Source organism: Crocuta crocuta, unplaced genomic scaffold (genome assembly GCF_008692635.1).
Source record: "Crocuta crocuta isolate KB4526 unplaced genomic scaffold, BGI_CrCroc_1.0 scaffold941, whole genome shotgun sequence".
NCBI classification, from domain to species: Eukaryota; Metazoa; Chordata; class Mammalia; order Carnivora; family Hyaenidae; genus Crocuta; species Crocuta crocuta.
In genome coordinates, this window is record NW_027533087.1 from 72,963 (window position 1) to 141,868 (window position 68,906).

Here is a 68,906-nt window from a genome sequence, read left to right on the forward strand (position 1 = left end):
TGTGGCCATTTTTACTATTATTACTACTACTACAAAAAAAAATTTTTTTAAAGGCAGTTGCTCATATTTTATTAAGAACCTAACATGCTAAGAATCTGATCCAAGATTTTGAATTTCACCAGTTTGTAATGTATGAGAAAGTCTCTTCTGGCTTGTTGTTCTTAAACTAGAAACATGTGACTTACAACTTATCACTGACTTTGGTTCAAATAACACAACAGCTCAAGCTTTAGACACTGCAGATTAGCAAACATGTGCCACCTAGAGTAGATCAGAGTAGTGTAGTAGTTAATATTTACTGGTCAGCCATACAAAAGCTGTTTTGAGTTTCTGAAGTGAGGATTTTTTTAAAAGTTCGCCTGTTAGCTAAGGTTGATCACAGTGATTCTTGAGCCTTATTATCCTATTTAGGCCAAGGCTGACTAGAAAATTGGGTATAAAGTGGATTCCACACATCTCAAGATATTTGTGATTATACTCATACTCATTGTGGCCTTCTTCCACTAATGTTCATGTTAGTACAGAACTATTAACCTGTGGTCATATACAACTGATGTATCAAGAAGAGACTGAGGGGGGCGCCTGGGTGGCTTAGTCGGTTGAGCGTCCGACTTTCGCTTGGGTCATGATCTCGCGGTTCGTGGGTTCAAGCCCCGCGTCGGGCTCTGTGCTGACTGCCAGCTCAGAGCCTGGAGCCTATTTCAGAGTCTGTGTCTCCCTCTCTCTCTGACCCTCCTCTGCTCACGCTGTCTCTCTCTCTCTCTCCTAGAAATGAATAAAACATTTGGAAAAAAAAAAAAAAAGAGACTGAGGCTCTCATGGCCAAATTGGCTCCGTTTGAAGCAGAATTTTGACCAAACATTCTGAAAAGGAAGATTCAAATCCGGTTCCAAATACAGAGGTTCCAACAGATGGACACTGGCAGAGATAACTTGTCATGTACAGTGTTTAGCTAAACTTTCAGTGCTATCCAGAAAACCACTGGATCCCTGAAATTGGTGTCCTTCATGACCCAGTGAAATTGCTCCCAGGGCAGATTGCTTACCCTGTCCTTTTAGGGATCCCTGAATATCACATTATGAAAAACAAAAGAAAGAAAAAATTAAAAGGGAGAGAGAAAGAGAGAGCGCGCGCGATCCATTTATTCCTTGATTGTGTTTCTTTTCTTCCCTCTCACCTATTTTGTTTTAACATAATTTTCTGGAGGGAGATCAACAGTTCTCTCTCATATATGAGGGTGAATGATGTACTGATGATTGTCTTGTTCACTTCAGGTGGGAGTGTAATTTGGCACAACCTTGGAAAGTTATTTGGCAGCGTCTACTGAAGGTGACTGTAGGTATAAGCAAAGAAATGGAAATAAACATAGATGGGAAAATGGCATATATGTATATATGCTGTGAACCACCAATTCCAGCTGTAGCTCAGTAGCCTAGAACCATGCTGCTAACCTGGTGAGCGCTGGCTCCACAGAGCTGGTGAGTGCTATGGCTAGCGCCACATGTCGACATGGTAATATTTTGGATTATATCAAGCTAAATAAAATATATTATTAAAATTATTTCACCTATTTCTTACTTCTTTAATGTGGCTACTAGAAAATGTAAAATTAACATTTGTGGCCCGCATTAAATTTCTATTGAAGAACGCTGCTTTAAGAGAAAGGTGTGCATATGTTCACCAAAAGACATGTAAATAATGTTCATAATGGCTTTATTCCAAATGACTGTACTCTGGAAACAACTCAAATGTCCAGCAGCAGCAGACTGAATATGTTGTGATACAGTCGTATGATGGAATACACACAGCAGTAAAAACCTATGAAAGAAACATGGGTGTATGTTAACTAACTTGAATTTAAATTTTTAAAAAATGGATGTGTCTATACCATAGTTTACAGTGAACAAGTCAGATTATCCCCTGCCCCACCAAAAAAAGTCTCAGAGTATTTACTTTCTGATTGCGTCTATGTGAAAGCAAAGAATAAGCAACACTATGGCAACAGACCTTTAAGGAGGCCTCGCCCTGTGGGACGTTGCCCGAGAAGAGGCGCGAGGAAGCTTTCCACGGTCTGAAAACGGAATGTCCCGTAGTCGAGGGAGCAGTTACTCAGGTGGCTTCACATTCATTAAAAAAGTAACTTTTAACTGCGCATTTAGTGTACTTTACATTTGTTCTAAATGAATAAAAATAGTTAAAAGGCTGCTTGATTACCTAAGGTTTGCCAAACTGATACTGAAATTTATTCTCCTGCGTAAGCCTAGGCTAGGTTGCAAATTAGGTTCACCTTAGGAAACTAGAAAAAGAACAAATTAAATTGTAAGTAAGGAATGAAATTGCTTCAATGAAATTGCTTCAATGAAATTGAAAACAGGAAGACAATAGAGAAAAGCAATAAAAGTAGAGAAAAGCTAAAAGCTGGCTCTTTCAAGAGATCAATAAAATTGGTAAACCTCTAACCAAGCTACTAACTGATAAAAACAAAAAAGAGAGAAAAGGCACAAATTATTAATATAAGAAATGAGAGAGATGGGGCATCTGGGTGGCTCAGTCAGTTAAGCCTCCAACTTCGACTCAGGTCATGATCTTGAGGTTAGTGGTTTGGACCCCCGCATCAGGCTCTGCACTGACCACTCAGAGCCTGGAGCCTGCTTCAGATTCTGGGTCTCCCTCTCTCTCTGTCCCTCCCCAATTTGTGTTTTCTCTCTCTTTCTCTTTCTCAAGAATAAAAAAAATAAGCATTTAAAATTAAAATTTAAATTTAAAATTAAAAAAAAAAGAAATGAAAGAGGCCATCAGTACTGATCCCATGGACTTTTAAAGGTTAATAAAGGAATATTATAAAAACCTCTATGCCCACAGATGTGATCACTTAGGTAAACTGGTCCAATTCCCTGAAAGACACAATCTACCAAATTTACACAAGGAAAAATAGATAACCTGAACAGACATGAAACTATTAAAGAAATTGAGTCAATACTTAACCTCCCAGAACACAAAGTAGGTTCAAAGTATTTACTGTGACATTTTGGGTGTTCTCGTACTTTTGGCTTTCTGCTTATTTGACAACATTTTGATGACAGTCTCCCTTTTTTGAGTAAACTTAATGTGAGAAACTCATTCCCTTGTTTATAATCCCCTACTTACTACTCATATTTAAATATTTTTATATAATCTCTGTATACACATCATATTCTGAGATTGACACACCTCCGTGGAAAATTCAGCCCCTGAACCACTGGAAGACAGGTACAATGTAGTCTTTAAAGTCAGTTCCCAGTCAGTGTAAGGTTAACAATCCCCTTGGAATTCTGTGGCTTCTCTGTGGAATTCTCTGCTTCTGCATTCTCCTTCTTGTGCTTCACCTCCTGCTTCTGAGGGGGCTTGGAGACCCATTTTACTTTTGCTTTGCTCCAGGAGACTCTTTTGCTCTCAGGAGGTACTTGGGGAAACAGCACATAGAGGTCAAAGCCAGAGCTTCCCTGGGCTCAGCCGTTTGGCTCCCGTTAAAGGTTGAGGCCTCTCTATTGTAGCAGGATTCTCACACAGAGAGTCGTGACACCGAGGCTTTTCTTTCCAGGAAGCAACTTTATTCATGCCCGCACCGCTCAGTTGGGTCACTACCCAAAGAACTGAGCGGCCCACATCACATGGCATAGTTTTTTTATGCATTTTCTATTTCTTTGTCTCCCATATATGGTAACACACATAAACATGCAGTCTGATTAAGTTGTCTCAGTTTACAAGGCCATGGGGGGTGTAGGCACCTGGGAGCATATCTAGGTGACCTTGAAGTCTTCTCTTTTTTTTTCCTCTCTCCTTAGGGAGGAGTTCTTACCACATTCCCCCCTCTGATGCTCGGACCCCTCTATTTTGGGTCAAAGAGCATCATTCTGGCTTAGAGGTTTATATTTCCACAACATCATTACATGAGCAGCCGTGTTTCTCTCAGCCATATTCTCAATGAGACTGGAGACTGATCGTATGTATAATCAAGGGAGCCAAGCAGGGTACGAGCAAACATCCTCCCAGAATTAGGAGGACAGTACCTAGGAGGGTTTTGAATCTCCCGAAAGATGAAAACCATCCTCCAAATAACTCCCTGGGGTTCCAACCATTCCAGGTTTGGACTGGGACATGAGCAACCTTTCTCATTCGATCTGTGATCTCCTCTATGACTTTCCCCTCATCATCTATCTGTAGGCAGCAGTTGCTCAGGTTGAATTTTCCGCAAACACCACCCTCAGAAGCAAGCAGGTAATCTAAGGCCACGCGATTTTGGTGGATGGCATTGTGCATTTTGGTTTGCTGCGTAGCTGGTAAGTTAAGAGCCCTGGCAGTTTCATTGGTTATAATTTCTACAACTGCTTGCAGCCTAATTATACGGTTTAGCATATAAATGGGGGTGTGGTCACCCCAAGACCCATCCTTGGCCCAGGTGGCAGGGCCATAATAATGGATTATCTGCTCCGGAGGCCATTCATGATCTTTCCCTTTGCCAATTTGCAAGGTACGCCGCTTTCTTTTAACTTTCCTATCTCCATATATTTGAACTCCCAGATGTTCTCCTTCTGCAAGTGGGAGTAGGAAGAAGCATAGGCAAATAATTCCCAGCACACATGATTCTGACCAGCCTGAAGGGAGTACTGTTCTCCCACATATCCAGCTGGCTGGGGCAACCTCTGCCAATCCAATAGCAAGAAGTAAAGCAAAAATTGCAATAATTTGTGAGAGACAAGGGGTGACAGTGCATTACAGTAAGAGGCAGATGTAAAAAATAAGGACAGTCTATTTATTTCACTGGACCGGCGATTCCTCAAGCTTCTGCCTTGCATAGATGAGTCAGCTTCTGGAGTGACTAAAGCAGGGCTGTAGTCTCCCGTGGGAGTCTCCGCCATGGCAGCTCGCTTCTTCCATATGGTCAGCTTACACGGTGTGGACGGATCAGGAATGCACTCCCAGTCCCCAGATGCCGGCTTCACTCTGCTGTGGTGAATACAAGGACCAACATCGGCTACTTTTACTGCGGTGGGGGTGGACAAAATGACAGTAAACGGGCCCCTTCAAAGGGGTTTGAGTGCTTGGACATTCCACTCTTTTACCCATACAACATCTCCTGGCTCAAAGGAGTGAGCATCTGTGGTCAGACTCACAGGCATCGTTCTTTAACCCATCAGTGTACAGTGACTAGAGTAGAGCCCAGAGCCTGCATTTGCTGCCTTAGGGTTAAATTGTCTATCTCATTTAAGTCTCCCCTTATCCCCTTAACAATTGGGGGAGGACGCCCATAAAGGATTTCATAAGGGGAAAGCCCCGTTTGCTTATTGGGGCTGCACCTGATTCTTAACAAGGCTATTGGCGACACCTGGTCCCAGTGCAGGTGGGTCTCCTGGCACAGTTTACTTAATTGCAGCTTCAAGGTTTTGTTCATTCGTCCCACCTTTCCGGAGCTCTGGGGTCGGGGTGCCGTGTGTAACTTCCAGGTTATCTTTAGCCCCTTTGCCACCAGCTGCCCCACCTCAGCCACGAACGCTGGCCCGTTATCTGAACCCATAGTGATAGGGATCCCAAATCGTGGGATAATTTCCTTGATAAGAAGCCGGGCCACTTCACGTACATTTTCTGTTCGGGTAGGGAAAGCTTCTACCCAGCCTGAGAAAGCACATACAAACACCAACAGGTATTTACATCCCCGAACCCGGGGGAGCTCCGTGAAGTCTACCATCACATTCTCAAAGGGGGCTCCCCCAACGCTCTGTACTCCAGGGGCGGCCTTGGGCCCCTGACGTGGGTTGTCTCGGGCGCAGGTTTCACATTGCTCACATACCACTCGGGCTATGCTGGAGAGCCGAGGGATGTAAAAATACCAGCTTAACGTTGTTTCAAGGGCTGTCCAGCCGATGTGAGTTTCCTGATGGAACTGCTTAACAAAGGCTGGAGCTAAGGCCTCAGGAATTGCTATTCAGCCATCTTCAAATTTCCACCATCCACCTGGGAGGTAGTTGCCACTCTCAGTCTTAAACCAAGTACTTTCATGGTGTGAGTAATTAGGGTCCCATTCTGTCAGTGGGTTAGGAAACAGTGCAGCAGTTAAAGCCGCTGATTTTATTGCTTCTTTGGAAGCTGCTAGCTTTGCCTCTCTGTCAGCCTTTCGGTTTCCCAGTGCAGCTGTGGTGTCCCCGCTTTGATGTCCCCAGCAATACATGACTGCCACACTTTTAGGGGCCCACACGGCATCTAAGAGTTCAAGGATTTCCTTACCTTACTTTATGTCCTTTCCTCCTGAGCTTATTAGACCCTTCTCCCTATATAAGGCCTCATGAACGAGGAGAGTGGTGAAAGCATAATTAGAGTCTGTGTATATATTAACATGGATCCCTGCTGCCAGTTGGAGGGCTTGGGTTAAAGCAATTAGCTCTGCCTTTTGTGCCGAAGTCCCCTTCGGCAGGGCCTCTGCTTCAATGACAGAGTTTAGAGTGACCATGGAATATCCTGCAAGACGCTCTCCCCTTTCTACAAAACTGCTACCATCAGTGAAATATTCAGCATCGGGGTCTTTGAGAGACTGGTCCCGCAAGTCTGGTCTGCTGGAGAACCCCTCGTCCATGACTTCAATGCAGTNTTCGGATCTTGCTGAGAATTTCTGGTCGCTGGGGGCACTCACTTCTCAAGTGGCCCTCCTGACAGCAGAAAGCACACTGATTCCAGCCTAGTTTCGATCTAGGGCGAGATCCTCCTCCTCGCTTCTCCCCTTTCTGGCCTTGGCCCTTTCCCTGCGGGGCTTTCTTCTGGGGGTGTCTTGACTGCTCCCCCAAGGCGGCAGCTAACAAATCTGCCTGTTTTTGCATCTTTCGGCGTTGTTCCTTCCATGCTGCCTGGTCACGGTTAACGAACACCTGGGTCGCTACTTCTAGCAACTGACTGATATTCATGCCAGTGAAACCTTCTAGTTTCTGCAGCTTGCGCCGAATATCTCCCTGGGCCTGGCCTACGAAAGCTGCATTAATCGTCCGCTGGTTGGCGGGATTTCTTCAGATTCTCCTGACATTATGGGCTTTTTAACCTCTGGCCGGTATTGGAGGAAACCGTGAGGCGAGCCAGGATTCCTTTACAATTCTCTTCAATACAGACTTTTAGCCAAGGAGGCCGGGACAGGACCAGGTCTTGCCAACAGTCAATATAAGGAAATTGGTCAGGGTGGCCTGGGTCCCCTGCAATGACCCTGAACACTTGGCCAGCTAGTTCCTTATCAAGTGAGCCCTCAGAGGGCCAGCCCATGCCGAACGATGGCGAGTCAGTTTCACAGAATGTCCGGAGACATTCAGGAGTTCATTTTACACCATAATTTCCTGAATATCCCTTTTTGAAATTCCTCAACATACACTCTAGGGGAGTCGGTTTACTCTGCTTTCCACCCATTTCCTCCCCCTAACAGACGACTTTCACGCACAAGAAAGGGAAGACCAGGGAAGGAGGGGGACCAGTTTGGAAAGGACGCACACCCACTTTGTCCGTTTCTGGCCGCTCTCCTCTCGGAGATATTTCAGGCTCCTCTTAGCATTGGCGGGTTCAGTTTCAATCCCTGACCCGGATCAGACTCCCGAGGAAGTCTGACGCCGCCTTAAGCCGTATGAGGTCGCCACGGAACCGCGGATCGGGACTCAACACTCGCTTCGGCCCTTGGTCAGGTCGGAACCTTCCCGTTGTCCGTCTCAGTCACACACATTCACACAACGACTCCAGCCCATCGCCCTACATCCAGCGCCTTAGAGTTGCAGCTTCGTTCCTCTTCCCTTGTGGACTTACTAGTGCAACTCTGGGAGGTGATCAGGCTCCCCTTCTGCCTCTTAGGGGCAGGTCCACCAAAACGAACCCGGGTTCTTACCAGTCAGATGGGCGGCGCTCCTTAAGCTGGTTCCTGGGCCTCGGGTTCCGTTAGCGCACACAGGGCCCTCGCCCCGGCTCGCCGGGACAGGCTAGCCCCCTACGGATCAAGAGGTCCACTGGCGCCAGGTGACGTCGCTTCTCCCGGCGCTTGAGGCTCGAGGCTGTACCCCAGGGGCAAGGGAGGTGGAAATGCACCCTCTCCGAGCGAGCCCCCAGGCAATGTTGCAGGATTCTCGCACAGAGAGTGACACCCAAGGCTTTTCTTTCCAGGGAGCAACTTTATTCGTGCCCGCACCGTTTAGTTGGGTTCCTACCCAAAGAACTGAGCGGCCCACATCACATGGCATAGTTTTTTTTAATGCATTTTCTATTTCTTTGTCTCCCATATATGGTAACACACATAAACATGCAGTCTGATTAAGTTGTCTCCGTTTACAAGGCCATTGGGGATGCAGGCACCTGGGCGCACATCTAGGTGACCTTGAAGTCTTCTCTCCTTTTTTTTCCTCTCTCCTTAGGGAGGGGTTCCTACCACACTATCACCGTTCAAGTCCTACCACAAAACTTTGTCCTTCTCTGTCCTTTAAGGACATTGTTTCTGTGACTTCCATTCTTATACTGCAGTCTCATCTGTGCGACAGAGAAATTAGCTTTGCAAAATTCAGTAATTTGATTCTTAGGAATCAAATCCAGTGTTCTGGCCACGGGACAAAACTTCTACCACTGACCCACCATGGCTGACGTGACTGTCTTACTCTTAAGTCCCCTCATTCACAGAGACTGCCCAGCTCTGCATGGTCTCCCACCAACCAGAGCCTGGACCTGCACCCTCTTTTCCTAGGGGCCATGAAAAAAGGAAAACTCCAATGACCACTACCTCAAGCTTGGGCCAGCACAGTGCTGCAGCAATATAAGTCAGTTACTGGGGATGCAAGGTGTGAAGCCACCACCTGGGCAGGGCCCTGTGACCAGCCAAGAGACAAAGACCCCATCTGTGAGAGAGAAGGACTGGCTGGGGCTCCCATTCTCTTGGGGAAGGTGTGTGGGTCTGATGAGGAAGTGGAGGCAGCAGGCGTGATGGCCCCTGGGGCTAACTTGACGTTCAGCAGGATCTAGGCAAGTGGGGAAAGCCATTTGGAATTGTTATCAAGTGTGAGATTTTATTAATCTGGATATTGCTACAGGGAAATAAAGCAGATGATTTTTTGGTAAGATGGTTATTCTGTACCCTGTGCCATCCTATACTGTAGCCGCTAGCCCCATGCGGTGGCTGTTTAATTATTATTAAGTAAAAGAAAAAAAAAATTCAGTTTCCCAGACGAGCTACATTTCAAATGCTCACTTACATGTTTCTAGTTGCCACCATATTGGAAAATGCAGACCTAGCTCATTAGTTTAGTCAGTTGCACATAAGACTTGTTTATTCCAAGGTGCTTCGGGTTCAGGATTAGATGCATTTTACTCCACCCCATCCATCCTGAGTACCAGCAGCTCCTGTGTGTGCCCATCTCTCCGCTCTCCCCGAGCTCTGACTGAGAGGAGGGCTGGTAAGGAGGAACATTCCAGTCCCGCTGCTGCAGGCAGTGGTAAACCTGGCGGGAGCAGGGTTTTCCTGCACTGATCACCCAGGTCCCAAGCTCCTCTGAAGGCTGCCTCTGGCCCCTCCTCAGGGAATGTGGTGGCTCCTGGCTCGGCTTCAATGCTAACCCCTCTGCCTCCCCAGACCAGAGCCTGGTGGAGAATGTTCTCCCATCTTCTTCTCCAACTGTGAACGCTCATTTCAGTGTTGTCCTACTCTGTAATCCAACACCATTTTAAATCTCACAGGACCTTCATTTGGGGGCATTGGCATCTGGTGGAGTTTGGTTTGATCTTGCCTCCTCCACTAGCTCTGGCCTGCCCGCCAAATTTCAAGTTTTTTTTACATTCCAACTTCCTCTGAAACAACAGAGGTAATATTTACTTTGAATTGCTGCTATGAGCATTAAACTGCCTGTTATACTTTATGCCCATTTACTTTTACTATTTAACCTGCATTTTTAAGTATTTTGATGTTACTTTACTATAATAACACCATTCTGTTTCCTTTGTCTTTATCTTTTGAGTTACATCCTGCTTAAGACAATTGATTCATTCTGGTATTTCAGTTATGGCAGTGACAGAAAATTAATTTTAAAAAGAATCTCCTAAATAAAGAGAAAGTGAATTAATGTAAAGAAAACATTAGGTTAGGGGCTCCTGGGTGGCTTAGTCGGTTAAGCGTCCGACTTTCGCTTAGGTCATGATCTCGCGATTTGTGGGTTCGTGCCCCGCGTCGGGCTCTGTGCTGACTGCCAGCTCAGAGCCTGGAGCCTGTTTCAGAGTCTGTGACTCCCTCTCTCTCTGACCCTCCCCTGCTCACGCTGTCTCTCTCTCTCCTAGACATAAATAAAACATTAAAAAAAAAATTAAAAAAAAAAGAAAACATTAGGTTATCAGGGGCAAAGGAACATGGATATGGCTAAATAAGAAAGTGTTATTCCATGCAGTTGAAAAACATGATTTGAGCTAATTTTTATGGGATATGGTCCCTCCCCTGTCACAGCAGGCACACCCCCTCTTGCCCTAAGTCAGGAAGGCAGGAGTGCCCAGCTCTATCCTCCACACTTTGAACACAAAAGGCAAAGTCCCTTTTTCCTGTGTGTCCCTCTAGGGAACTCCCTGTTTACCCCATTAGGAAAAATCAAGGCCCCAGGTGCCTGGGTGGCTCAGGCAGTTAAGCATCCAACTTCAGCTCAGGTCATGATCTCACAGCTCATGGGTTTGAGCCCCGCGTCGGGCTCTGTGCTGACAACTCAGAGCCTGGAGTCTGCTTCGGATTCTGTATCTCCCTCTCTCTCTCACCCTCCCCTGCTCAAGCTGCCTCTCTCAGAAATAAACAAAACATTTTAAAAAAAGGAAAAATCAAGGCCCCTAAATACTCCCAGTTGGGAGATGGGATTGCACCGTTCCTGGAGCCATGGAGCCTGTTTCTGGGGGAGGACTAAATCATTTTGTTCCTTCTCTTCTTTATTTCATCAATTAGTTCCCAGTGTTAAGTGGGCTTTACTTTTAGCCTTCTCTTTCTTTTCAAAATCAGGGAGGTTGAGGGAGGAGGGGATGCAAATCTTGGTGAAGTCCCAGTGTGTGCTGGCCTGCTGGCCCGGCACAGGGCTCTGGAGGCAGACTGGCCCCGAGTGCTGGCTGTCCCGACACAGGGCTGGCCCCGGAAGGTCAGATCTGCCTCTCAATGCCTGGGGGTTCTTACCGGCAACCAGGGGTGTTAGTACCCATCAGGGTGGTTCTGTGGACCAGAGAAGTTATACTCAGTACAGCACTGGGGAGCTGCGTGCTGGTCACACAGTGATGCTCTGAGAAGGCTGTTAAGTATCATCATCACTGACACTTCCGTTTCCACTTCTCACTGTGCCACTGCTGACTTTCAACATTCCCTGGAATAAATGCGTGTTAGATGGTTTGGCTGGCCTTCTCTCCTCCGTATTCGTGACCAGCACTTGGAAAACTGGTTACTTGATCATTTTTGTGGTGACTTAACTGACAGTGGGGGCAGCGCAGCGGGGAACTGGATCCAACTTGACAAATTCTTGGACCTCGGACAGGCATGATGATTGTGCAGCCCCCAGTAGACAAGCTCTTACACGTGCTTCTAGCAAGAGCTTTTCATATCCGGTCAGACTTATCCAACAGTATTGTAAGAAAAGTCCCAAGTATGTACCAGTAACCTATTCTTTTTTGTGGTGGTTGTTTTTAAGAAACCAAAGTAGGAAAATTTACTTGGAATTTGCAGATTTCCTCTTTCAGATATGATGGAGTATCTATAGTAAACCAACACAGACACTGAAAAAAGTAGATCAGATCTGGTTTAAAGGAATTGTTTGAAGTCTTTGGAAGGCTACCAATGCAGCTAGGACACACAGAGCCAGCTCAGAGAGAGAGAGAGAGAGAGAGAAAGGGAGAGAGAAGCTCATTGGAATGAAACTAATTTTTCCCCCCAGGCATTGGGCAGGACCCAGAGACTGAGAAGCTGGGGAGAAGGCAGCTACTAAGAATCAGAAAAAATAGCAGCACTTTAAATAATCCATGGGCAGGGGTGGGGGGAGCAACAGAAGGGGCTGGAGAGACTTGTGGGGGCTGCCGGGGTATTCAGACTTGAGGAGTCAATTTCCTGGAGTGCACCGGGATGTGAACGGGATAATCAGAAAAGTTTTTCCCTTGTTAACCTTAAAAATAAAACAGCCAGTTATTTTACCAGCAAAAGAGGTATTTTTTTTTTTTCAAGAATAGTAGAGAATTGCAACAGATAAGCAAACCATGGCAAAACCATAGGCAAGTCCACTCAACAAAGGAGAAGGGTGTTTTTATAAAGTTAAAGAAGTTGAGTAGGTCTTACAAACAAATCTATTGGAGTAAACGGGGAGTTCAAAGCATAGTGGCTTTTCATTGGCTGACTTTTGACCGTTTCTCATTGGCTGGACTATTGCTGGGGGAGGAGGAGAGCCTTTCTTCCTCTTGCGGGGATAGTAAAGTAATAGCCACTTGCAAGGTCTGTCTCTTCCTTTTGGGTCCCCAGTGTGTCAGGGTGTGACAGCTCCCCCTACCGAATATCCCAGCTCCACCTCAGCGAGGTTTCCAGTTCATAACTTTCACATCCTCGAGGCATTTGCAAATTCAGCTCTAGACAAAAGCTATGAAGGCAAGCAGAGGATCACTGAAAGAAGAGTTTTCAGTGGTACATGGTGCAAAGGAGACAGCTATAAATTGAAGTTCAGGTCCCTCCAAAGAGAAGGTGCCGCTCAGAGGGCAGCCCTAGAAATCGGCCACCTGGGAGTGTAGGCAAAACCAGATATAGACTGAGTCATGCAAACAGTGCGAACTGTGAAACAGCTTAACCATGGAATGGATTGAGGTGATCTGCCACTCTATGATCTCTCCCCAAAAGCAGCATTCTCCAAAGCCTCCATAGTTCTTCACACATCAAGTCCGTCATCCAATAACATTTTCCAGGCATACAGAGGTAAAGGGTGGGNTCCCAGATAGGAACACTCAAATATATATGTTTTACGCTTTCAAGGACATAGATGACAAGATGGAAACTTACATCAGAGATGAGAAATCTATTGAAAACTCAAATGGAAATACTATAACAGAAATCTGTGGGAACTAATTTTAAAAAGCAACATATGGTGGGGGTACCTGGGCGGCTCAATAGGTTAAGTGTCTAACTCTTGATTTTCGCTCAGATCACGATCTCCCAGTTCGTGGGATTGGGCCCCAGAGCGGGCCCTGCATCAGGCTCCTCTGAGAGTCTGGAGCCTGCCTGGGATTCTCTCTCTCCTTCTCTCTCTGCCCTTTACCTGCTCTCTCTCTTTCTCAAAAATAAATAAATGAAACTTGGGGCGCCTGGGTGGCTTAGTCGGTTAAGCGTCCGACTTTCGCTTAGGTCATGATCTCGCGGTTCGTGGGTTCGAGCCCCGCATCGGGCTCTGTGCTGACTGCCAGCTCAGAGCCTGGAGCCTGTTTCAGTCTGTGACTCCCTCTCTCTCTGACCCTCCCCTGCTCACGCTGTCTCTCTCTCTCTCTCTCTCCTAGAAATAAATAAAACATTTAAAAAAAATTTAAAATAAATAAATAAATAAAACTTAAAACAAAAAAAGTAACATCGTTTTAACAGCAGTTTGGACCCAGTTGAAGAGAAATTAGTAATTGAGAAATAATAAGTATAGAACATCTAGTTGAAGTATAAAGAGCTGAAAGGAAGGGGACTTGAGAGCTTCAGAGGGGAGAGTTTTTGTAAAGCGTAAGTCATGTTGTTAAAGGGCTAACGTGTCTGTACTTGAAATTTCATGTTATAGGAGCTAGAAATTGGATTGAAATCTATTTTGTAAGATGTAATGGCCAATTGAAAAATAACTGATGAGCTCTCAAGCCAAATGTGCAAGAAGTTCTGTCAACGCCAAACAAGATTAAAAACAGGAGGACTGTATTAAAAAAAAAAAAAGGGGGCGCCTGGGTGGCTTAGTCGGTTAAGCGTCCGACTTTCGCTTGGGTCATGATCTCGCGTTCGTGGGTTCGAGCCCCACATCGGGCTCTGTGCTGACTGCCAGCTCAGAGCCTGGAGCCTGTTTCGGAGTCTGTGTCTCCCTCTCTCTCTGACCCTCCCCTGCTCACGCTGTCTCTCTCTCTCTCTCCTGGAAATAAAATAAAAATATTTTTAAAAAAATAAATAAATAAAAACAGGAGAACTGTATCCCGACACATGATTATACAACTAATAATTATACAGCTAAAAATCAAAGGCAGGCAGAAAAGTCCAGGGAGCACCTGGAAGAAAACAGCTCATGTTATATTCATACTTTAACTTTCTATCTGCATTTAATCCCTGACAAAATCTCTTTCAAAGTGAAGGTGAAATAAAGGCCTTTCCAGATAACCCGAATACCTTCTGTAAAGGAAATTCAAAAGCTAGTTCTTCAGGCAGAAATGATCCCAAGGGAAACATGGACATGAGAGAAGGAATGAAGAGCAATGGATATGTTAAATATGTGAGTAAATGAAATAAACATTACTGTCCCAAACAAAAATAAAAATAATGTCTGTGCGATTTGACTATACTTTGAAATGTAATGAATGACAAAAACCCAAAAGGCAGGAGGGTACATGGAATTAATATTCGTAAAGCCCCAGTGTGGCCCAGTGAACTGGGGAGACCCGGGGCCCTGGGGCCTTGTCCCAGCCAGTCCCGAAGGTGTAGCTGAAGGTTCGTGGTCTTGTCTCAAGAAAGAATTTAAGGACAGACCCGCAACACAACAGATGAGCAACACAAGTGGGAATGATCATTAAAGTGAAAAATGTACACTCAAGATATGAGGTATGAGAGCAGGTGAGCTAGAGAAAGAGGGAGGGAGAGGGATTAGAGTCCTATCTTTTATGGACAGTTGATCCGGCTTCCTGTAGAATGCCGCCGCCAGGACAGCCCTCGCTGACCATGACTTTCTCTTTGCTGGCCTCTAGGTGACCTGTCTGAGCCTAACTTAACTGCCTGCTCTAGACACTAGCATAGTCTAGAAAGTACAGAGCTTCTTATTTATTTATTTATTTATTTATTTAATGTTTTATTTATTTCTAGGAGAGAGAGAGAGACAGCGTGAGCAGGGGAGGGTCAGAGAGAGAGGGAGTCACAGACTGAAACAGGCTCCAGGCTCTGAGCTGGCAGTCAGCACAGAGCCCGACGCGGGGCTCGAACCCACGAACCGCGAGATCATGACCTAAGCAAAAGTCGGACGCTTAACCGACTAAGCCACCCGGGCGCCCCGGAGAACTTCTCATTTATATTAGAGTCTTTCGTCTAGATTTTACGGAACACATAAAAGTAAAATAAGATGTATCGGGATGAAACTAAAAGTGGAACAATTATTTTTATGTAATTCCAACAATTGACGAAATATAAATTACCTTGTTTTCTTGCTAACAGTGTGTTATTGTGATATGATTTGCAAACAACGCACACATATAAGGTATACGGTTTCAGGAACCTCGACAAATGTATATACACCCTTGTACCCATTTGCCAGACCAAACTTCATAGAACATCAACTCAGGAAGTTTCCCTCCTGTAAGCTTCTGCTCAAAACACCTCAGAGAAGCTACTGCTCTTCTGATTCCTATGACTACAATTTACTTTAGTCTGCTCTGCCTCTTCTGGGACTTCTTGGAACTGAAATCGTACATGAGTAACACACCGGAACATTAAAATAGCTATGTTTTACATGTCTGGAAACGTCCTTTTGCAGAGGGATCCTCTGCTGAACATACTGTTTTGGAGGGATTTACCATGTTATTGTGAGCATACGTCTTTTGGTCATTTGTACTGCAGAGTAGTAATCCAGAGAATATAAAAGGTTATCAGTTCCAGGGCGCCTGGGTGATTCAGTCAGTTAAGGTCAGGCCATGATCTCTGTCTCAAAAAGTGAATAAAACACTAAAAAAATTTATTTTCAGTTTATAAGTTCCCCTGTTGATAGACATTTGGGTTGTTTTTGCCTAGTATGAATAACATGGGGCGCCTGGGTGGCTTAGTCGGTTAAGCGTCCGACTTTCGCAAAAAAAATATGAATAACACTGCAATAATCATCTTGTAGGAATCTTTTTGGATGTATACATTCGTTTCTCTCGGGAAATAAATAGGAACACTATTGCTAGGTCATGGGGCCAGGTGTGTGTTCAACTTTATGAACTCCCAAAAAGCTTTCCAAAGTGGTTGTGCTAGTTTACAGTCCAAGTCACACCATACAGCAATATCATCACAGTCTATAAGGAGCTGGGGGAGGATTGGGCAGCAATAACAGCTTTCAAAATTAGTTTTTCCAGACCTTTCTTCATCCTCTGCCAAATCCTTTGAAGGATGTGTAGAGGTGGCCACGATCACACCAACAGGTTTCACTACCAGCCTCTCCAAGCTTGACGGCAGAGCCGTAGACACAGTGACCCGAGGCATCCCACCCAAGTGTTAGGCTACTCGGCCCTCGATGGGAGCCTGTCCGTAGTGCAAGGGCAGCCAGCTAGGGCCAGCTCCCAAAGTCACCGGAATTCGTCATTGTTAAAAATTAAAGCAGTTAACTTACAATTAAATAAATTATAACAAAAACAAAGTAATAAATACCCAGAACACATCCCTTCCTAATTATTTCACAGCATTTTATTATTATCTATGCTCTTGAGGTTATTTATGTCTATTATATTTTTTAATTGTGGGTAAATATGCATGACATAACATTTACCATCTTAAACTTACCATCTCCATTACTTTTTGTAATGTCTATTTATCTTAGAGAGACAGAGTGTGAGTGGGGGAGGGGCAGAGAGAGGGAGGCACAGAATCCGAAGCAGGCTCCAGGCTCTGAGCTGTCAGCACAGAGCCCGACACGGGGATTGAAATCACGAGCCATGAGATCATGATCTGAGCCAAAGTAAGATGCTTAACCCACTGAGCCACCCAGGCACCTTGTTTTTGTTTTTTTTTTTTTTTAAACATCTTCATCATTTGTAAGTGTACAATTCAGTGGCATTAAGTGTGTTCACATTATTACACCACCATCACCACTATCCATCCACAGAACTTTTTTTCTCTTTTAGCAAAACTGAAATTCTATCCCTAGGAAACAATGACACCCACTTCCCCCTGCCCACCTCAGTAAACACCATTCTTATTTCTGTCACTATGAATGTGACTATTCTAGGTCCCCATGTTAGTGGAATCATAAGGCATTTACCCTTTCCTGACTGGCTCCTATCACTTAGCACAATGGCTTCAGGGTTCCTCCATGTTGTAACATGTGTTAGAATTTCCTTCCTTTTTTAAGACTGAATGATATTCCATTGCATGCATAGACCACATTCTGTTTATCCATTCCTCTGTTGGGATAGATACTTGGGTTGTTTCCACCTTTTGGCTTCAGTAAATAATGTTGCTATGAACACAGGTATATCTCCTTTCAATTCTTGTGGGTATAGACCCAGAAGCAGAATTGCTGGGTTATATGGTAATTTTATTTTGAAATTTTTGAGGAACTGCCATACAGTTTTCCAGAGGGGCTGCACAATTTTACATTCCCCAAAGCACACAAGGGTTCCAGTTTCTCCACATTCTCAACAACACTTGTTATTTTGGGTTTTTTTAATAGTAACTATCCTAATAGATATGAGGTGGTCCATCTATTTATTTATATGGTGGAAATACTATATCATATATATACGAATACTATATCATAGCCCAACTCTATATTCAGTGATGTCTTATTGGTAGCTTAAAATTGGCCATGGTGATAATATTTAACGCCACAGACATAGCCTAATGCTATAAATCAGGATTTTATCCCCTGGAGTGCTTGTTGTTAAACACTTACCAGCACACCATTGACATGGAGGCCTAGAAAAAGAAAAGGAAGGGAGGGAGGGAGTGAGGAAGGGAGAATAACGAAGGCCTAGGATAGGAAGTGGAAAACAAGGTCAGGTGACCCCTCCCATTCATTTTATGTTTGTGATTCTCTTCACAGTCTCAGCTGCTGTGACCAAACTATTGCTTGCACTCTGCCATCCCTCCCCTCCATTGCCCTCCATTCCATCAGCTGGATGTTACTGGGCTCTGCCACAGAGCATTTTTGGTGGCCTCTTGACATCCCAGGCAGCTGTCAAAGACTGAGTGAAAGAATAAATAAATGTATTAGATTTATAAATCAGCACCACATCAAGTATCCATATTCAAGGAGATAAAGTATTTTGAGGACTTTGACGAAGTAGAAAGTAACTTATAGAGCCAAAATGAAATGCAAAACAGACATTAGCAGGGTATGATGTTTATAGAGTTTTTTTTTATTTCTAGGAGAGAGAGAGAGATAGCGTGAGCAGGGGAGGGTCAGAGAGAGAGGGAGACACAGACTCTGAAATAGGCTCCAGGCTCTGAGCTGGCAGTCAGCACAGAGCCCGACACAGGGCTCAAACCCACGAACCGCGAGATCATGACCTAAGCGAAAGTCAGACGCTTAACCGACTAAGCCACCCAGGCGCCCCGAGATTTTTTTTTAAACAATGCAAAAACAATCATCTCAAAGTTAGGTGAAGTTGGGAGTTTGGACGTTTAAAATAACTCCCTGTTAGGTGCGCCTGGGTGGCTCAGTTGGTTAACTGTCCAACTTTGGCTTGGGTCATGATCTCACAGTTCATGAGTTTGAGCCTCACGTCCGTCTCCGTGCTGACAGCTCAGAGCCTGGATCCTCCTTCAGATTCTGTGTCTCCCTCTCTGTGTCTCTCCCCTGCTCACACTGTCTCTGTCTCCCTCTCACAAAAATAAACATTTTTAAAAAATATTTTTAAATTACTTCCTGTTAAATGGAACCCCTGCATGTTCTCCTCCTGCAAGTGAAAGAAATTTCACACTGCACTGAGATATATTAATTTTTACGGGCTAAGAAAGTAAGACATCATTATGCTAAATTTATTAGTCATACTTAGAACATTATACTTAGTTTTTGGTCACTATTGAAAGGATCTAGGGGGCAAAATTTGGACAGTTCCCAAAGAGGAACAGTAAGAATCACTAGAGGCTTAAAAAAATTCGCATACGGGGGCGCCTGGGTGTCTCATTCGGTTAAGCCTCCGACTTACAGAGCTGCTCTAACCTAACCCCCCAGGCTTAGGAGTTTCCTGTACCCCTCCCCCCATCACCTCTGGTTTCTCTCAGATCTTTAAAGACCAGAGTGAGATTACATCTGGTTTCTTCAAGGGCAGCCCAGGACGTACTGGCACATGATAAATAGCTACACATTTTTCCTGCAAAAAAAAAAAAAGATTGACACTCGATGGCAATACTTAGGGAAGGAGGTCTAGAAACTACAAGGCACCCGGGAGGCCGCATTCCTGGGGAGGCAGTTTTAAATGAGCCGCTGCAAATACTGAGCGCATCATGCTTGCAGAGCACGAGCCTCTGGCTATCCCACGCCCACGAGGAAGCGTGGGTATTACTTAAGGAGCCAGATGGGTCCTCCCTCTTCCTCAGGATGTTTGTGGCCCAGGCACTGGGCACCTGCCCCCCTGTGCCCCGCTCCCCACCCCCAAACAGAAATGGTTTGCCTTCTCCTCTGAAGGAATAGTCTCCTCGACCTGGGGCTTCTCCTGTGGGCTGCCAGGTCACTATGGCTGTGTCATCCAGGTGACCTTCATTGTTTCCTCTGTCTTACCCACCAGTATCTTAAGGGAGAGGCATGCAAAGAGTAAACCAACCCAAGTTCTAAACACCCAGTGGGGGGCCCAGCCGGCGCCCCAGACCCAGGCCAGCAGCCATGCCCCTGCTGCCCATCAGCCCGCCGCCAGCAGCCCCCTGCGTCGTGAAGAGCGGCAAATGCCCCCTGCAGCCGCTGCGGCGAGTATCGCGCTGCTGCGTGCCTGCTCCTCCGTCTACGTCAAGAGGAGCTGTCTTTGCTCTTTGCAGCCCTGCCCCGCAGACCCGCGGTGCGGTGCCCAGTGGCGGCCCCCGTCCGGGACTCGGTGCCAAGCACGGGCCCCAAGGGTGTCGGGCAGCTCTTCTCCATTCCTGGCTCCACACGTCGTTGGCCACTAGCCCCCCTCTGACCCGTGCATGGTACTGGACTTGAGGGGAGGGGGCGTGAGCTGGGGAGGGAAAGGGGCAGACGGCCCCCCCTCACTGCAGTCCCGCCATAGGGCGCTTCAGGCCTAGGGCGTGCACATCACTGACAGTGGGTCACTGATCTGGGAATCCTTGGGGTAAACAGCCCCGGTTCCTATTTTCTGTTTATTACTAAATCTTCTTTATCATTTGTGGATTTATAGATCCCATCCGTCATTCTAATAGTTTGGCCGTAATGTCCTCTGAACCCTCAGTAACTGGGACATGTGTCGGGTTCAGACCGACCCCATCGCCAGCTCACCCTCCCCAGAATTCCCCAAGGAGGACACTTGGGTAGCCTGGGGGGCGGGAGGTGGGGAGGAGGGAGGAGGAAGAGGGTACATTCAAAATCAAACCTTCATTTTCTCCTGCTCAGCTTCCTCTTTAATTTCCCTCCAGAGAAAAGTATTTCTATTTTTAGGGAACTGAATCAGTCAAATCCTGGTGTAAACAACACCAAGAAACCAACTTGAGTCTGATTTTTTTTTCATGAATTGACTGTTAAAAAAATTCTTTTTAATGTTTATTTTATTTTTGAGAGGAAAAAGAGCACGAGCAGGGAAGGGACAGAGAGAGAGGGAGACACAGAATTGGAAGCAGGCTCCAGGCTCCCAGCTGTCAGCACAGAGCCCGATGTGGGGCTCGAACCCACGAGCCAAGAAGATCAGGACCTGAGCCAAAGTTGGACGCTTAACCAACAGAGCCACCCAGGTGCCCTTGCATTGACTGTTTTAAGCAATGAGTGAGCCATTAATGGGACTTGACCTGATACTATTCCTGTTTCTCATTTTACCCTGAGGATCAGAGCAGCATAATGTCTTCCCCAGGATTATGGCAACAAAGGAAAGAGGAAATTCATGTTTATTGAACATCTAGTATGCTCACCTTTCTAACTATGCATCTCGCCTCATTTAGTCAGCATAAACATCCCCTCACGTAGGTGGTGGTGTCCCAGTTTTACAACTGGGCTGAGGACACGGAGGCTCGGTGAGGTCAGGGCACTTACTGAAGAGTGGCCAGCCCGGGATGACATTCACCATGAGCACGCCCGACTTGAAGGCTCAGCCCGTCCACCGCGCGGCGCCTGAGCAGCCAGGGACCGAGCAGGGAGGGGCTCACCCCCTCGCACACGCCTTTCCCTGGCTTTCTGGAGCGAGTGTTTCCCCCACTCCACTCTTTCTGACCGTGGCCTAGCCTCTGCAGATGAGACAAGTCCCTGCGGACACTGCCCTTTCATCCACGAGTTTATAAGTGAACGGGCTGCCCTTGGTCTGTACGCGACATCTTGCAAGGGCCCCGGGGGGTTTTACCTACATCCTTGAACTCCGTTGCCCAGAGTCACTTGACTCCACCTCAGGGCTTCCCCAGGAGACAGCAGAAGGGCAAACACACCTTCCCCTCTCCGGCAGTCCTGCCACGACTGGTAGGGAAGGTCACACTTGAGATGTGGCCTCTGGGGTGGCATCAGCCTTATTTGCTGCCACCTTCATCTTTTCTCAGGGAGACTGAAACCCTTCTTTGTCCCATCTGAAGTCATTAGCCTCTCAGAGGGGCGGCGGCTCATCACTTCTCCTCCTCTGGTTTTTGGACCAAACTTTGTAGAGTAGTTAACAAGCAGGGTGACTGGTGGGGTGACTTCCCTGTGAGGTGAGACCCTTCTTACAAGAGGCTTTTCCCTGTTGCTTTCTGACTACAGTGGAGGGCGTGTGACCAGGGGAGACTGGGACATGAAAGTGCTGGTCACTGGGACCCGCTGTGGCCATGGTTGACAGTAAGCTGGTTTTCTAGGGAGGGGATGAAGGAGGTTTGGAAGGGGGTGGGAAAAGCAGAAGCAAAAAGAATAAATTGAGTTGACGTTAAACAAAAAGAAGGGGGTTGGGACTCACCTTTTGACGGAGTTCCTAAGTCGTCGGGCTAAAGACGCACTAGCAGTTTGCCTTACGCTGGTTTTCACAGTGATGCTAATCATAGCCGGTACTGTGTGAGCCACACGTACTAGAAGGAGAAGGCCTCCTGGATGTTGACTTAACTCAACTTGACTTGGTTGACGGAAAACAAGGACTTCACCCCCACTGCTCAGACAAGAAACTTGCCAGACAATGCAAGCTGTATCTAAGACTTATCTGTACAGTCTTGTGAGCCATCCTGGGGGAGATCCAAATCACCACGTGCCTTCCGCAGAGAGCCCCTCAGCCTCAGCAGCCGTCCAGAGGAGGAGGCAGGAGGAGTGAGGGCCACCAGAGCGTCACCCTAAGTTCTCTGTGCACTGGCCATAAGCGGAGGCCATTTTCCGTTTCTCTTCCTCCTCCAACAACCCCCGATCTAGAACAGTCTCAGGCAGGACCGGGTGCTGTTGCCGGCAAGAGCATACACACATTACGTGTTTGCACACTACCACAACGCATCACCTCCTTCATCTTGGGATTTATTTGTACAATGGGCAGTGAGTGATTTCTGCTTTTGGAGCAGGCGTTTCAGCGGCACCTCCCTGGGATCATTCCAGCACTGGGACCCCTGGAGGGAGGCAGGTGAGGGGCCGCTGCACTTTACCTGTGCATATACCGTGACCCTCAGATAGTACATCTAACCACCACTTCTTTGTTTTCCCTTTTTTAAAATTCAAGTATAGTGAGCACACAGCGTTATCTGAGTTTCAGACGTAAGATAGAGAGATTCAAAGATCCTGGGGCGCCTGGGTGGCTCAGTTGGTTAAGCGTCCGACTTTGGCTCAGGTTATGATCTCACAGCTCGTGAGTTCGAGCCCTGCATCAGGCTCTGTGGAGCCTGCTTCAGATTCTATGTCTCCCTCTCTCTGCCCCACCCCTGCTTGTGCTTGCTCGCTCTCTCTCTCTCTCAAAAATAAACATTAAAAAAAAATCCTATCCATTTCTCAGTGCCAGTCATGACCGTGTCCTCTTACTGTCATCTATGCCACCATTCTTCACCTACCTCCTCTCTGGCAACCACCAGAGTGTTTAAGAGTGTGGGGTTTTTTGTTATCTTTTTTCTTTGTTCATTTGTCTCTTAAATTCCACATATGGGCGAAATCATATAGTATTTGTCTTTCTCTGCCTGACTTATTTCACTTAGCATGATATCCTGTAGCTCCATTCAGGTTGTTGCCAATGGCAAGACTTTACAACAAATGGCTGAGTAATATTCCGTTGTATATAAATACCACATCTTCAGGGCACCTGGGTGGCTCAGTCGGTGTTCAACCTCAGCTTAGGTCAGGGTCTCACAGTTCATGGGTTCTAGCCCCACGTCGGGTTCTGTGCTGACAGCTCAGAGCCTGGAGCCTGCTTCAGATTCTGGGTCTCCCTCTCTGCCCCTCCCCTGCTCATGCTTTCTCTCTCTGTCTCTCAAAAGTAAATAAACGTTAAAACAAAAATTTAAATACCACATCTTCTTTATCCATTCTTCTGTGGGGGGATACTGGGGCTGCTCCCATAATTTGGCTACTGTAAATAATGCAGTAGTAAATATAGGGGTGCATGTATCTTTTCAAATTAGTGATTTTGTTTTCTTTGGGTAAATACCAGGTAGTATTACTGGATCATATTGGTAGTTCTGCTTTTAAGTTTTTGAGGACCCTCCATCGTGTTTTCCACAGTGGCTGCACCAGTTTGCATTCCCATCAACAGTGCACGAGGGTTCCTTTTTCTCCACATCCTCACTCGCCAACACTTACTTCTTGTGCTTTTTATTTTAACCATTCTGACGAGTGTGAGGTGATATCTCATGGTTCTGACTTACATTCCTCTGATGGTGAACGATGTTGTCTTTGGAAAAATCTCTATTCATGTCCTCTGTCCATTTTTTATTGGATTATTTGGATTTTCTTGGTGTTGAGTTATATGAGGATTTTTTAAATGTTTTATTTATTTCTGAGAGATAGAGAGACAACATGAGCAGGGGAGAGTCAGAGACAGAGGGAAATACAGAATCTGAAGCAGTCTCCAGACTCTGAGCTAGCTGTCAGCACAGAGCCTGACACGGGGCTCAAACTCATGAACCGTGTGATCATGACCTGAGCCGAAGTCGGACACTTAACCGACTGAGCCACCCAGGTGCCCCAATATATGAGGTTTTTTAAAATATATTTTGAGTATTAACCCCTTATTGGGTACATCATTTGGAAAACATTGTCATTCAGTATGTTGTCTTTTTTGTTGATTTCCTTCACCGCACAAAAGCTTTACATTTTGCTATAGTCCCGATAGTTTAATTTGGCTTTTGTTTTCCTTCCTTATCATGAAAAATGTTGCGATGGCTGATGTCAGAGAAATTACTGCCTGTGCTTGGGGTGTCTGAAGTCTGCTCTAGTCTTATTCCATGGATTACTCTAGTATTTTCTAAGGCTGCTGCAACAAAGTATCACAAACTGTGTGTTTTAAAAAAGACATTTCTTCTGCACAAGTTCTGAAGGCTAGAAGTGAAATCAAGGTGTCAGCAGGGCCATGTTCTTCGCTCCTTCCTAGTTTCTGGTGGCTGCTGGCAGTTTCCCATGGCTTATAGAAGCATCTCTCTGGTGCCTACCTCCTGATTCCCTTGTCCTGTGGTTTTCTCCCCCGTGTGTCTGTCTGTGTCTCCTCTCCTGTTCTAATAAGGACATCAGTCATATTGAATGTAGGTCCATGCCAATCCAGTGTCATCTCATCCTAAATCATTTGATCTGCAGCGACCCCATTTGCAGATAAGGTTACATTCTGCCATGCCAGGTGCGGACATGAATTTGGCGGACACTACTCACCCCAGTATACTCATTTGCAAAACACTGTACTTCTGACTCCCTATTGGTTTCTCCCTCTCGTTCGTTTCTGGACAGATGTCAGCCCAGCCTCTCCCGCTGATTCAGCTTCGCTGCTCAGCAACCCTTCAGATGCTGGGTCCACCCCGCCCGGCTGTCCTCTGAGTGGCGCCAGGCCAGCTGAGCGGGACACCAGCCCTCGGCAGCAGCCCATAGGATGAGATGAGGACTCAGAACATGACTGCGTCTGGGTGCCTCTCCTTCTTCCCCTCATTGTACCGGTACAACTCCACGCTCTCTGGTAAACACTGAGGAGCAGCTGGGGACACGGAGCCCATGGATGGGAGTGAGCGTGGGCTTTCCAGGCCCCGGCTCACAGAAGTGGGTGAGATGAAGGGACAGTACCCCGTGGCTCAGCCAGAGAATGAGACTCCAGCCCAGTGCTGGTTCTTTCTCAGTGCTCCTTCCGTGCCCCTGACCTAGGGATTCCTGCGGAGCAGACAACACAGTAAGCCAGGGGCGTTCTGAGGGACTCTAGAGAGAGGACGCATCGCCTCCTATTCGCGTGCTCCCTTCTCCCTGCGTGACAGTCCTCTGAGGCCTAGATTTAGACTTTTCTAGGGGCACCTGGGTGGCTCAGTCGGTTAAGCATCTGACTTTGGTTCAGGTCATGATCTCACAGTTTGTGGGTTCGAGCCCTGTGTCGGGCTCTGTGCTGACAGCTCAGAGCCTGGAGCCTGCCTCAAATTCTGTGTCTCTCTCTCTCTGACCCTCCCCCACTTGTGCTGTGTCTCTCTCTCTTTCAAAAATAAATAAAATGTTAAAAAAAAAAAAAAGTAGAGTGTTCTTAGGATCCCCAGCTCCAGCTACCCTGGGGAAGATCTCCCTTTAGTCGAGGGCTATTTATTGCAGGATGGGAGCCTGTTTCTACACACACACACACACACACACACACGTACACACTTCACATGCAATGATTAAGTCAGTCTTGCCTCTCACATTTTGCTAGGACTTTAGAGCCAAGCAGCTTGGTGCCCAGTACCAGGGCTGCAGTCATGCAGAAGAATGGCTCAAAGGAGCTCAGTTTCTGGGACCCGGATAGTGTGACAATAAGACATTTGAAATTCTCAGAGAAAAACCTGGCCCTGAGCAAGATGTCCTGGTGGATGAAGCCCATTATAGGTCTCTTTCCCCTTCCCGCTGTGCATCCTGGGACTTCTTCAGAGGTGTCCCCTTCTCTCCTGTTCCTCCTTCAGGTCCTGACGCCTCCCCAGGCCCTTCTTTGTCACTCTTCACCAAAAGTGGTTAAAGGAGGGGCGCCTGGGTGGCTTAGTCGGTTAAGCGTCTGACTTTCGCTTAGGTCATGATCTTGCGGTTCGTGGGTTCGAGCCCCGCGTCAGGCTCTGTGCTGACTGCCAGCTCAGAGCCTGGAGCCTGTTTCAGTCTGTGACTTCCTCTCTCTCTGACCCTCTCCTGCTCATGTTGTCTCTCTCTCTCCTAGAAATAAATAAAAAAATATTAAAAAAAAAGTGGTTAAAGGAAAATACTCAGTGTCCCTTATTATTCACTGCCTGATTTAATTTCATATGCATTTGCCCTAGCCTTTCTTTTTTTTAATTTTTTTTTAATGTTTATTTTTGAGAGAGAAAGAGAGAGACAGAGTGTGCATGGGGGAGGGGCAGAGAGGAAGAGAGACACAGAATCCAAAGCAGACCCCAGGCTCCAAGCCGTCAGCACAGAGCCCGAGGTGGGGCTTGAACTCACAACTGAGTGATCATGACCTGAGCTGAAGTCGGACACAACCAGCTGAGCCACCCAGGCTCCCCTGCCCTAACCTTTCCATTTAGTGGGTGATAGTAAAGGCTTTCAGTCATGGATCATGAAGTAGGATAGGAATGAGGCAGAGAGGGAGGCCCTCTGGGTTGTCACCCAAGGAGGCAGACTGACTGGCCAGTCCTACCTAGAGGCCTATAGCCCTTGTTTTCCAGCCCAGTGTCCATCGCCATCAGATGTCCTCGCCTTCCATCGGGGAGGAGGTCTTGTGCCGTGTCTTTACAGGCGGCCATCTTGTGTTTGAAAGCCCAGGAGCCCTTTAAACAAAGCTGCCTGGTGCTCCCTGGCGCCCAGTGGGAGAAGGAAGTTGACAGGAGCCCCAGGGACGGGCAGGGGTGTGGCAGAGAGGTCCCAGGCAGGCTCCGCAGCTGCCCGTGACTGGTGGCCTTCCTCACCTCTTCCCTCTACCGTGTGGGACACTACTGGAGCTTTCCTACTGGAAAGGAATCTTGCCGAGATCCGAGATCCAGAGCCTGCGTCAGCGCCTGGAAGATTCCATCTTCCTCAACGACTGGCTCTAGGAGAGGCTGGAGTACCTGCTCAGCAGCGCTGACCAAGGGAGAAGTAGGAGAGGCCCAGACTGGTTCCGTTCGCCTCTAGGGTCTCAAAAGTGCATTTGGGTGTGCAGTCCCCTAGTCTTCCTCACAGTCCGCCCTGGAGGGAAGCAGGGTGGGCGCTATCCTCCCCACTTTATAAACGCAGACACCGAGTGTCTTGCCTGAGGCAGGGCTGTGTCTCACGCCCAGCCCTGGCACTCCCTGGGCCACCTGGTGTCACCCCCGGCTTCTGGCCTGCCGGACACGTGGTAGACCCAAGACGTTCCGTGACGCCCCCTTCCGCCCGGAGGACCGCATCCCACCTCCGCCACTCTCACACGCCCCGGCGCCACCTGCCGCTGCCCACGTGCAAATGGCCCACGTTCCCGCGCTTTCCACGTGATGCTCCCACTCGGAGACCGGCACTGCCACATCCCTCCTCCCTTGCCAAGCTCAGAAGAGCGGCCCCTGCGGCATCACTGCGGCAGCCAACCGGTGGGAGAGAGCGTCCCACCACCGCAGTCACTGCCGGTGAGGGTGTGGCCCGTCGTGGAGTGACCCCGCCGCACCACGACCCTCGTCCTTATCCCGGTGCGGGCGGGCCCCGCGTTTTCGGCGTGGCTGAGGCCGAAACTTGGGCGCTTGCGGGAAAGGACATCTCTGAGAACATCTGTTTCCCAGATATATGGCTTGTTTTTGTTTCTTTTACGCCCCGTGACAGTAGGGAATGACAGCCCCAGCGCTGGCCTCCATGGGGAGAACCGAGTCTGTGACTCAGCTCCGCAACTAGAAAAGGGCCTTTGGGAAAGCAGATCGGAGCGGTCAGGCTTCCAGAGGGCAACCCCCAAACCCGGCCACTTTCATGTTCCTCCTTTCCACAGCCGCGCGCAACTGCAGCAGCAAAGCGCAGAGGCTGGAGAGTACCGATATCGCCCGGCCCCGCGCCGGCTTAAAAAGTGAGTTATTTGGGGCGTATAGGTGGCTAGGTCGGTTAAGCGTCCGACTTTCGCTTAGGTCATGATCTCACAGTTCGTGGGTTCGAGCCCCGCGTCGGGCTCTGTGTTGACTGCCAGCTCAGAGCCTGGAGCCTGTTTCAGAGTCTGTGACTCCCTCTCTCTCTGACCCTCCCCTGCTCACGCTGCCTCTCTCTCTCTCTCCTAGAAATAAATAAAACATTTAAAAATTAAAAAAAAAAAAGAAAGAAAAAGTGAGTTATTTGCAGTTTGGGCAAGGCTGCTGCTTATAAGAGCCCATCTACGCATCCCTTGACTCTAAGCTCTAGGAGTCAACAGCTCTAGGAAATTTCATGTATTAGTTCGTTTCTCTATGCAGAGAAGTCACTGGCTGCGAAACGGATAGCAGCTTGGGGTCTCACTCACTCCCTTTCTACTTCCAGGGCGGGGGTGAACAAGGAAGAGAAGGGAGGTCTGCTTCTGTTTGGCGCAGTCAGGGAAGAGTCCCTAAGTCCCTCCCGAGGTCATTGCAGCTCTGTGTCCCCCTCCATAGGCACTGCCCCGTCAGCTCCAGGGGTGTCCCCGGCAACCCCTGTTCACACGCTCAGAGTCCCTGCTCTGCTCAGGAAGCCTTGTGACATGACATCGGGAGGGTCTAAAAGAATGTTCTCCAGCGCTTTTCCAGTCCCATCCAGCAGCATTCTTGGGCGTGAACGTGGAAGCATCGACATTACCTTTAAATGAATAGATCAAATTAATAAATTCTTATTTAGAAATTATTGTTTACATAATTTATTGAATTCCTATAAAGCGTAAAATGTGTGAGGAAAGAATAAAACCCATAATGGCCAGAAATTCATAGAAAACATTAAAGAAAAAAATGAGATTTCGCTATTATTTTTTGGCAGATCACTTCTTTGTTATGGCAATAGGTAAAGCAAATATAACTTTAAATGTTTATGACTACAGCTGTCCACGATTATGTCTGTGGGTATTGTTTAGGTTGCTCAAATTTGGGGGAATAGCTTATATGTAATTCTTGAAATTCACTGACCTTCATAAAAATGTGGGATTGAAATGCATGTATACATTTTTAAGTATATATAAATTTCACTCTCCTGACTTTATTCCCAGTGTCAGCATTTTCAAATTTTTTTAACGTTTATTCATTTTTGACAGAGAGAGAGAGCATGAGTGAGGGAGGGGCAGAGAGAGAGAGGAGACACAGAATCCGAAGCAGGCTCCAGGCTCTGAGCTGTCAGCACAGGGCTCAAAGCCACAAACTGTGAGATCGTGACTGAGCCACCCAGGCAGCATTTTCATTCATCTTTGGTGAGTTAACCAAACTCAAGGGCTTTTGTTACTGAGAGAACTGGCAAGGTTAAGTTTGCTAATGGCAACATCCTTAAAAGTTAACAATAACCACTGATCACCAGTAGACTTTGTTCCTTCCTTCTTTGGGGCAAACAAGCTTTCACCTGGGCATTCAGTCCAACCCCTAAAGACTGAATATCCTTCAAACACCTCCTTGGAAAGCACTGTAGGGGCACGTGAGTTGCTCAGTTCACTGAGTGTCCATCTTCAACTCAGGTCATGATCTCACAGTTTGTGAGTTCAAGCCCCACATCACTTTGGATCCTCTATTCCCCCTCCCCCCCACCCCGTCCCTCCCCTGCTCACGTTCTCTCTCTCAAAAACAAACATTTAAAAACATAAAAGCAAAAAAATAAAAGCACTTTAGCCATTTCCATTTTTATAGTAAGGTGAGGGCGGTACCCCTCAACCTGAACATCTTCAACCTTGAAGTCATCAATGGTCTCAACTTTTCGAAGGATCTTGAACTTCAAGAAAGGCCTTGGTTCTCACTGAAGCTGCATTTTCAGCAGCCCGACATGATTCAGGTAAGGGTGTGCATGTCCCAAAGTGTGGAGGAAGTCACGGGGCCTCAGGCCTGCGATGTGCCATCCCGTCAGGGAGCAGGGCGTAGCTGGTGATGCCGAAGGGCACCCCCACCCCCAGGCCCAGGTCTCCTGAGCTCCAGTAAAGTTGGTAGGACAGCTCAGCATTCACCAGGTGGAACTGGCCGAGGGTGGGGCAGGGTGGGTGAGGGGAGGGCATGAAAGGAAGATCTTTCGGGTTCCACCCACACAGGATGATTTGTAGTCACCAGGGTTGGTTTTGATCATGTCACTCACCTTTCACAGTTGGGTCTCCTCCTTGACCAGAATAATCTGAATCCTTATCTCTGTCTTCGCTACTGGAATCGATATACTGGGCCCAAATCCCCTTCTCTGTTGGAGAATGCCAGGCTGTCCAAGAGGTCTGGGGACCCCCTGGCATCCCGGATTTTCACTCCCTTGGATGACGGTTCCCAAGCGTTTGTAGAGCCCTTGATAAACCACGGCGGCTCCTCCAAAACACCCTTCCAGAAGACACATTTGGTTGTCAGCAGAGGAAAGTCGTCTCTCGGGCTGGAGGGCGCCTGCATACCCAACACGGACAGCATACAGTACAGCTCCCTGTTTGGTGGTGGCTGCGGCTCCTGCCCCTCTTCCACATGGGACAGGCGGCCACCTTGGCCGCTGCAGCTTGGAGCAGGGGGCCGCTGGGGACCGCGGCAGGTGGCAGTGGGCGGGGTGGTGTGGGCGCTTCCATGCCTCTTTCCCCGCTGCCTCTGCGGGGACCCCTCTTGGCGATTTCTGTCCCAGATGACTACACTGGAAAGGCTAGGGGAAGGCTAGAGCTCTTGAGAGTGTGGCTGTGGGACCCCTTGCCCCCCATCACGTGCTTAGAACAGGAAAACCATCAGGGGTGAAAAGGTGGGAGGAGAAAATTTGAATGTGTTAATGGACACCATGTGCCAGACCCAGGGGGACTCCAAGAGAAGGATGCCACCTTCTCAAAGTCATGGAGATCACAGAGTTGCCTCAAGCCTGGAGAACAGCAATTGTCAAATTTTCAAAATGGTGGAAATAATATATTTTAGTATACAGAAGAGTGAGTTTTGTCTTGATCTTTTGCAAACTAAGAATGAACTCATATTAACTAGATGGCATGGGAGCACATGGAAAAGATGGGCTCTGATAACACAAATGGGTTCACCAAGGTAAGCCACGTGCCTAGTTAGCAAGTCAGAAGAATTGAGCTCAGAGAGCTGAACCAGGGATAAAAATTAGGCCCATGTGCTCTACAATGGTCATGGCCTAACTTGACTTTACTTTTTAAATGTTTATTTTTGAGAGATGAGCATGGGGTGGGGGTAGGGTGCAGAGACAGAGGGGAAGACAGACTGTGAACAGGAGAACAGAGAGAGGGAGACACAGAATCTGAAGAGGGCTCCAGGCTCTGAGCTGCCAGCACAGAGCCAGATGTGGGCCTCGAACTCACGAACCGTGAGATCACGACCTGAGCCGAAGTCTGGCACTTAACTGACTGAGCCACCCAGGCGCCCCTACTTGACCAAATTTTAAGTCTAACACTTTCATCGGGCCTGTTTTAAATGGCTACACAGCCAAAGCTGAAGGTCTCAGGGCATTTGGCGGTTTTAAAATGGTAAACATTCCACTTAAGTCAGTCCTCAATCACATGCCTGGATAGGACAGAAGACCAGCCATGAGAGCAAGTGTTAACTACTCCTATCACAGGGTTACCACCAAATGCAGGGCCAAGGTCTGGGAAACATTGACTGCCATGTTGGCTCTACCTTCTTTTGACTTTATGGTATTTGTTTTGAGGTAGCTAATGATGTTTTATAAGGGGGCAGTTGTATTTCTAGCTTTCCAATACCTGTACCGTCTGTTTTCTTACCCTGTATGTACGTATATATGTAGGTGAGTATGTTTCTACGCACATATGTATGCATGCAATTATGCTGTCCTACAGGTCATCAAATGAGAAATATGACTCAGGATTAAGGAAAGCACAACAGATAGAAACATCCTTAAGTCAATGATTTGTGTTCCCTTGGTTGGTTCTTCTTACAGGACAGTATACCAGACGGAAAGCAGACAGTCACTGCTCTTGTGAAAGATCATATATCCTTTTTCCCAAGGGTCTCTACGGAATGTAAGGGAAAATTACTAATAGTACCCTTAAACTCCTCTGGGATTCTGGGAATAGAAGCCCAGTCACTACCCCACTTGGGGAAGGGGCACAATTGAACACACACCACAAATCAGCTGCCCTCTGTCTGCTTGCACTCACACTGGAGCCGCGACCAGCTCAAGGCCAGGACAAGGGAAGACCAAGCACCATGACCACAGGCAGCCACCCAGCGGCCAGCGCCAAGGCAGACACTCCTCACAGCTCTTGAAAACTGGCCCCTTTCCCACCTGCCGCCCCTCATCCTCCCACCAGGGGAAAGGATCTTCACCCCTCTCGGGGCCAGGACCCTTGAGGGTCCCTCAGGGCACAGAGAACCTGGAGCGAGGCAACAGCCAAGGGGGCCGCTACTGCGCTTCCCTGAAGGGGCTCTCCCGGGTGGGGGTGGGGGGTTCCAGAGCTCAGACTGGCCCTAGACTCACCGCCCACCCAAGCCACCAGGACGAGTCCGCAGGGTGGCACGGCAACCTGGCCGTGGTCCTGCACACCGGCCCGCCTGGCCCGCCCTATGCAGGAGAGCCCACGAACCCCCCTCGCTGCCCGAAGCTTCTCTGCAGCCTGCAGGGAGCAGGGGCGTGGTTCCTGAAGGGACAGGAGGGGTCTCCTCCAGAGGACAGAGCCCTTCCCCTGGCCTTGGAGGAAAGGTCCCGCAGAGGCTGGTTTTGAGGCACGTCGCCCAAGCAGAGGAGCAACCACGGACCAAATAATCATCGGGAGGTGTCCGCAAGGTGCTTTCAAATGGAGTCCAGTCTGTACATCTGGAGAGAGAATGAGAAGGCAAATGTGGGGAATTGTAGGTGAGAGATTCTTGTGATGTGACCATTCTTGCAAAGTTTTTGCATATTTCAAGGTTTTTTGTTGGCTGGATTTTTTAAAGGAGTGACTGGAAGTCCCGGGTTCTGTTTAGATGGAAATTCTAAAGGTGAGACGTTAGTTTTCTGCGGTGAGTGGAATGAGAAGAGGTAGGTGCTCTTTCTTGGACTCATCCCAGGCGGGGAGGCAGCCTGGACCCGAGGCCTGAGGCCTGACCTCCCCGGCATCACACCACACTCGTGAGGATGACTCTCCTGGAACCATCGCAAAAAGTCCTTCCCTGACCGGGAATCGAACCCGGGCCGCGGCGGTGAAAGCGCCGAATCCTAGCCACTAGACCACCAGGGAGCTGCAAACTGCTTCTTTTTAAGAAATACAAGTACTCTCTGCATTAAGTTGTGGCTATTTCCCGACTGGGGCTTGTTTCTGGTTTTTTTGGGGAAGGGGACGCACATAGTTCTCAAGAATTGTCCCCTAAGGCCGTTCCCTCCATACTTTCTCTATAAAAGGTGCCCCACAACAAAGACCTTATAGTGTGCGGGACAGCGGTCGCGCCCCGGGATCCCGCCAGGTCCACAAGTCGCCCCGCCCCGGCCCCCTAGATGCGTCTTTGCTAGGTGACCGCGTGCGGACACGACGTCGCCGAGAAGAGTTGGGAGCGGCGGCGCCCGGAGTGAGACCCCGCGGTCCCCAACATCCCCCCAAAGGACTCCGAGGGACACAGCGACAGAGGCGGCGCGGACGGAACCGGCTTCCGAAGCAGGCTGGGCGGCCCTGGCCTGGACGCCGCCGGGTCCCCTCCCCCNNNGGTTTGAGCTGGCTCTGTCCCTCCTCCAGGCTTGTCCTCGAGAGCCCTGGGTTAGGGCCGGGGCCCCTCGGCGTGGCTTCTCTTGCGGGGTGTGGAATCCCACAGGCCTTCGGTTTCAACCAACAGAGAGGCTCCAAGGGGCGCTTGGCTGTGTTTGCGGGGCCCCAGCGTGATCCGAGTGTGTTGGCTTGTGGTTCTGAGCACCGACTGCCCTTCATGCTCCTGGAGGGGAAGGTTCAACGACTCCTTCCTCCTGTCCACGGAGAACCACCGAGGGTCCGGATACGACAGAAAGACTGTGAATCATCTCTCCTGGCTGGGAGCGAAAGGAGAAAAACAGAATTTGGAGGGAAAGAAGTGGGGGGGAGGGGGACCCAAAGAAATTCAGTGATGGAAAGAAAGCTCCTTTGAAGGCCACATCTTTTGGAACTAGGTCCTCGGGATGCTGGTGACGATGGCGCCTCCCTAACTGCATTTTGAGCCACAGCAGAACAAAGCAGAGCCCTGTGGGTTGGTGTCCAGTGAGTATGCTGCCTGCGCTTCTTAAGGTTGGAGCACTTGAACTTTGAGTGCGAAGGACACGCAGTAACCATTGCACTAAGGAGACCAACTGCTGGAGAAAACGGCATGTTCTTCCCTAAACTTTTTAAGCTTTACTTCTAAAGAAAGTACGAGAAAGGGGGAGAGAGGCAAGAAAAGAAAAAGAATCAAAGAAAGAGCATTAAAGTCTTTCTCAGCATTTCTGTCTGTTGGCATTTTGCTGTGAGGTAAACTTGACCCCCGACCCCCCCCCAGACCCCTGCTTTCTGTGAAAACCGCCTTTACCTCTTGGCCCGTCCTGGGTTAAAAACCGCACCCCTTGACCTGTTGAACAGGAAAGTTATAAAAGGCAAATAAAGGAAGTGTCGGGTATTGTAAAAGGTAAACCAAAACTGTTTTTCAAAATGAATCTCAAGACGGATGAGGAAGAAATCGAATAATCGTGAAATCTGCGTGGACTGTCCCTGGATCCTGAATCGATTTATACTCTCTGTGGTCTCCTAACGAATTCATTCCAGGCCAGCACTGGCCTGTATTAGTGTTCGAGATTTTAAAACAGCCAAATGTCCTAAGATGTAGCCTATGCTACGGTACTAAAACACACAGGCATGATGAGATAACTGGACTTAATTAGTCGAGTAGAATAAGCGACAGCGACAGGAATCGGAAGGCCCGCCTCTGCCGGGAAGGCCGCGGGGAAGCTCAGGGTCAAAGTGCCNGGTCGCGGGGTCCTCTCCCGGAGGGGCGCTGGTGCTCCCAGGGCCTTCGGCGGCGACACCGACGCGGCGGGCAGGACAGCAGGGGCGGGACCGAAGCTTCTCCAGGCTGGAGAGGAAAATGCTGCCACCGCCTCGTTTCCGTAGTGTAGTGGTTATCACGTTCGCCTCACACGCGAAAGGTCCCCGGTTCGAAACCGGGCGGAAACAGCTTCCTTTTACTCGATGTCTACTGTCCTTCAAATAGGAAGGGTGGGTTGAGCTGCCGGAAAGCCTTCAAAAAAATTTCGTAGGAATACCGAAGTAGCCAGCATCCAAGAAGGTAAACACTGACAGTGTCTGCCATCCAATCAGAGAGTGCCAGGCATAAAGGAGGCAGGAAAGCAAAACCCAAAGGAGGGGAATAATCAACTGAAACTGAAGGAGAGCGGACAAGACGTTAAAACTAGCAGAGCAGACCTTGAATGTGTTGCATACGCCCAAAGAGTTAAGTGGCATATGAAACATATACAAATGACCAGGATCAAATTTAAAGGAAGAAACTATAACATCTGAGATAATAAACTCACCAGATAGAATTACCAGCAGTTTAGACATTGTGTAAAATAATATTAGGGGACATAAAGCGATGAACAATGGACATATGCAAAGTGAAACAGTAAAACAACAACAAAAACTTTTAAGTTACCATAGCATCAGTGAATAGTAGGGCAACTTTAAAAGGCCTAATAGATGAGTGATTGGAATCCCTGAAAAGACTGGAGGAGAAATGTTTTGAAGTAAAAATGTTTGAAGAAACAATAACAGAAAAATTTCTAATCATAATGAAAATTATGTTTTAATTAAAGAAATTTATGTCTTATTTATTTTTGAGAAAGAGTGCAAGCAGGGGAGGGACAGAGAGAGAGGGAGACACAGAATCTGAAGCAGCATCCAGGCTCTGAGCTGTCAGCACAGAGCGGGATGTGGGACTCGAACCCAGGGACCCTGAGATCATGACCTGAGCTGAAGTCAGATGCTTTAACCGACTGAGCCACCCAGGCGGACCCCTCAACCATAATNNNATCTCACTGAAATGGAGGGGGGAGGTTCAACAGGGGGATGCTCTCATGCCTTTCCATTTGCTCTCAATTGCAAATCCAAGGTAAGAGGTGGACCTTGCAGGAGGAAACTACTTTGCTACCCTGCAGAAGGATGAGAGGCTTTCCTCCCTTGGGTAGACAGCCCAATCAACGAGAGACAGTCACAACTCTGCCAATGGGAAGCCCCTGTACTTAAAACTCCCAGTGTGAGCCAAAATACTTTTTATTTATAACAGCCTTCCCAACTTCCCACTTGCCTGTATAAAAGACCGTACCTCTCCTTTGTTCTGTGCACCTGCCTACAGTTTTATTTTCGCTTGCTTGTCTGGGATTGTAATTCTCTGCTTTTCCTGAACAAACTCATCTTTTGCTGGTGAAAAAAACTGGCAATTTAACTTCAAGGTTCACAGTACGTAAAGGAAAAAACAAAGACGATGTCAGAGTTTCATCAGAACCAACACAAATGAGAAGACAGCTGACCAACATCTTTAAAGGTTGGGTGGGGGGGCACATCAACGGTGGAATTCCTTGCCTCCTCCCCTCCCAAAAAAAGCCTTTCAAAAATGAAGGTGAATAATGACATTTAGAGATCCACAAATGCTGAAAGACTTCATTACCAGCAGACTCACCCTTCTTCCTCTGGGAAGGACACTGATACCAGATGGGAATCTGTATGTACCCAAGAACATGACGAAAGGATATTTGCATGGGGAAATATATGATTTTTTTCTTATTTAAACCCCTACTACCAAGAGACAGATTAAACAAAGGTAATGACGATGGACTGTGAGGTTTGTAACATACGCAAGGTAAGATGCATGACAAAAGTAGCATCAAGGCTGGCGGAGGAGAAATGTGAAGAGGTATGAGATCACTTAAAGGCGACTGTGGTAAGTTACAGATTATGTGCTATGAAGCTTAAAGGAGTAACTGAAATAACAAAAGAAAGAGTTATAGCTAATAAGCCATCAAAGGAGGAAAAATGGAATCATATAGAAACCATGTCAAGACTAAAGACTCTGCTAGAACAATTGCATTCTACCTTGTAGATATATATATAAGTATTGACTGCATATGACTGCAGGATTATTTATAATAATAAAAGCATAAAACCCAATTAATTTCAAAACTATATGGAAAGGCTTAAATAAATATTATTATAAAGAAACTTCGTTGTTAAAATTAATTCAGAGGGTAACGATGTGTACTCTTGAGGATTCCTGGTGACCTCTTTTCCTCGGGAGGATCCGTGACGATCTTGGCTTAGGTCCTTCTGTTGCGCACAGGGCGCATAAGGACAGGAGGGTAGTACAGGCATTTCTCCTTTAGGTGAGGAGATGTACAGGTTAGAAAGACACAACTTTCACGAGCTAAAAAAAGGACGCGTGTTCGTCCCTGGGTGGGCTCGAACCACCAACCTTTCGGTTAACAGCCGAACGCGCTAACCGATTGCGCCACAGAGACCCGCGAAAGCACCTCCTGTCATCTAACAGAGAGCAAGCACTCACTCAACGCAAGGGGGCGCCACCCCGGCTTCCCGGGACAGTCGTGCAGCCTCGGAAAACCGGAGAGCAGTTGCTGTGCAGAGTTCGCCCCGTTTGAATCCCGTGCGTCGGGCGATCCCCGGCTGCACAGCCTCCCCCTCAACCTTGTTCCACGCCCGCCTCAGACGCCAGAGCCCCCAGAGACGCCCAGGGCTGCGACCCCACCCCCCCAGGGCCTGGGGCAACAGGGGCCTAAGAGAAGCTGAACGCCGATGGGCGCTCGTGAGGGGTTGATTCGTCTTCACCCGCCCATCTGCGCTGGGGGCACTCGGCTCGGCCGCGGCGGGGGGGGGGGGNCAGAGGCACAGGCGGGGCTGGACGCAGAGGAGATTAGTGAATCCGAATGCGGCGGGAGAAACGGAGGGAGGACACGAGGGAACAGCACGAGTACGTGCAGCTGTCCAACTACCAACAGGAATGAATTTCGTCCAATGTGGTAGAGCAGGAGCTGAGTCCACGGCCGGGCGGGTGGCGCGCCGTGATCGTATAGTGGTGAGTACTCTGCGTTGTGGCCGCAGCAACCTCGGTTCGAATCCGAGTCACGGCAAGGCTCCCGTTTTACTTTGTGTTTGAAACGCTCACGGGCCGCTCTCCCTCCCAGCACGCCAAGGCCACCACCAAGTGCAGTGAGGTCAGGAGAAAGGAGGGAAAAACAAAACAAAACAACAGTTCACTAAGCCGCATGCAGCCCCGCTGTCGCAGGGAAACCTGAAATGGCCTGGTCCTATAGAGGATTTGGGTTTGGGTTTTTTTGGTTTTTTGGTGGAATGATTTCAAACATTAGTGAGGCTTCTGGACACAAAAAGAACAGATGTTAAAGAGCTTGCAATACACTCCAGACTGATCGTGGTCTGCATTGTTGTCTCTAACGTTGGAAGGCCAATTTTATCCTAAAAAACGAAATGAGTAGTGTGTGTTCACCGAACAAAATGTCCAGATCATTAATGAGCAGATATTTAAATATTGAAATGTGTAATCAATATCAAGGATCAAGATGGAAATTTTCTCCCATGCAAGCATGGCCCATTGGTACACTTTCCAGGTAATGCCTATGCATCCCTGCTATTTTAAGGATGTCCACACCCCCCCCATTAGGTTTGTCCTTTCTTCAAATTCACATGAATGAATATCCTTTTTTCTAACTAACCATTATCAAGCAGCATCATGTTTTTGATGTTAATAATAATGGTGTAATGATCTCATACCAGCGTAAAACTAAAAACCAATGACAGATGTTTAAGTAATTTCAACCGACCGCATGTGGGGAAAGGCTGGTGAAAAGGTCATTCTCCTAGTCATTTGTGGCTATGCGAATACATGCCCATTGAAGGGAAAGGGAGCCATGCACAGAAACAAATCTGCAAGGATTTGTATTCCTACTCCATGACCCAGCAACTGCAGTGCTTCTATGAACGCGCAAGCACACAAAAAGACCGGCACAGAATATTCATCAAAACACCAAGAATATTCATCAACACCACTAATCAATACTAAGTAACACCAAAGTTACTCCAATAATACCAAAGTCAAGAAGTGATGCACATATCATTATGGATATATTTCATGAACATAAGTTGCATAAAAAGAAGACAAATGCAAAAAACATGCATTTATTTGTTTGAATTTCAAGAACAGGCAAATGTCACCTACAGCATGTAGACCTCCGAGTGATAATCAACTCAGCGAGGTAGTATATGAATTGCTTGGAAAGGAGATCAATGTACACTTCCGGGATGATTTTTTTCATAACTTGATTTTTCATAACTTGATTTGGTGATGTTTTTGCCCACGTTCAACAAAGCGTACAGTAAAGATTTGTCACGTTTACTCTATGTGAACTATAGTTCAATAATTTACTGTTCCCATGAGGACTAGCGGATGGCAGATGGAGACAAATTGAGGTAGACCAACGCAACTTTCATATCTCAGGTCCGGGCCGTGCCTCCTCACTGGTTTCCTGGCAGGTCTAACCCTCTCGTCCTTTCCACGTTTCGTCTCCNAAGGAACAACCCCCCTCGACTCCTCTTCCTGGGTTTTGGGGCTTTGGAACATGCGCAGTGGTCCTACCAAGGCGCGTGGCTGTCCCCAGCGTGGAGTGCATGCTGTCTCTATTGGGATGAAGACCTGACTTTTAGCAAGTTTCTGTGGTGCAGTTAGTGCCTTCAGCTGTTAGCTGAAAGGTTGGTGGTTTGAGCCCACCCAGGGGTGATATGTTTGCGCTTGCAGAGCATTTGTTCTGTGATCTTCCCTGCGTGAAAGAGAAGATCTCAGTTATCTTACCACTCTGTCCTGCGTCCTGTGTCCTGTGCATTTCAGGATCTCTTATGCCAAGGTCATCCCAGATCCTAGGAAGAGCTATTTAAAGCATATGTGTGAAAAAGCGAGAACAACCAGAGTTGACGTCCACGTCTCTTTCCACAAAAGTTTCTCCTATCGTTTGTGCTAGTGTTTATTTAACCCTTTGTGTGCTTTTGAAATTAATTTGGCTCTATATTTCTAATATCACAAATAATGCTGTGGTCTTCATCCCTGTAGACCTGTCTTTGACCACTTGTACCAATATTTCTTGGAAAAGCAATTACTCTAGTTTTTACATGATTCCATTTTCTCTGCTTTGTTGGCTCATTAGCTATAAATCTTTTTGTTGTTGTTATTTCAGTGACTGCTTTAGGCTGCACAGCATATACATCTGTACCTTACCAGTCTCCCTCCAAGTGACCTCATACCTCTTCACATTTGTCACCTGCCGCCTTTATGCTATTGTTCTCATACGTTTTACTTTACATAAGTTATAATTTCCACAATCAATTGTTATACTTCTGCTTAAACTGTCATTATTAAAAAATTTTTTAATGTTTATTTTTGAGAGAGAGACAGAGCATGAGTTGGGGAGGCGCAGAGAGAGAGGGAGACACAGAATCCAAAGCAGGCTCCAGGCTCTGAGCTGTCAGCACAGGGCTGGTGGCGGGGCTCGAACTCACAAACCGCGAGACCTGAGCAGAAGTCAGACACTCAACCAACTGAGCCACCAGGAGCCCCCTGTAAGAGTCTTTTCAACTGTTGACACACCATGTAGTTTCTGCTCAAATGTTTCCTGAGGAGAGCTCCCTCACTCACATTGGACATTCTGTCATAGACACTTCTGGTGGTTAGGAAAGTTCCTATGTGATTGGCCGACACCCGGTATCCTGCACTCTAACCTCCTCTGCTACAACGAGTATTCAGTTGGCCTCCCTGCAGCCAGGCTAGTCTACTAGTATTTTGCCACATTGCATCCTGAGTGACCCTTCTACACCCTAACTCTACATACCTGCAGCCCAAATCCCATATTCCTTCACTAAAATGTCCATGACCTTATGATCTATATCCCTACATGGTCATCATCTCAGTGTCTCTTGCCAGTCCTCAGATCTCCACGTGTTGGTCACTCTCACGCTTCTAGGCACGTGCTTCCGTCTAAGGGAACAACAGTCTCTCCCCACTTCCTCTTCATTGTTTCGCCTCGTTCTCATTTTTCAAATCCCACTCCAGAACTCATTTCCTTTGAAAGATTTTTCTGACCCCCTAAACTGTCAGAAGCCCCCTGATGTACTTATTTACATTTGGACATTAATAATTCCCTAATGAAATAATTGTCTACTTGTGTCTACCTTCTAAACTACTGGAAATTCCTAGAAAGCCAGTTGTGTGTGTAAGTCCCTAATATATCCTGCAGACCTAGCATAACGTTCAGTCTACAGTTGTTAATTAAAGAACGGATCAATAAGTAAAAGAATAATTCTCTCTCTCTTTGAGACACACAGGAAAAGGAATTTAGCGGCAAAGAAGTAGTCTACAAAACAGAGAGATTCTAGCACAACAGTTGGGAAGGCTAGAGAATAAAAAAGCATAAAAAAAAAGTTTTGCTTGGAACTAAGGTACCAAAAGTCCTGGACAGCTCTTAAGGGCTGGGAATATGAGATAACAGGTGGGATATGTATAGACAAGAGAGGGAAAGAGTAGAAATGAAATTTCATCTCTGCTCCCCTGAAGTATCATTCCATAGTTATCAGCCTCTGCTTTAGCCCCCATCCAACCCCTGTTGAAACCATGCTCACATACTGAACTTGACAGCCTGCGGCACTTCTTTGTCAAACCCAATAATCAAAGGGACCCAGTTGGAAGTTACATCATTTTATACTGGATTTCCACTCCAAAGGCATAGCTTAGCTCTCCCTGTGATTTCATCAGTTGGAGAAGTCGAGAAGCATGTGATACATTGGTAAGACTCTGAACGTTAGACACAGATGTAAGGGGAAGAATTTTGGGCCCTCGAAGATTAAGAAAATTCCCTGGACATTATAATCATATCTGGTTCACAGAGTGAATCCATACTGCACGTTTTTCTCCGACAGCTCATTTTTGTTTCTCCAAAAGTTGTATGAACCATCTCCTCTCAACATTATCTTAAGGTCCAGGGATCAAAACTCTGGAGGAGCAATTCAGAAGCAAAGTTCAAATCTCGGTGGGACAAGAATCGGAAAGTAAGTAAAGGAACCAGCTTAGATAGTCCAACATACTTCTGGGGAAGGGTTGCAACATGAAATCATGCCTAGGGCACTTGGACTTGGCAAAAGACAAAAGCTTCTGGGGAGGCTGGGTGGCTCTGTCTGTTAAGCAGCTGATTTTAGTTCACTTCATGATCTCACAATTCATGAGTTTGAGCCCTGTGTCAGTCCTGTGATTAGAGCTCAGAGCCAGGAGTCTGCTTCAGATTCTGTGTCTCTGTCCCTTTTTTTTAGTTGTTTTTTTTTTTTTTACAAATTTTATTGTCAAATTAGTTTCCATCTGTCCCTTTCTCTCTGTGCCCCTCCCCTGCTCACACTCTGTCTCTCTCTCTCAAAAATAAATAAAAGAAGATTTTTTAAAAATTAAAAAGAAGAAGACGATGACGACAACGATGACGACAAAAGCTTCTCTAAGGAATTGCTCCCCTGGAAAGGAATGATAGTTGCACTATTCGATCCTTCTGTCCCACCTCTAAACCTGCTTGCCCCACAAGAACTCCCACCAGCTGTAGACCTCAAAATTGGATCCTGTGGAAGTAGATGGGGTGTGTCCAGCTGTGCGACTTGTCTTTGGCGTGGGTTTCTAGCTTTCGCCAGACTTATGAACGTGCAGGTGTGGAGAAATCAGAGAAATCACAAGATCTCTATGTGGGGGGGGGGAGGAAGAGAACACTAGGAATAAATTACTTAAGAGTAATGACCACTCAAGGGAAGGATTGAATAGAATGAAAACGAGTTGAACGACTGAAATAGTCCATAGGCAGATGTGAATCACTACTCACTAGGCTGAGGGCCATGGGGATGTCCAACCAAAATTCAGCCCTTTTATCCACCACAGGCTTCACAATAGGATTGCTAAAGTCTGGCTCCAACAGCTTCTGGAAGTCAAGGAGCCTACACACGAAAATTCTATCCATTGGGGCCCAATGGGGCCTGGAAACCTGGCCCAGGGACTGGATCGCAAACCCAACTAGGATACCCACTAGCGTGGCCTTATGGTCTCCAGCTCTTCTTCCAACAAGGTGTTTGCAACCCAGTGATGGTTCAGGAATGTGCCCAAGTTGCTAGCAAATCTGTGGGATACTCTTGCCAGGTGACCTGGGGAGACCCTGGACCCTGAAGCTTGGACGCAGCCCATCCCAAAGAGGTTGGCCAAGGTTCTTGGTCCTGTTGTGAGAAAGATTTCAAGGATAGGCACGCAACACAGCAGACAAGGGACACAAGTAGTAAAGTTTATTAAAGTGAGAAGTTTATTCTTGGGATAGAGAGCAGGGAAGTGGGAGGGAGAGAGAAGTGGGGAGAGGCAGAGAGCGCGAGAGCAAGAGAGAGAGAGAGAGAGAGAGAGAAGTTCAGATCCTCGGAGTTTGGGTTCCTATCTTTTATTGCCAGTTGTTAACGAGGGTGTAGAATATTCATTACTTGGGGCAAGGATATCTCATCTTTTTGTCTTCATTTTGTCAGGGGTTTTCAACCTAATTGTCAGCTATCTTGGGCCTGTCTGGTTTGATGTAGCTTTTGGTGGCTTTGTTTCAGAAAGCCATCAGGACAGGCCTAGGACTCTCCTGACAGCTGGCTCCCACAACTTCCTCTTTGCTGGCCTCCAGGCATCTTCTTGGAACCTAATTAACTGCCTTGGACAATACTCGAACTTTCTTTTTTGATGTCTCTTGTGAGTCTCTGGAAAAGGCCAAATATCTAATGATTCTTCTTCTAATCTCCTTTGTTTTACAGAGACCTACGCAAGGGCAAATAAGTGAAAATTCAGTTTCAAAATTTCTTTCCTTTATCATACATTTGGCCATGAAAGGGAAGCCAGTTCAGTGCAAAGCAGTCTGACTACATTGCAGATAGACCTACGACCATGACGCCTGTTAAAAAGAAAACCACAGGCCCAAGATGGTGTCACTGGCCCCCAGGAGAACAAACCAAGACTTAATTGCAGTTTCCGCCTCTCCAAGAGCAAAATATGAAGCCAACGATCGAGTTGGTCATGATCTCACAGTTTGTGAGTTTGTCTGTGAGTTTGAGCCCTGCTGACAGCTTGAAGCCTGCTTTGGATTTGGTGTCTCCCTCTCTCTCTGCCCTCCCCCACTCGTTCTGGGTCTCTGTCTCTGTGTCTCGGAAATAAACATTTTAAAAAATTAGAAATTTAAGCCAATAAATCTGGAACTTTCTGGTCAGCACCAGTGAGTTAATCTGCCACATGGGCCCTCTCCTTTTCCTAAAGGAAGATGAAGTAATCCACCTCATTAGAATCCCTGCTGTTCTCCCTAAGGAAAGATGACCCTGCCTGAAACAATCCTTTCTTTTCTTTGGCTAGTACCTTTTTGTCCCATTCTCTTTCCATTTTAAAAACCTCAAAGTTCCCCTCTACTCATTAGATGGGATACTGCCCCATTCATGAATTACTTAATAAAGCCAATTAGATCTTCAAATTTTGTCTTTTTTTTTTTTAACACACCTCTACTCAATGTAATGCTTTTTTACCCTCTGCCTTTGTCTAAGAATCATATTTAGTTCTTTTGTGCTTAGCTTGGTACCGATTGTACTGCTCTGAATATTTAACCCTTTTCTGTCTAATATCCTATTGCAGCTGAAATTTACTTTTGTACACAACCTGAGAAGACTTGAATCCATTATAATTCGCAGTGTGTAGTCTTGTCTTGGGGATTCCTGACCTAGCTGGTCTCATTTCCATCACATCATGTATTTAAAAAAATATTTTCCTTACGTTTTTCACTAGACTGGTTTACATAGATACAATTTTCTGTTTTCCTACAGTGTTTTAAAAAACTCCATTTTCCTGATTGATAGATATATATTTAGGTCCTGGGTACATAAGATAAAGTATTCTGTACCTTAGTTCAGGAAACAGTACCATGGGCGCTCTAAGGCAAGACTTTTTCACACTCGTGTTTCAGCTAGTTTCTGTTTATCCACATCCTTTCCCTTGTCCACCACCGGGGCTTCCACTCTCAGGGCTTCACCGAGTGTCTTTTTACCACATTTTCTCTTTGCATTTGTAAATAGGGTTGTGTCATTGAAATATATATATGGTATCCTTGAGTGACTGTTGGGTTCTTTAGTTAGGTAAAATATAAAATATATACTTTTAATTGGCATGGATATGGAATATTGACGTGGAAATCCTTGGCTTGAGATCCAGGTAGGGATTTAGATTTATCTACCTTCCCTCTGTCTGGGAAATAAACTTGTTCTGCGATTTCGCTCCGGAGTCCAGGGAAGTTGAGCCACGCCCTTAAGCAATACTTCAGATACCTAATCGTCTTCTCCAAGGTCAGCCTATGGAGAAGATCTAGGAACTAGAAGATAATGAAGGGACTTTTAAGGGATTTCCTGATATAAAATCCACACTGAAATTGTGCGTTTCGGCGGGAACCCAGTAACACCGTGGCCTCCTCTTCAATCTGCTTAAGAGAAGACAAATGAGTTGGCTCATAGTGGACAGAGGGTAGTAATGGTACTTTTTGTCACGGTTCTTAAGAGTCACAGGTGCAAGATCATTCCCAACCTTCCCTCTCCCCTGTCCCTTTTTTTCCTTCTGTTAGGAGAATTAACTTTTGACGAAAAGAAATCTGTTTCCGCCCGGTTTCGAACCGGGGACCTTTCGCGTGTGAGGCGAACGTGATAACCACTACACTACGGAAACGAGGCGGTGGCAGCATTTTCCNTCTGCCGCTGTCGCTTATTCTACTCGACTCATTTAAGTCCAATATTTTAATCAAAAGCAGGTACCATAGCAGAGGTTGACATCTTAGGGCATTTGTCTGTTTGAAAATGTGAAATATCCAACATAGACCAAACCATGTTTTCTGACCTGTTAAAATACGTTGGGAGATCAGGCCACCAGGCCGAATAGAAACCACAAGGGTTTCAGGATTTGCCTGGGGGTGGAGAACCCTGGGGGCGGCCCATGCAGTTTTCGTGATCACAGGATTTCTCTGTCATGGGTCTTAGATTCTTTTTTAGGCCGTTTTATTTCAACATTTGCCACATCCCAAACTTTTTATTTGCCTCTTTAGTTTTCCTGCTCAACAGGTCTTACAGTGTGACTTTCAGCAGAGGTAAGGATAGTTTTCAGATAAAAGTAAAGTCTGAAAAGTTTTCAGGTTGGCCTCTGGACTTGCCTTTTAGAGAAAATTTGGAGGATAGGACTTTTTAGGCATCCCTGGAGGGGTAGGCAACACAGGGAAGGATAGGAAGACCAAAACCAGTTAGAGTACCATTCCAGTAGAGCTGGAGAAAAGGGCTCTCAGTTAATTTCCCCGTAGTCTAGCGGTTAGGATTTGGTGCTTTCACTACTGTGGTCTGGGTTTGATTCCCAGTCAAGTCAGGGAATGCATTTTCATCAGTGTACAATGCCAAGATGCAGAAGGGTCTGTCTGAAATTGGCTGGTGAATGAAGAAAAGTGATGGTGCCGGGGACTCTGGTCAATTCCCAAAGGTTCAACTATAACCACCCAGCTGTTCTTACTTGTTCCCCCAAAATTTATCTTTCTCTGCACACCTGGTTTTTCTCATATCTCCTTTTCACACTAGGGGGCAGGAGTGACTTTAGAGATCATTTCAGCAGCTTGCCAAAGCTTAGCCATACAGGGATTCAAGCCCAATTTGCCAAGCTGCCATTACTGAATGAGTTGTTTCTGGTGATGGCTGTTACCTGGCTCAGAGTAACTCCTACAGATAGTATCCAATAAACTGGGGGCAAAATACGTTTCTAAAATATCATCAGAAGTTGCTGGGGAAACTGAACAAAAGCAGGCAGACACAAGAAAGAACTGCACACGGTGAGGTTTCCATTTTGCAAAGTGTTGGCTGAGAGCACACCTTGGTCTGCCCTATATGGGTCAGCTAAATTCCAGTACAAAGCCAAACTGCCTTACTGGGTTAAAGGAGCAGAGAACAATATTTGAGCAAGCATAGCACTTGAAAACCCAAGAGGTGGTGAGGAATCCCAGAATTGCAGGGTGGGGGGGAGCCACTGAAGAGAAGTTCTACGTTGTGTGTTAAAAAATTCGGCCCAAGTTTCTGGTATCACATGTGTCAGGCAGACTCCAAGTAGTTCAGCTAACGTGCGAGTGACAACGGAGATTTCACCTGTCATCCATGGCAAGGGAGAGAATTTGCAGTTTGAGCTCAGCCAGGCTTGCTTTTTATAAACATTCAGTGCTTTTGTAATACATAACAATCTAGAATCTCTATGTGTACCACTCACAATATCCACAGTACCACCCCAAATACTCTAATGAATGATACTGTTATTACTCTACCCATGCTCAAGAAAAGATACTCATAGGAGATTCAAATGTTGAAAACAGGAGGCAAGAAACAGTAAGCCACAATTATAACTCTCTCAAGATTGTGATGGGAAATACAATTAAAAAAAATAAAAAGTCATGGGGCACCTGGGTGGCTCAGTGTGTTAAGCATCTGACTTCCGCTCAGGTCATGATCTCACGGTTCATGGGTTTGAGCCCCACGTCAGGCTCTGTGCTAACAGCTAGCTCAGAGCCTGGAGCCTGCTTCAGATTCTCTCTCTCTCTCAGAAATAAAAACATTTAAATTAATAAAAACATTTAAATAAATAAAATAAATGGTCAGAAAATACTACCAAGAAATAGAAATAGTAAATGAAGGACCAAATATAAACTTTGAAATTGGAAAGAGTTCTCAGAAAACAATCGCTGGATGGATTTAACCACATAATGGAAATGACAAAAATTCAATGAATCCCAAGAAAGAGAAACAGATCATCCTGATGAGGTTTTGGAAGGGTGGTCGGGTTCAGAGACCACAGCCGAGAAAGAATTCTTGAAGATGTCTTTGGTGCAAAAAGGTGATTTTATTTAAGCACAGGGACAGTGCCAGAGGCCGGCTCCGGCAGGTCCAGGGGTCCCTGAAGGATGGACGGTGTCGGCGAGAGAGAGAGTGAGAGAGCCCTGAGATTCTTTCTGATCACCAGGCAGGCATCTCTGTCCTGTCGGTTTTGGTGTCTTTATTTAAAGGTTCAACAAAAATATGAGGTCAGAGAAAAGGAATTTTTTACAATGGGAGGCCTTTTGTGATATCAATTGCAGAATTATCCCAGTCATAGTGAATTTACGACCAAGGAAATAATAGGATGCTCTTAGTGAAAGACAGGATAACATATAGGTTAAATTGTATATAGATAAGCTAGGAGTCATTTTGTCTGGCTCTCAAGAGGATGAATGTTTTTGAACTAGTTTTGTGGAAACTACCAAGGGGGCTCTATATGTATCAGTCTTTGCATCTGGGTTTATGTTTTAATTACTCTTATCTGTCCTCATCCCAGCTGCCAGTGTAAGGGAGGATGTTTGTGGAATGTAGGCCTTGAGTCAGGGACTGTCATACATCAACAGTTAGTAAGTTATGTTCTGCCCTTATCTGTACCTTAACTATAAATTAGGCTCTTCTGACATGCGACCAGGCTCAATTGTACCTCTTGTGTTCTTAACCCCCTTTATTATCTAAGTCTTGGATCTGCAAGGCCCATAGGAAGAACCTTTTGACAATGATCCACAGAGCTTTTATCTAAAATCTCTTTTGTAAAGGTAGGAATATGCTTTTCCTTATGAGGTATCTGTGTTCAGAATATGGGTCTGATATGGAATATTGTGAGGCCTGGTCAATACCAGCAGGCTTATTTTCAACATGAGCCAGTAGTAGCAGAAAGAGATACCAGTTTTCGTTTCTCATGGCAGGAGCTGTGCAAACACTGCCATTTCCTTGCTGTGACTGCCATCCAGAGACGCCGGTGCGGCTCCCGGCAAGACAGGACCTGAGGGTAGAAAGAGCTGCACTGGGGTTGTAACGAGTGACTGGTTATATACTATGGAGTTAGGGGAGGTAAAGACAAAAGGGAGGCCTTTGTCCTAAGAGAGGACTCCAAAGATGCGGGGGGCATTAACATTAGGACAGTAGAGGTTTGTGGAGGAGTATTCTACTCCGCATTTGCCTCAATGGACTGCAGGTTATAAAGAAACTTAATTTTACCTGCCATTTCCTTCTTGCCTCTGTTGCCCACATCACAATGGAGGGGAGGGTGATATTAAGGGGCTCCAGGAAACTACAGGTTTCTGGAGATCGTCTATTGATAACATTGCTTCTCTTGTCATTTACTAAGATATTTGTAAACTGATGGAGACATCCGTCCTGCGTGACTGTGATCTCTTGACAGTTGGCCGTTTTTTTTTTTTTCTCCTTCTTGTCCTTGGGCAGCCAGGAGTGCCTGAGGAATATCACAAATATCCCACCTTGGGGGGGGGGGGGGGGTTGCTAGCTCGCTTTGGCCCTCGCATTTGCCTTATGGTCCCTCATCAATCCTACCTGAAGCACAAAGAAAAAGGATTGAAAAACCACATAGAACCTTAAGCAACCTAAAGGGCATTATCAAAAATTTTAACATATTTAGAGTTCAAGAAGAGGAAAGAGAGAATAAGGCAGGAAAAAAAATTGCTAAGTATGTTGAGAAATATGTACTTTCCCACACAACACTGTTGGCTAGAGCGTACAAAAGCTTATACTGTTTCAGGAGAGGGTACGACCCGTGGACACCGGCAGCCCGGCCTCTGCAAGGGCAGATCGCACCACCGATCACCTCCCTCCCTTCCTCGCGGATCTCCTCCAGGCACCTGTTCCAAATGCCCAGTAAGCAGTTTACACGCAAAGAGAACTGACGAGGGTCAGGGGACCAGCCCATCTCCAGGGGATGCTCAGAGGCTGGGACTGTCCTTCGCGCCCTCGGGGCCGGGCCAGAACCCGGTGGGAGTGCTCATCTCTGCACATGGCCGTGTAAGTCCGCACATGCTGCACAGAGACCTGACTAGCCACTGCAGCCCGTGTTTGGTTGGCGCTGAGTTGGAGAAGCGACCCGCGGACTACCATTCCCTCCCCTTTCTTCACCGGAGCTTCAGCACTGGCTGCTGAGCCTCTAATGCACCTACCTGTCTTTTGCAACACCCCGAAGGCTCAGGGGTAAAGAGAATTCCCTCGTGAAGGGAGGCGTTACCAAAACATGACCTTTACTGAGAATCTAGCCCAGGCCATGGTGGGGGAAAGCTCCAAGTTCCAGCCACTACATTACCAGGGCACCAGGTGCTAGTTTTCTCCAACCCTGGGATTAACTGCAACTTGGTTAGAGCACTGAGTTCAGCATCAAAAAGCTTAGACTTGCCCGCCCTTAGGGGTGCCGTCCTTTTGATGTGGCATCAAGGGATGGGCTGAGAACAAAGGGCAAGCTACTCTCCCCCCTCCCCCCATGGGATGTATGTGACATTCCTCAGGCACTGCTGGCTGCCCAAGGACAAAGGAAAGGAAAGAAAACAAATGGCCAACTGATAGAGATCAGTTATACAGGACTCAGGTCTCCATCAGCAAATATCTCAGTAAATTACAAGAAAAAGGCAATCTTATCAATAGCCTAATCTCTAGAAACCTATAGACTCAGTTTCCTAGAGCCCCAACATGGCCTCTCACCAGTGATGTGGGGAACAAAGGCAAGAAGGAAATGGCAGGTAAAACGAAGTTTCCTTATAACCTGTAGCCCATAGACAGACACCTGAGGCAAATGAAAACAGAGTCTAACATTTCTCCAGGAACCCCCTACTATCCTAATGTTAATGTCTTGCTGGAGGGAAAACCACCTCAGCCTGACAATAGCAAGGCCTCAGGGATCTTCAGGGTCCACTTTAGCGCATCAAAGCCCCTCTGGAGGCCTCCCTTTTGCCTTTACCTCCCCCAAGTCCACAGTATAAAATCAGCCATTCTTCATACCCCCAGGGCAGCTCTTTCTGCCCCTGGGACCTGTCCCCGGGCTTTAATAAAATCACCTTTTTCGCACCAAAGACGTCTTCAAGAATTCTTGGTCATCAGCTCCAGAACACCCCCGCCTCTCCCCCATCACCCAAAACTTCATCACTTCCTTCCCAGGAAGATCCAGAAGACTGCTCCTTTCCTGCTTTCCCCCCAAACACGAGCCCTCAGGGGACCCCACTGAGCACTAAGAGAAACCAATGCTCCCCCTCCCACCCCCCAAGTCCACCAGGTACACAGGCCACCACGCAAATCGACCATCCCAGCCTCCCTGCTGCATCTCAGAGCTGCCCTGGAGTCCCTCCTTTTCCAGACTGCCTTGTGAAGACAGGAAGTCTCCGCGGGGAGGTGGGATGGATGGAGCCCCACTGTGAGACTCTCACAGTCCCCAACATCCCCCAAAGGACTCCCAGCGACAGAGGCGATGGCTTTCAAGGAAGACTCGCTTCCCTAACCTGGACTCCGGGTCCCCCCCCTACAGCCTGCCGCCCCTGCTGCTCCCCCGCCTCAGCTGACGCCAAAGGACATCCTCCCACATGCCCAGAGCAAACCCTCAGAGGTCTCTCTGACACCAGTTTTCCTCCGACTCCATGTCCATTCCGCCGGTAGTTACTGTTGTCTAGCAGAGAAAGTGGGGACACTGATCTACACCAGGGGCTCTCAACATGGCACCACTGACCCTGCTACGGCCATTCTCTGCTGCGGAGGGAGTTCCCATGCACTAAATGCCATTAGGAGCCAAACACACACATCCTCAAGTCGTGATAATCCACGGTTTCCAGACATTGCCTCGTCCCCGGGGAGAGGGGTGGTGGTGAGCAAGATGGCCCTCGATTAAGAACCACTGATAAGCTCCTGCCCCGTTGTCTGAATTTGGGCTAATGACCCTCTTCATAAATGCGAGAAACCGATTCAACTCTCGGCCCTTAGCCCATTCAGAGATTAAGATTCGAGACTTTAGTCTCAGCATCCTCGGGTTGTGCTACCGTTGCTCCTTTGCTTTGCTTTTATCCTAAAATCAGCCTCATTCAAGCCTGTCCGGGAAGGCCAGGCCGGCGTTTGTGTCGACTCGGCAAGGTTCTTCGTGACCTTTTGGGACCTACACTTCTTTCAGGTTAGCCTGCAGAGAAGATGTACAGTACTTTCTTCTTTACCGGAAACCCAAGGAGCAAGTGGACGGTGCCTTCAGGGCGAGCTGGCTGACTGTAGTCTCTGCAGCTTGCGGGCTCTCCAGGTCCTTCCCGTCCCACAGGCAGGGAGTTATGTCATGGGTCACTTCTGGTCATTAAAAAACAACCAGTTTGGGAGACACAGGTAGGAGAAGCCAGCTGCCTACCTCAGACGTGTCCACAGGGACCCCAAGAGTCCTGACCAGGAAGAAAGGCAGCCATTCATTCCCTCCTGTTAGGTGGGTGTGAGAGAGTTCAAAGAGAAGGGAAGAAAGTCTAGGAGATTTCAGGACCTAAGTTACCATGAGTCAACCTCATCTGGATCCTTGTCTTCCCAGGGCTGGCGAGAGTGAGTTGAGTCTCCTTGCCAAAGTAAAGGAAACAGACAGACAACCTTGGCCAGGCTACCGGTGAGTAGGCAGTCCCCAATCTTGCCTTAAACTTCCTTAGCCAGAATTTCTATGGATTCCAAGGGTGCAACTGAATACTCTTATTTTTCATTTGCCTTTATTTAAAGAAGAAAGCAGGCACCTGGCTGGCTCAGTTGGAGAGCACATGATTCTTGATCTCCAGGTCATGAGTTCAAGCCCCACACACTGACTGCAGCAATTAAACTTTGGAAGGGAGGAAGGAAAGGAGGAAGGAACAAACGATCAGGTGTGAAGGAAGTAGGAAAACTGCTACATTAGGGAAAGTTACCATGCTTGAGACCCTCACAACCCCTCTCCTTAATTTTAATTGCACTTTCCCAGGTAGATCCCCAGGATGGGCCCATTTTACTCTCATAATAGTGAACAGTGAATATTTGAGGTATAAGTCATTTTTTAAAAAATATACATTCCAGGGGCACCTCAATAGCTCAAGTCAGTAAAGCATGGCACTCTCAATCTCAAGGTCATGAATTTCAAGCTTCACACGGGGTGTATAACTTACTTAAAACATAATAAAATAAAAATATACATTCCAAAAAAACCATATAACACACTAAGCTCAACTGTATCACATTTACAAAGATGGAAAAGAAGAAGTATAGATTAGCAAATGAACATGTCATAAAAGGAACTTCACATATCTGTTGTTTCCACTAAGTTTCTTTTTCCCTAGATCTTTTTTTTTTTTTTTTCTTAGATCTCTTTTTCCTAGATCTCATCTGGTCTCTTCCCTTTCTCAAAATCTGACATTCACTGCCAAATCCTAATGTTAGCATTTTGGTTCCAGACTATTCTTTCCACTCAGCATCTTTGCCTCATCTTCTTTCATATGCAGAAAAAGGCCAAGACTTTCTTAATCATCAGATCTCACACTCAGGTTAGCAAATTAGAGACCCTCCATAGGGCCCTATGTTCCTAGAAAGAAAAATCACAAATAACACAAGGCTTTATTTCACAGTAAACAGTTCCTAAAATCAAAGACCAGAAAAGTGATCTAATTTTTTTGTTGTTGTTGTTCAGGAAAAGTCCAGACTCTGCTGAGCATTGTAGACACCTAGCCTCTTCTCAGACTGCAGACAATGGGAGATTTATTCTTCCCAGAAGGTATGATAGAGTCCTTTTTTTTGTTTGTTTTTTTTAATCTTTGAGAGAGAGAGAGAGCGAGAGAGAGCATGGAAGGGGCAGAGAGAGAGGGAGACACAGAATCCAACGCAGGCTCCAGGCTTAGAGCTGTCAGCACAGAGCCTATGTGGGGCTCGAACTCACGAACTGTGAGATCATGACCTAAGCCAAAAGTCGGCTACTTAACAGGCTGAGCCACCCAGGTCTGCTGCTTAACCGGCTGAGCCACCCAGGTCCCCCTCACATGAAACTACTTTAATCAGAATCTCTGGCTGTGGTAGCTGGGCATTTGTGTTAGGTAAAACCCTTACCAGGTTCTTATAATGACAACAGGATTTAAAGCTACTTAGGAGACCTGCCCTATTTCCCATGGCTCTCTTTGTTTCTCTCCAGCTGTCCCACCATGACTTCTGTCGCATTGGACCTAAAAATTTTAATCTTCCTTTTTAGGGTCTCGGGTGAATCTCTTTCTCAATTGGATTTCCCAGGGGAAAGTCTCCTTCTGTTATCTACCTGGGTCTTTACAAACCTGGCCTCTGCATTCCCTTTTCCCAAAGGCCCCCTCATGCCAGGTAGCCAGGCTTTCCCATGCCTGGACCTGTCAATCATGGGGAAGTGATTTACTGGTAGGGTCACTGGCTGCTGTGGGATTGGCACGAACTCCTCTGTCCTTCCAGGTCTGAGCCACCAGCCAAGTGGTTCCAGTAACCTAGTGGACAGCCCTATTCAGAAGAGTGCCAGAGTCTAGTTCCGGCCAGGTCCAGGGATCCCTTAAGAGAGCCACAAGAATCTTTCTGGTCACCAGGCAGGCATCTCTGCCCTGTCAGTTTTGGTGTCTTTATTTATAGGTCAAACATTAACATGGCATCAGAAAGTGGAGTTTTTACAATGGATAGTTCTCTGTGATAAGATGTTTTGGAAAATGTACAGAAACAGGTTTTACAGAAGTATTCTTGCAGAACTGCCCCAATTATAGTGAGGTTGAGTAACTAAGAAAATAACAGAGTGTTCTTAGTGAAAAACAGGATAACATACACATTTTAATTAATGCTAAGATTAGGTCATAGGTTAAGCTGTAGATACTTTTATCCATCCTCATCACAGCTGCCAGGGTAAGGGAAGGTGTTTGTGGAATGTAGGCCTTAGGGAAGGGGCTGCTATACATCACCAGTTACCAAAGGTATAGGTAGTAACTTATCTTCTGCCCTGATCTGTTCCTTCTAAGTTAGGCTCTTTGTCTCCGGGCAAGACTTGATTGTCCAGTTATATTGTCCAGTTATATATTTATGGCACTGGAGAGCCAACCGTACCTTTAAAGAGGTTAGCTCATTTCCAATACATAGAATAGCCTCTTCGAGTGCATTTACCTTTGTGTCTAGTTTTTTGTCTACGATTTCTTGAATAGCTAGGGCATGAGAGACATTTTTGGTTAGCTGATTTACAAGTTGAGCTGTATGAACCTCTTGGACTAACACAACGGTAGAAACAGAATTGTACACATAAAGGTCAATCTTTTATGAGTAAGGGTCATTAGCCTGTTCATAGCTCAAGGGAAAGTATGGAGGGAAACAGGACCTGCTGGAGACATGATGTCTGTTCCCATAATCACAAAAGAAGAAGTTCCCACAATAAGTTCCTTCACAAGGTGCAATCATCATACCAGTGGGGGAATAAGGGGACAGGTCACTCCCAATACTGATCAACAAGGTACCCTGGGGGTCGGTGCTCAAGCAGAGATAACTGAGTGGGGGGTGGATATCGGTCATCATCTGACTGGCAAGAGACCATGCAAACTTGCTTTAACCTCACCAGATTTCTCGACTGGTGGGCTCAGAATGGCTCCCAACAGGAGTCCTTAAGAAAAAACAGCAGAGACATGAAAAGGTAGAAGGAATCTCAGGTGACCTTAACTGCCCCTGAAGAGATGAGGCAGAGACATCTACTGAGGCAGGCATTGCACACAGCAAAACTCAGCAAATACTGAGTCTGGTGTATAGGGGACAGGCTGAAGGCTTTTTGCAGGTCTGTACGTACTTTTGCCAATCTGAAGGCCATTTGGTTTGGTTTTGCTTTTCTCTTTAATGATAAGAGTTAGGAACCATAAGGTGACTGGAGTATTATAGTTTGAGTGCAATAGTTTGTATTTTGTATCAATATTTCACTTATACAAATACAAGTTTGTCTTTTATTACCAATATAAGCTATATGTATTTCAATTTTTTAGTACTTCATTTTCATCAGTTTGGAAATTGGGGTTTTGCTCTTTAGGCTAATGGCACTTTCTGGTCCTCATACTTCCTCAAAGACTACTGACCTAGAATCTAAATTCCGTTTGCCTGTTCTTTCAGCATTCTGAGACACAGTTTATCTAACTTTGGCAAATTTTACTCAATTAAAATAAGTGTTCTCTTATGTCCTCTCACCTCAGAGGACTGTTCTTTTCTTCCCAGGCTTGCTTTAGTGAGTGTGGTTTGTACCTGAAAGGTGAATTTCCCAGAGCTACTAACTCCTGGAGCCTCGAGTCCAGGGACCAGTAGAGGGAGCACCTAGGAGGCAGTCCTCACTACATTGAGAAAAACTATGAGAATTCGGAGTCAAGAGGCTTGGGGTAGCTGTGGCCTTACCCACCCCCCTGCCCCATCTTCTGTTTCTATAGCTGGGTATGGCAAGAGAAAAGAAAGCTCTGAGAGTGACATCTTGTGGGTTTTGACCACTTACCTCTGGAAATACGATTCAAGTGAACTCAGACTTTCTTCCCTGAGCTCTCTGTTTTCATTGTACAGCAGGCAACCGAGTCTAAGATCTGCCTGCAGAAGGTAGAAGTGTACCCTAGTGCAGGAAATAAATAAGAGTTCAGGCGAGTTACACACATTTGCTTGAGATAATGCTTCTGCAATTCCTTTTCCCCTTCCATCTAAGCCCAGGAGAAAACCCTGGGGACTCAAAGGTTTTGGGTGCCAAAGCTTCATTTTCACAAGGCCCTTACCAAATGCCAGCTCATTCATTTGTATTATCAAACCCAATGGCTGAAATTATGAAGGAGACTTTTCTCATTAAATAGTGCCCCTTTGGTGTGCAAAGAGGTCCAGTCACTGTTCTGGCTCAGCCCAAGACGGGGGAGTGATGGCCTCTGTGTGAGTACAGTGTAAAACGTAGATGCGTGGAGAAGAACCACCTTGAGGAGGATGAAGAGTAACCACGACACCAGGGAGGGGGACAAGGATGGCAGCAGCAGAGAGCCTCACTCTGCCGAATGGGGTGCTCAGCAACCTGGGTTCTACTGAGTGACCACCACACAAGAAGAGAGGAACAGCAGGAAGTATATGGTCTGGGAGTCACAAGGAGGGTTCTGGAGGTCAGATTACTCTAAGATGGAGGGACAGCTCAGCCTTGGGGCAAATCTCTATGTGAGCCTACGGACTCATCTAAAAAGTAGGAATATTAATACCTGCCCTATTCTCCCTAGTTGGGCCATTTGTAAGAAGAAGTGAAGTAAACTATGTCAAGTCCTTGAAATCTGTGAAGGCCTGGAGCACCCTACAAGTCCTCAGAAAGAGACATATTGCCAGAGGCAGATGGACTTGGGCCTCCCCTACCGTCTCCTTGGTCAGCAATGCTGAGATGATGTTCCAGCTTTTCTTGAAGGCAGGCATTGAGGAAAAGAACTTCGCTCAGGTGCCAGTGCAGGATCTGGACCTCATCTTCTGCAGCCATTCCACCAGGACAGGGAATGAGGCAGAAAATGGAGAATCTGTATCACTAACGGGGTGGCCAAGGGCCTCTCAGCAAGATCCCCGCCTTGCCCCATTCTTCTGCCAACTTCCTCTTTCATCAGGAAATACCTGGGAACCTCCCGTAGGAGCCTGTAGGCCTTCAAGCAAAGCACGACCCAGTGCTAAGCAAACTCCATGGGGCCGCCTCCCACGCAAGGATACAGGAAGTATAAAGGAGGTGGTCATAAGATGGTAAAATATTCAATCAGCCTGCTGAGTAGGGCTCATTTCTGGGGTAAGGTGTGGCCGCCTCGAATGTAGGACTTTCAGGTACTAGGGAATGTCCCTCCCACATGATTTGTGTCTGAACATCGCCTAATAGATGACAAAGACATCTCCAAGTGAAATGCGAATGAGGAAGTCTTTGTGAGGGGACTGCCTGAGTACAAAAAGGCACCCACCACTGGCAAAAAGATAAAGCCTGATATGGCTTCTATTGCTATTAAAAAACTCAGTTAACAGTGAGTGAATTAATACAGTCTCTTCCTATAAGAAGACATGAGACATATGGTTCTCTAACAAGCCAAACTTTTATCCCTAAAGGAAAGTCAAATAGTCAAAAAAGGGAAAGGAAATGAAGGTTGAGGCTTCAATCTACACACATACCAATGAGGCTGCCACCCCGAGGTGCTCTTGCGCACCTGGGGGAGCTACACAGGCTACCTTGGGTCTTCGGAAAGGGGCATGCCGGGGGCATGGCTGTCAGACTCAGCCTTTTCTCTGGTAGGTAGGCTGGTTGCTGGCTTAGATTAGATGACAGCACAGAGACTAAACTCACAGGCGTTATTTAAAAATGGTGCAACACGTAGGGTGGGAACCCTCGCCACTCAGCCAAGGGCTGCCATGAGCTGAGCCTCGTCTTTGGGGAAACTACCTGATGTTCTGGAACTAAGGTGGAACCTTCTTTTTTTTTTTTTTAAATGTTTTATTTATTTTTAGGAGAGAGAGAGAGAGACAGCGTGAGCAGGGGAGGGTCAGAGAAAGAGGGAGTCACAGACTGAAACAGGCTCCAGGCTCTGAACTGGCAGTCAGCACAGAGCCCGACGCGGGGCTCGAACCCACGATCCATGAGATCATGACCTAAGCGAAAGTCGGACGCTTAACCGACTAAGCCACCCAGGCGCCCCTAAGGTGGAACCTTCTGAAGAAGCAAGCCACCTGAGGGGCGCTGGGGTGGGGAGTCATGATAACTGCACCTCCAAAACCATGGGCAGCACTGCCAGTATTTCTCGGACAGCTAGAAAAGCTTGAGGAACACTGTTCGGGAACTGTAATCAGCAAGAACATTCCCAAAAGCTAAGATGCTTTGTCTAGCGGAGGTCTGTCAGATTCCGCACACGTGCTGAAGTGGCAGCAGAGTCGGCTATGATCCCATCATTCTCCAAGCTGGCTTGGCTCAATTCCGGCAGCTGGCAGATGCCAGCAGGGGCCAGAAGGACTGAGGTGAGGTATGGACCAGGCACAAGGCAACAAATTACCTGACCCACCAGGGACCTGTACTTGAAAGTTGGTCTGAGAGCTGTGTCCAGCCTAATCACTTTTTCAAGGTTAATCTTCAGGGACTGCCTACAGAGATTATCTCACTTAGTCTAGACAGAGGCAGGAAGCACGCAGAAACTACTGGAGCTTTATTCTCCCATCTTCTGCTGTTTTATTCTCTTTATACTGGGAGTACTTACGTGGGACTGCCACAGCAGGGCTGGCTTCCTGCACGTACAGCAGGAAGGCACTGGTGCTGGGAAACTGCTGGGAGTCACGGCCAATACCGTTCACCTAGGGAGTCTCCCAGGGCTTCATCCTCTTTCTTCTGGCACCCCCTGCTGGGCCTAGGGAGCATGGCAGGGGGGGTAAAACCGGAGATTAAATGAACGCAACCTAGAACCACAGCTTCGTAGCTGGTCCTCTCTGAAGCTCCTGGAAGTGACACCAGAAAGCAAAGAGGCCATCTGGATGAGAGAGAAAGCATAACGATCCACTTCTGACTGGGGCGCATGAGGGCTAGAGTTGGGATAGAAGGGAGTTGCAGGTGCTCAGTGTACTGACCTACGGATGAGGAAGTAGACTCAACTATTCTAAAAAGCATTTATGACACACAGAGACCTAGAATACTGGTTTTAAAATGCTGCAGACATATTTTGTTTACTATTGTATGAAGTCGTCCCCTGAATACTGTCTCCTGAGATAATGTCTCACTTTGATTTTTTTTTCTTTTTTTACCATACAGGTTTTTAGAACACAGACACCAGGGCTCTCTGGCCGGTTTACCTGTATGTCAGAGTAACTTTAGCTAAAAAAACCTGATGAATTACTAGGAAACGGTAACCAATACACAAACTTCACTGCGAACAGACAATACTGTTTAAAAGAACACATCACTGGGGCACCTGAGTGGCTCAGTCGGGCAAGCGTCTAACTTCAGCTCAGGTCATGATCTCATGGTCTTGAGCCCAAGGGCCGTGTCAGGCTCTGTGCTGCTGACAGCTCAGAGCCTGGAGCCTCCTTCGGATTCTGTGTCTCCCTCTCTCTCTGCCCCCTCCCCAGCTTGTGATCTCTGTCTCTCTCTCTTTCTCTCTCAAATATAAACATTAAAAATAAGTAAAAATAAATAAAAGGACACATCATTGTATGATGAACGAATGAAATCGGTACACTCAGCAGTTTCTGGAATTTTCTCCCCAAATCTGGGAATTTGGCCTCTTGGTTGCTTGCTTCTGGAATCTTCCCTAGACTTCACTATTCCATTACCAGCCCTTTCATCATTCAGTTACCTGGGTGCCAGTGGCTCCTGTCCATCCTCATCCTTCTTATCATTGTGATTCTCTGAGAACCAAAAACAGAAACAGCTAGTCAGAAAACGAGCAGATCCCGTTTCACACATTACAGATGTGAGGGCCTGTATGATCAGAGACGGAACACTACGCGCTTGTTCAGAACGCGCCGGGAGAGGCGGCTTGGGCCGCGTCTTCAGAGAAGCGGCCTGGCAGGCTCTCCCGAGCAAACCAGTGTGCTCCTGGGGTGGCCAGTCATCACCGGGACATTTGCTCCCAAGTCACAGCAAAAAGTTTAAGATGCCTTTTGTTCACCAGTACATAGAACACTTGCTCAGCCGCCTTCCAGGCTTCTCCAGGTGTAACCTTCAGTTTTGGCCCATCGCTGGTGGCTAGACCACGGTCGTGTGTCCTGTGAGGTTGTCATAAGGAAGCTACTGCAGTCTCTGAGGAGACAAACTTGAGAAACCACCTAACCCTTCCAGCTGAATGGCTGGACAAAGGCACCTTGCACGGCAGCCGGTGCAGAGCATGAAGAGAAACTTCTCTCCTTCTTTTTCTTTTCTTTCCTAACCCTGTTTAGAGAGCAGCCCAGTTGCAGAACAGTACTGCCACTGCCTAAACCTTATACCACAAAAGAGAATCTAGCTTTCTGATCAAAAAAAAAAAACAGGAAAAAGGGATCTCTTGCCTGAAAAGTGTGAAGAATACCCTCCTTTGATTTTCTCTCTCTCAATTTTCTTGCCTCCTTGCTCTTAAAGTATCCCCTGTCATTCAGAACTGCAACACAGTGCAAGGGATTGGGGGGGAGGGGGCCGGCGCGGGTGGCTCAGTCAGTTACGTGTCTTGACTCTTGACTTTGGCTCAGGGCATGATCTCATGGTTTGTGGTTTCAAGCCCCTCCTCCCACCCCCCAGGGTCAGGTTCCATGCTTGGGATTCTCTCTCTCACTCTCTCTGCCCCTCCCGGGCTCAAGCACACTCTCTCCCAGAATAAATAAACTTAAGAAAAAAAAAAAAAGATCTGCAACACAGTGTGAGAAGGGAAATCTCTGGGAGAACTCACTCTTTCTGAACAGAGGAACTGGGAAAAGGGACCCTGGGAAACTGGAAAGAATAGAAGAAATACCAAAGAGAAGAGAGTCTGGAAAGCTGTCTATGAGTGACAAAAGTCCCAGGGCTTGTCCCCAAACTGAATGAATGTGGAATCGACCCGAGGGATCATGGCAAAGTATTAGAGAGCTGAATTACCACATAAACCAGCAATAGTCCAGACTAAACCCGAGGAATGTATTTGCTAGACTGACCGAGACAGCATCTCAGAGGCACCGAACACCCACCTGACAGTGGCTCCCACCTGAAGAAGGGGAGACAGACTCTGGAGTCTGAACCGAAGGGGGTTGGTTGTGGGAAAGTTACACCTGCTCCCCAATATTAACTTTTGATATTTTCAGGTTGTTCTTGTGCTTTCTGTCTTTTTAACAATTTTAGTAAGTGTGTGTTGGGGGGAGTATAGCATTGTGGCTTTATAAAATTTTTTTAATAAAATAATAATTTCCAGAGGATTTTAACAAGACCCAGGGTCTTACAATACAATATTCAAAATGTCCAGAGCACACTATAAAAGTACTCAACATAATAAAAACATAATCATTTCACTAAATGAATAAAAAGCATGTGACAGGATTAAACATCTATTCAGAAAATAAGGAATAAGAAATGAACTCCCTCAAATCAGTTGGAAACATTTCTTGGTTGCACCACGCCTACTCATGTTTGCATTAGGAGACATAATTGTTTTCCCTGTTGTCAGCAGTTACCATCATAAAATAAAAAACGAAAGATTTGTTTGTTTATGCAAATATGAATAAATAGAAGAAAAAACCAGAAAGGGAACTTCCTCTGCCTAAGGCATGATGATCATTAATTAGAAAACTCAATATTAAGAATGTCAATTTTCCTCAAACTTTTCATAGATTGAAAACAGTGTCATTTTTGTTGTTGTTGTTGTTTACGGACAATGGCAAGCTGATTGTAAAATTTATACAGAAAGGCAAAGGACCTTATTTTTAGGTAAAGAGTTCTTAGCTACAACTACGAAAGCATGATCCATAAGTTGTACTTCATAAAATTAAGAAATTCTGCTCTCCAAAAGACACTGTGAGGAAAGTGAAAAGATAAGCCACAAACCGGGAGAAAATACTTGCAAGTTAAATATCTCATAAAGTACTCGTATCCAGAAATGTAAAGAACCTTCAAGACTTGATAAGAAAACAAACCCATTTTAAAATGACAAAATACGAACACTCGCTTCACCAAAGATACAAGAAGAGCCAATAGGCATGTGAAAAGATCCTGCAACAAATTAGTCATCAGGGAAATGCAAATTAAAACCACAATGCTGTATCTCCCACACACACTTATTAAAACTCCTAAAAAGACAAAAAGCACAAGAGCAACAGCCTGCAAATACCAAAAGTTAATATTGGGGAGCGGGTGTAATATTGGGGAGCAGGTGTAACTTTCCCACATTGCCAGTGGGACCTGAAATACTATGGTCACACTGGAAAGCAGTGCGGAGCAGTCAGTTCCTTCTGGGTTAAGTGTATACTTATCCCGTGACCCAGCAACCCCACTCTCAGATAGTTACCCAGGTAAAGTGAAGCGAGAACATACTTTCCGGGGCCCTGGGGGGCTCAGTAGATTAAGGGTCTGACTCCTGATTTCTGCTCAGGTCATGATCTCACAGTTCATGGAATCGAGCTCCGAGTGAGGCTCCACATTCAGTGCTTGGGATTTTCTTTCTCTCCTGCCACCCGCCTCCTGTCCCTCTCCCCTACTCATTCTCTCTCTCAAAATAAACAAACATTTAAAAAACCACACATATTTTCCACACGAAAATCTGCATGTGAATCTTTATAGCTATTATTCGTCATAGCCCCAAACTGGAAATAATCCAAATGTTCTTCAAGGAGTGAACGGATAACAGAAATGGTGCGTCCGTATAACGGAACAGGACTCTGTAGTGTAAAAGGAAACTAACTACTCATACGTTCTGGAGACGGAAAATCTGTGGGGACAGCAGACAGATTCAGTCATTGCCAGTAACGGGTTGGGCACGATGGTTGACTACACAGAGGCACAAAGGCCCTTTCAGTGGTGACAGAACTGCTCTATGTCTTGATTGCGGCGGTGCTTACACCACTGTATGCATTTCTCAAAGCTCACAGAACTGATACTACCGTGGGCCACTTCAGTGTAAATCAATTATCCTTAAAAGAAAAAAATGTCTGTGGGGGGCTCACCTTGGGCCCCTAGGTATTTCTACCTGACAGCATCACTATCAATAGGCTGAGAAGGGCACAAAACAGCAGGACAATGTCACTCTAAGAGCCAAGTGACTTATGCCAGGCTTGGACCTGGGGAGAAGCTAAGGGTCTCCATAGCCTGAAGCCAACTTACCAGTGACTCATTTGCGGGCAAGGCTGTCAGCCAGCTGCTCACAGAGTCTCTGTCCCTGGTGGCTGGGAATGTCTGTGTTCCAGAGAAGGACCTCAAAAGACTGGACTATGCTCTTCATATGCTGAATGAAAAGATAACAGACACCTTTCTTCCTGCATCTTCTGTCGTCAGTGGGTCAGTTCTTGGGCCTGAGCCCAAATTCGGGGATATATCCTAAGGTAGGAAAGGCAAGTAAAATATACCAGCGCATATAGTGAATGGTAGGTTGTGGGAGTTCCAACAGAGATGTCTCTCAGAACGCCCTTAAGGAGCTCCCCAACTTGAATTCTTACACAAGTTGTGTGACTTGACCTGCCTGTGGCAGAGGGGATGAGGAAACAGCATTGGGTTGCTTCTTTATTTTTTACCAACTTTGCCCATCTTTGAAAAGATGCCCCATTCAGGTCCTTAATTCAGCCCACATCCATTTCCTTGGAATATATGCTACCTAGCATTGCACAGAAAGTTGCACACACAAACCAGATACAGAAGTAGTTAGGGGGTACATGTGGTGTTAATTCAAAGAATGAAAAGGAAAATCAATGAAAAGGTCAAGAAGGACAGCATTCTTCTGAGTGACATGGAAATACACCATAATCAGTACGGAGACATGTAAGATTAAATAAAGTCCTGAGTAACAATTACCTCACTCTAAGTGGGTTTGAAAATATACAAATATCATGCATGGATTCCAATCTAAAAGTGTGAGCTCTGTGAGGCCACATATTACCCAACTTCCAGTACCCAACAGAGTGTACACACACAAGGAGGCATTCAGTTAATACTCAGAACCACATAATCCTAAAGCTGGACTAGATATTCACGTCTACCTTGTCTGCCTCCTGAATCTCCTCCCTGCTGTCTACTAAGTGATATTCTACAGACTGTCTTTCAAATCCTATTCCATGGAGCTCCTATAAATTGTCAGAGTTGGTGAAGGCATAGGCTAGAGGGAAACAGAGGCTCCAGACCTATGCCTTCTTCAGTCAAGCATCTCTGCTTTAGAAAGCTGTATACATTTGAGCTGCTCAGATTCCGTTTCAAAAAGGGTTAGAAGACATCGTGACTGCCACAATCTCCCCTTATATTTGAAACTTTCTGAGGATGGACAACGCTAATCCTCAGCACACTAAGGATCCATTTTATAGATAACAGCTGCTCGATTACCCACCCAACAGCCCTACCAGTTAGTACTCCACGTAGTATGGTACTTAAGAAAAAAAAAATCAAAGTTGAGAAGGAGAAACATTTTCATCGTGAAAAGGCACTTCAGAAAACTTGGGGAAACTCTCTCTCACGGTAAAAAACGTTAGTCCGTGAATGACAACTACCATCCCTATAAAAAATAGAAGTGTAACGATCACAGAAAATATCTGTCGAGAGCTTCATATGCATCGGAGGTGGTTTTAACTTGTAATCATGCATCTCATCTTCATAACCCTCTGAGGTAGGTCCAGTTGGGAATTTTATTTTATAGGCGGGGTGGCTAAGGTAAGTGAAGTGCAGGAAAGCTGAGTGAAAGAGCCCACGACCACACAGCTAGCATTCCATCCAGACATCTGTTTCCTCCTTATCTTCACGCCATTTCAGAAAGAACCCTGAGGCCTAACTGTTCTACCACGCAGTCCCCACAAGCCCGCCGCTGTCTTCATTCAGCTCTGCGCCTGCCGTGGACTTTCCTGCCCTTGTCATTGCACGTGTGCTCTGTACCCTAGCAGCCGGCACTGCCCACCTGAGACAGGAATTCACAGTCTCCCACGCAGGCCCCCCCCTTACCCCAACCTTGCAGCCCATCTCATCCTCTCATCTTCTCTGCCGGCTCTCCCTCCTCCAGCACGGGTTCAATGAGGGCTTTGTGCTCTTCACTCTCTGGAAACAAGACACACCTGCCTCAGTGGAAAGCTGGACGTGCTGCTGTGGTGACTGCCTTCAAGGGAGGGGGTCCACCTGAGGACAAGCGCAACCCCAGTACCAGGCTCTGTGTTGGGATTTCCACATCTCATTCCTGTCTCTCAAGCTACATTTGATTACTCCTCATCTTAGATATGAGGAAAGAGAAGCTCACGGGCAGGTAACTTGCTCAACTGGCTTCAATTGGAATGAGACAAACCCTGAAAAANACCAAGCTTTGGAGCCTCTTAGGTAAATCATTAACCTGGGGCATGAAGTAGTGATTTCCTGTGTATTTAGGAAGTCTTCAAAGATTGTAGGACTGATGGTTCTCCCACGTTGAGAGCTTCATAATCCCCTCAATATTTCAAAGATATAAAAGCTTATCTGGATACAAGGGTGTAAAATGTATATGGAGGGGAAAAAATCTGAAAGACATACATTCAAATGCCAACAGGTGTTGTGTTAAGCAAGAGGGAGAACTAATACACAGTGCTTGCCAAGGCGCTGTTCCAGTAGGTTTTCGAGAATTATCATGTAATCACCACAACGGAAAAGGCAAGTATTATTCTTATCACCATCACAGGTGAGGAAACTGAGGCACAAAAAGGATAACTTGGATTTGAACCCAGAAGTCTGGCCCCAGGGTATCTGTTCATAGTCACTGCAATAAGAACTAGGACGAGATCTCTTTACTGGCTCCAAAATATTTGTCCTACAATTGTGATTTTTAAATACGTGATGTAGGAAAAAAGCCCTTACACTACCACACCCCAAAGCTCATCTTTTTCTTCTTCTTAAAGAAGCCTTAGAGTAGGCTTTTTAAATTTTTTTCTCCATGTCAGTGAGTTGGATAGCAAATACCATCCTCCACTGATTTATGGGAAAATAACTGTAGGAATTTGAAAGCAAACTCAATTTCAATGTCAGCACGGATCTTCCTCTACTATTCCTGTCTCTCATGTGTCCTCACTTCCATCATGTTTCCTTCAGTCACTATAGCTTCTGGCTGCTTCCCTCCCTCTTCCCCTCCCCATTACAAAACGTTTGAGATCGTCCAAGGATTTCTGAATGTGAGAGCTGAGCATGGAGAGGGAAGGGCCAGCTCCCACACTGACCTGGGCCACTGGGCTCAAGGCCTCGCCCACTTAGCCCCATTCTCATTTTGGCCCGGCATCTCAAAGCCCAGATCTGGACTAGCTTGCTGTCTGCAAAGTTCATATTCAAGGGAGAGATCAAAAAGGCATTAGAGTCTCTGATTTTCCTGAAATACTTTCAATCTCACAGAGTGTGAGGAGCAGCTTCTTAGAACTTATNCTCTGTGTCTGCTACTGATGTTCTCCTCTCCAGGTATCTGGTTGAGCTGGGAACGGCTTCAAGCTCCCATAAGGCAGGTAGGGTAGGTTACTACACTATTACTAGAGTGCGGCTAGCACAGTGCTTTGTAGATGGGTACTTAGAAAAAGGTGGAATTGAATCTGAGATATTTAAGTCAACAGTGATACTATATGTTTGTAGACTCTGACACGTTCCTGAGAGAGAAAAGACAGTTTCATGCCTGAACCAAGAGCTTAGCCTCTATGCCTCCCTACCCTCTCACTATAAGCTTTCATTCCTTTGTGCCTCAGTCTTCTGCAAATTGAGGGTAACATACCCACTTCTCCCCAGCCAGGAGCATAGTCAGGCTGAGATTTATTTTGATGGCGAGAGAAGAATAAAGTTTGGGGAGTGTTTAGTTTCTCAGAGGGAAGACAGGCAGTCACTCTGGTGACTGTGACTGCACGGGGCCTCCTGTACTTCTGCAGCTGGTTGGCCAGGGCGTAGGCAGCAGCCTTGGATGTGAGGAATTTCTCTGTGAAGTCTCAGAAGCTCTGTTTGGTTTTTTCCCAGCTGGGAGCGCAAGTACTGGTTGATTTCCAGGATGCTCATTTCTGTCCTCGGCTCAGACAGAGCAAGTGGGGAGAGATTCTGCCATGCTGAAGCCTGTGGGAGAAGAAGTGGAGCCGGAACCCAGGGAGCAGAAACCCAAACAAATAATCACAAACAAGTGAATAGAGCTAGGGGATCGTTGCACTGCCTGGTAAATTACTGTCATTGTACTGCCTGCGCGCCTGGGGGGCTCAGCTGGTTAAGCGTCCAACTCTTGGTTTTGGCTCAGGTCATGGTCTCACAGTTCGTGAGTTTGAGCCCTGCAGTGCAGAGCCTGCTTGGGATTCGCACTCTCGCGCTCTCTCTCTCTCTCTCCCCATCATCCTTCTCAAAATAAATAAACCTTAAAAAGATTTTTAGACATCATTGTACCGTATAACTCTAACAGGTGAGTTTTATAGTATGTAAATTATAGCTCAAAGTTTCATTAAAGTGGAAAAAATGGACTGAAACAGGTCTAAAGTATGCAGATGTAATTCATACTTACTTTGGGGCTAAATTTTGTCAGCATCCCACAACTCTAAGAATTCTCAACCACAAAAATAAGGCATAAGATACCAGAGCTCAGGGCCAAGGGCACTGCGTGTAGCTCAGGCTCTGATGATAGTGCCAGGGGAAGGACCTAGCCTGCCCATTGACTGTTTGAGGTCACAATAACAGAACCGCAAAGCGGGGCCTGTCATGGAATCTTAGGAGCCCCTGTGTTCCAGTTGCCGAGGCCGTACAAGGCCACCTGGTCTGCTCTGAAGGTCACCACCAAGGGGGACCACCCCTCAGCAGCCACTTTCAGTATCTGTGTGGCCATGTACTGATACCACAGACTTAGCTCTTCCTAAAATTTAAGGATATTTTTCGTTGTTTATTCTTGTAAGTGCATAGAAAACATGAAGGAATCAATATTTCCCCACATTCTTTCATTATCTGAAGGACTGTCATGAAGTCCCTTCACTTTTCCTTCATGAAAAATTTAAACTTTTAGATAGTCCCAGTGTTCCTTTCGGTTCTCTAGGTTTATTCCACATCAGTTTAGTATTATAAGAAAAATTTCTGAGTATAATACTCAATGTGTGGATAATTAATTTATAAGCATTTCCATCCCGTGTCTCAATGTTGTTCTTGCCACAGCCCCAGGTTATGTTTGCCA

At 46.6% G+C, this 68,906-nt stretch overlaps 1 long non-coding RNA gene, 5 other non-coding genes and 1 pseudogene across 6 annotated transcripts; 2 read left to right on the top strand and 5 right to left on the bottom strand.

The window, feature by feature from the left end:
* Positions 1–28,045: 28,045 nt before the first annotated feature.
* On the bottom strand, positions 28,046–30,611 carry LOC144216572 (thymidylate synthase pseudogene; annotated as a pseudogene).
* Positions 30,612–33,366: 2,755 nt separating this feature from the next.
* TRNAE-UUC (transfer RNA glutamic acid (anticodon UUC)) lies at positions 33,367–33,438 on the bottom strand. The gene has a single exon. It is a non-coding gene; the product is annotated as a tRNA-Glu (tRNA).
* A 1,853-nt stretch (positions 33,439–35,291) lies between these two features.
* Positions 35,292–35,364, top strand: TRNAV-CAC (transfer RNA valine (anticodon CAC)). Its single transcript has one exon. It is a non-coding gene; the product is annotated as a tRNA-Val (tRNA).
* Positions 35,365–37,626: 2,262 nt separating this feature from the next.
* On the bottom strand, positions 37,627–37,700 carry TRNAN-GUU (transfer RNA asparagine (anticodon GUU)). The gene has a single exon. It is a non-coding gene; the product is annotated as a tRNA-Asn (tRNA).
* Positions 37,701–38,255: 555 nt separating this feature from the next.
* On the top strand, positions 38,256–38,327 carry TRNAH-GUG (transfer RNA histidin (anticodon GUG)). Its single transcript has one exon. It is a non-coding gene; the product is annotated as a tRNA-His (tRNA).
* A 7,597-nt stretch (positions 38,328–45,924) lies between these two features.
* On the bottom strand, positions 45,925–45,997 carry TRNAV-CAC (transfer RNA valine (anticodon CAC)). The gene has a single exon. It is a non-coding gene; the product is annotated as a tRNA-Val (tRNA).
* Positions 45,998–47,288: 1,291 nt separating this feature from the next.
* On the bottom strand, positions 47,289–60,495 carry LOC144216574 (uncharacterized). The gene is made up of 5 exons (XR_013330686.1): positions 60,444–60,495; positions 59,355–59,501; positions 57,499–57,606; positions 56,621–56,731; positions 47,289–47,445 (listed from the first exon to the last, which is right to left on the bottom strand). It is a non-coding gene; the product is annotated as an uncharacterized LOC144216574 (long non-coding RNA).
* Positions 60,496–68,906: the final 8,411 nt, after the last annotated feature.